This window comes from Pecten maximus, chromosome 4, assembly GCF_902652985.1.
Source record: "Pecten maximus chromosome 4, xPecMax1.1, whole genome shotgun sequence".
Classification (NCBI taxonomy): domain Eukaryota; kingdom Metazoa; phylum Mollusca; class Bivalvia; order Pectinida; family Pectinidae; genus Pecten; species Pecten maximus.
The window spans coordinates 52,115,376-52,187,464 of NC_047018.1; the positions used below are offsets into that span (position 1 = coordinate 52,115,376).

General features: G+C 37.4%; 2 protein-coding genes across 3 annotated transcripts in view; both read right to left on the bottom strand.

The window, feature by feature from the left end:
• Positions 1-5,520: 5,520 nt before the first annotated feature.
• Positions 5,521-35,101, bottom strand: LOC117326385. 2 transcript variants are annotated; one of them, XM_033883130.1, is made up of 2 exons: positions 34,120-35,101; positions 5,521-9,539 (listed from the first exon to the last, which is right to left on the bottom strand). In XM_033883130.1, exons 1-2 carry the CDS (start codon positions 34,481-34,483, stop codon positions 7,240-7,242), a joined length of 2,664 nt encoding a protein of 887 aa, XP_033739021.1. In that variant the 5' UTR covers positions 34,484-35,101; the 3' UTR covers positions 5,521-7,239. The 2 variants fall into 2 exon arrangements, with proteins under 2 accessions (XP_033739021.1, XP_033739023.1); XM_033883132.1 differs by lacking the exon at positions 34,120-35,101 and adding an exon at positions 22,031-22,131.
• A 36,037-nt stretch (positions 35,102-71,138) lies between these two features.
• Positions 71,139-72,089, bottom strand: part of LOC117326386 (alpha-protein kinase 1-like) — a 43,991-nt gene continuing 43,040 nt past the window's right edge. The window contains exon 9 of the mRNA XM_033883133.1: positions 71,139-72,089. This exon is cut by the window's right edge and continues 1,555 nt beyond it. The gene's annotated coding sequence lies outside the window, so the exon portion shown is untranslated.

Consider the following 72,089-nt stretch of genomic DNA (forward strand, 5'->3'; position numbering starts at 1 on the left):
CGGTGTCCATGTTAAGAATGTGTCGGTGTCCATGTTAAGAATGTGTCGGTGTCCATGTTAAGAATTTGTCGGTGTCCATGTTAAGAATTTGTCGGTGTCCATGTTAAGAATGTGTTGCTGTCCAGGTTAAGAATGTGTCGGTATCCAGGTTAATAATGTGTTGCTGTCCAGGTTAAGAATGTGTCGGTGTCCAGGTTAAGAATGTGTCGGTGTCCAGGTTAAGAATGTGTCGGTGTCCATGTTAAGAATGTGTCGGTGTCCATGTTAAGAATTTGTCGGTGTCCATGTTAAGAATGTGTTGCTGTCCAGGTTAAGAATATGTCGGTGTCCAGGTTAAGAATGTGTCGGTGTACATGTTAAGAATGTGTTGCTGTCCAGGTTAAGAATATGTCGGTGTCCAGGTTAAGAATGTGTCGGTGTACATGTTAAGAATGTGTTGCTGTCTATGTTAAGAATGTGTCGGTGTACATGTTAAGAATGTGTTGCTGTCCATGTTAAGAATGTTTCGGTATCCATGTTAAGAATGTGTTGCTGTCCATGTTAAGAATGTGTTGCTGTCCATGTTAAGAATGTGTTGCTGTCCATGTTAAGAATGTGTCGGTGTCCACGTTAAGAATGTGTTGCTGTCCATGTTAAGAATGTGTTGCTGTCCATGTTAAGAATATGTTGCTGTCCATGTTAAGAATGTGTTGCTGTCCATGTTAAGAATGTGTCGGTATCCAGGTTAAGAATGTGTCGATGTCCATGTTAAGAATGTGTCGATGTCCATGTTAAGAATGTGTTGATGTCCATGTTAAGAATGTGTTGCTGTCCATGTTAAGAATGTGTTGCTGTCCAGGTTAAGAATGTGTTGCTGTCCATGTTAAGAATGTGTCGGTGTCCATGTTAAGAATTTGTCGGTATCCATGTCAAGAATGTGTTGCTGTCCAGGTTAAGAATGTGTTGCTGTCCATGTTAAGAATGTGTTGCTGTCCATGTCAAGAATGTGTTGCTGTCCATGTTAAGAATGTGTTGCTGTCCATGTTAAGAATGTGTTGCTGTCCAGGTTAAGAATGTTTCGGTGTCCAGGTTAAGAATGTGTTGCTGTCCAGGTTAAGAATGTGTCGGTGTCCAGGTTAAGAATGTGTTGCTGTCCAGGTTAAGAATGTGTCGATGTCCATGTTAAGAATGTGTCGGTGTCCAGGTTAAGAATGTGTTGCTGTCCAGGTTAAGAATGTGTTGCTGTCCATGTTAAGAATGTGTTGCTGTCCATGTTAAGAATGTGTTGCTGTCCAGGTTAAGAATGTTTCGGTGTCCAGGTTAAGAATGTGTTGCTGTCCAGGTTAAGAATGTGTCGGTGTCCAGGTTAAGAATGTGTTGCTGTCGAGGTTAAGAATGTGTCGATGTCCATGTTAAGAATGTGTCGGTGTTCAGGTTAAGAATGTGTTGCTGTCCAGGTTAAGAATGTGTTGCTGTCCAGGTTAAGAATGTGTTGCTGTCCATGTTAAGAATGTGTTGCTGTCCATGTTAAGAATGTGTTGCTGTCCAGGTTAAGAATGTTTCGGTGTCCACGTTAAGAATGTGTTGCTGTCCAGGTTAAGAATGTGTCGGTGTCCAGGTTAAGAATGTGTTGCTGTCCAGGTTAAGAATGTGTCGATGTCCATGTTAAGAATGTGTCGGTGTCCAGGTTAAGAATGTGTTGCTGTCCAGGTTAAGAATGTGTTGCTGTCCAGTTAATTGTTCCGTAATGTTCTGTCCGGTTAAATGTGTCGTATGTCCAGTTAAGAATGTCGTTCCTAGTGTTTGCTGTCCGTTAGAATGTCGTGTGTTAAAATGTGTGTGTTTGTAATGTGGTTGTGTCCATGTTAAGAATTTGCCGGTGTCCACGTTAAGAATGTGTCGATGTCCATGTTAAGAATGTGTTGCTGTCCATGTTAAGAATGTGTTGCTGTCCAGGTTAAGAATGTGTCGGTATCCACGTTAAGAATGTTCGTGTCACTGAAATGTGTCTGTCCATGTCAGGTTAATGTGTCCAGTATAGTGTACGTTCAAGGTTTAGATTGCGGTTAAGCCGTAGATTTTCGATGTAATGTCCGTTAAATGGTGTGTCCAGTTGATTGTGTGTGTCGTTCAGTAAGATGTTCGGTATCCATTAAATGTGTTGCTGTCCAGTAAGAATGGTTGTGCCTGTTAGAATATGGTTGCTGTCCATGTTAAGAATGTGTTGCTGTCCATGTTAAGAATGTGTCGGTGTCCACGTTAAGAATGTGTTGCTGTCCATGTTAAGAATGTGTTGCTGTCCAGGTTAAGAATGTGTTGCTGTCCATGTTAAGAATGTGTTGCTGTCCATGTTAAGAATGTGTCGGTGTCCACGTTAAGAATGTGTCGGTGTCCACGTTAAGAATGTGTTGCTGTCCATGTTAATAATGTGTTGCTGTCCATGTTAAGAATGTGCCGGTGTCCACGTTAAGAATTTGTCGGTGTCCATGTTAATAATGTGTTGCTGTCCATGTTAAGAATGTGCCGGTGTCCAGGTTAAGAATGTGTTGCTGTCCATGTTAAGAATTTGCCGGTGTCCACGTTAAGAATGTGTCGATGTCCATGTTAAGAATGTGTTGCTGTCCATGTTAAGAATGTGTTGCTGTCCAGGTTAAGAATGTGTCGGTATCCACGTTAAGAATGTGTCGGTGTCCACGTTAAGAATGTGTTGCTGTCCATGTTAAGAATGTGTTGCTGTCCAGGTTAAGAATGTGTCGGTGTCCACGTGAAGAATGTGTTGCTGTCCATGTTAAGAATGTGTTGCTGTCCATGTTAAGAATGTGTCGGTGTCCAGGTTAAGAATGTGTTGCTGTCCACGTTAAGAATGTGTTGCTGTCCACGTTAAAAATGTGTTGCTGTCCAGGTTAAGAATGTGTTGCTGTCCAGGTTAAGAATGTGTCGGTGTCCACGTTCAGAATGTGTTGCTGTCCATGTTAAGAATGTGTCGGTATCCAGGTTAAGAATGTGTTGCTGTCCATGTTAAGAATGTGTTGCTGTCCAGGTTAAGAATGTGTCGGTGTCCAGGTTAAGAATGTGTTGCTGTCCATGTTAAGAATGTGTTGCTGTCCATGTTAAGAATTTGCCGGTGTCCACGTTAAGAATGTGTCGATGTCCATGTTAAGAATGTGTTGCTGTCCATGTTAAGAATGTGTTGCTGTCCAGGTTAAGAATGTGTCGGTATCCACGTTAAGAATGTGTCGGTGTCCACGTGAAGAATGTGTTGCTGTCCATGTTAAGAATGTATTGCTGTCCATGTTAAGAATGTGTCGGTGTCCAGGTTAAGAATGTGTCGGTATCCAGGTTAAGAATGTGTTGCTGTCCAGGTTAAGAATGTGTCGGTGTCCACGTTAAGAATGTGTTTCTGTCCATGTTAAGAATGTGTCGGTATCCATGTTAAGAATGTGTTGCTGTCCATGTTAAGAATGTGTTGCTGTCCAGGTTAAGAATGTGTCGGTGTCCAGGTTAAGAATGTGTTGCTGTCCATGTTAAGAATGTGTTGCTGTCCATGTTAAGAATTTGCCGGTGTCCACGTTAAGAATGTGTCGATGTCCATGTTAAGAATGTGTTGCTGTCCATGTTAAGAATGTGTTGCTGTCCAGGTTAAGAATGTGTCGGTATCCACGTTAAGAATGTGTTGCTGTCCATGTTAAGAATGTGTTGCTGTCCAGGTAAAGAATGTGTCGGTGTCCACGTGAAGAATGTGTTGCTGTCCATGTTAAGAATGTGTTGCTGTCCATGTTAAGAATGTGTCGGTGTCCAGGTTAAGAATGTGTCGGTATCCAGGTTAAGAATGTGTTGCTGTCCAGGTTAAGAATGTGTCGGTGTCCACGTTAAGAATGTGTTGCTGTCCATGTTAAGAATGTGTCGGTATCCAGGTTAAGAATGTGTTGCTGTCCATGTTAAGAATGTGTTGCTGTCCAGGTTAAGAATGTGTCGGTGTCCAGGTTAAGAATGTGTTGCTGTCCAGGTTAAGAATGTGTTGCTGTCCAGGTTAAGAATGTGTCGGTGTCCAGGTTAAGAATGTGTTGCTGTCCATGTTAAGAATATGTCGGTGTCCACGTTAAGAATGTGTCGGTATCCAGGTTAAGAATGTGTTGCTGTCCATGTTAAGAATGTGTCGGTGTCCATGTTAAGAATGTGTTGCTGTCCAGGTTAAGAAAGTGTCGGTGTCCATGTTAAGAATGTGTTGGTGTCCATGTTAAGAATGTGTCGGTATCCAGGTTAAGAATGTGTTGCTGTCCAGGTTAAGAAAGTGTCGGTGTCCATGTTAAGAATGTGTCGGTGTCCATGTTAAGAATGTGTTGCTGTCCAGGTTAAGAAAGTGTCGGTATCCATGTTAAGAATGTGTCGGTGTCCATGTTAAGAATGTGTTGCTGTCCATGTTAAGAATGTGTCGGTATCCAGGTTAAGAATGTGTTGCTGTCCAGGTTAAGAATGTGTCGGTATCCAGGTTAAGAATGTGTTGCTGTCCAGGTTAAGAAAGTGTCGGTATCCAGGTTAAGAAAGTGTCGGTGTCCATGTTAAGAATGTGTCGGTGTCCATGTTAAGAATGTGTCGGTATCCAGGTTAAGAATGTGTTGCTGTCCAGGTTAAGAAAATGTCGGTGTCCATGTTAAGAAAGTGTCGGTGTCCATGTTAAGAATGTGTCGGTATCCAGGTTAAGAATGTGTTGCTGTCCAGGTTAATAAAGTGTCGGTGTCCATGTTAAGAATGTGTCGGTGTCCATGTTAAGAATGTGTTGCTGTCCATGTTAAGAATGTGTCGGTGTCCACGTTAAGAATGTGTTGCTGTCCACGTTAAGAATGTGTCGGTGTCCACGTTAAGAATGTGTTGCTGTCCACGTTAAGAATGTGTCGGTATCCACGTTAAGAATGTGTTGCTGTCCACGTTAAGAATGTGTCGGTATCCATGTTAAGAATGTGTTGCTTTCCACGTTAAGAATGTGTCGGTATCCACGTTAAGAATGTGTTGCTGTCCACGTTAAGAATGTGTCGGTATCCATGTTAAGAATGTGTTGCTGTCCATGTTAAGAATGTGTTGCTGTCTATGTTAAGAATGTGTTGCTGTCCATGTTAAGAATGTGTTGCTGTCCACGTTAAGAATGTGTCGGTATCCATGTTAAGAATGTGTTGCTGTCCATGTTAAGAATGTGTTGCTGTCCATGTTAAGAATGTGTTGCTGTCCACGTTAAGAATGTGTCGGTATCCATGTTAAGAATGTGTTGCTGTCCATGTTAAGAATGTGTCGGTATCCATGTTAAGAATGTGTTGCTGTCCATGTTAAGAATGTGTTGCTGTCCATGTTAAGAATGTGTTGCTGTCCACGTTAAGAATGTGTTGCTGTCCATGTTAAGAATGTGTTGCTGTCCATGTTAAGAATGTTGTCAGTGTCCATGTTACAATTCTAATTATTACCTATTATAACACATACTTTCTTTATCACAACTTTATTATCTACCGTGCTTTAACGGAATATAATTCAAAATAGATAAATAAATATATATTAAATCAATATAAGCGATTTTATTTCATTTTTCAGTCTTTATTTTTCTAATACAAATGATAATTTTCAATTCTTCATATATCAGCTGATGAAATTAAATACTTTGTCATCATCGGTACATTGCTTTCTGTGGGGATTGTAGTGTTCGATATGGAGCCTTATAAACCTTCAGTTAATACACGTCTCGCTCAAATGTTAGACGATGTGCTTAGGATCAATAATAACAGTAATATTAGGTGTTCATAAATAAAGTATAAAAGTCCGACTTTATATTGGATCACGTGGTATTACATGCCGTCTTCTCATTGGATCTCCATACATATCCATACAATTTGAGTTCATTGTTATTTATCGAAAAAGGAAGTAACTCTTGTGAGTCTAACCAGACAATCGCAACATCTCGGGAAAATTTCCGGCAACACTCGGAAGGATTTCCGAGTGTTGCCGGAAATTTCCCCGAGATGTAAAGAATAGACGCAAGTTACCTCCCCTGCGATCTGTAATTGATCGAAACGAATAGATGTTCGAAAATGTCCAGCTTTTATCAAACAGCTGTTGCTTGTTTTTAAAGATGTACACAAGTTTGGTCCTACATCATCGACCACTGGTGAAAATCTCACGACCGCTCAGTTACAGATAATGTAGGCTGTTACCTAGTGGAGCTACAAGGGGCATGTCCGGTATTACATTAACCAAGAGGTGTGAAACTCGGGTGACCGTTAACAACCATTTTGTTAACGGTCACCCGAGTTTCACAATATTTCTTTGACCCCTTTTTGACTCCGCGTTTCAGCCCCAGGGGGTCAATCGGGCCAACATTTACATTCCATCAACCTGCCATTCAAAACTGCAAATTCTAACCCCAGGGTCATGAAATTCACAATTTTGGTAAAGCACCTCAATGTCCTTCTATATATGAAGAGTATTTGATTCCACTTTATTTTGATTTTGAGAAGATTTTTGAAATTCCTTTTACTTTGAACCTTTTGGCCCCAACCATCAGCCCCTGGGGGTCAACCATGGTCAGCAAGTGCACACCATCAAACTGTCATCCCATGTTGATGATGTTTACCAAATTAGAATTAATTCGAATAGAAATTAAACAAATGATATTCCAAAGTGTAATTTTCCTATACTAACTATAGCAAAGTTTACCCTCCCCCGGGCAAACGTGACACCCAAGGGTAACGAAGCTCACAAATTTGGTAAAGCACCTGAAGACCCTTCCAACGATGAAGGGTATTTGTTTCTACCTTATTTGGGTCTTAAGAAGAAGACTTTCAAAGTTTTGGTCAATTTGATCCTTTTTGGACCCGCCCCTCAAGCCTCTCTGGTGGTCAGGCAGTGCCAAAATGCACAAACCGTTCAAATTCTAATCAAGTTTGTATTATTTTTAATGGCAATTGGAACAAATAATGTTCAAAAATCCACCCCCCCCGTTTGACATCTGATATTTTTTATTCCGCTCCTGTATGACGTTCTGAAATACACCGTGTAATCATATATGTTTGTATCGATGTGTTTAAGAGGAGTGGTCTAATTTTAGTAAAACCCCGAACATTGATGTCCCCTGTAACATATTAAATATGAAAGTATTCAATGATTTCAACATAACTTATGTGGTATTGCAAATAAATAACATTAGTAATCTTTATGTCACATTTGTGTCGCTAAGATTTCAAGAGAAACGCTATAATTGACCGATCATCATGATGTCATTCATTTCTTTTTCGGTCTCCATCCATCTATAAAATCTACAATTTTCTTGACATCAAGGGCATTGAGCTCCGGAAAACCCTCCCTTAGCAACTGTTTGTCCAGCGAGCACAAAAGACTACCGTCTATTTGTTCATTAGCAAGTCTGATGACCACTCGGTCCTTCATGCCAATGTAGTGGAGAGATTTGGACACTTCCAGCACGGTCAAGGTCGAAAGGTCATCTGGGGGTATCCAGTGGTCATCGTGATATTCGGAATATTCCTGATAGCTGTACTCACTATCACCATGGTAACCGTAGTCTCCAGATATGGCCGAGTCGTCTGCTTGCCGAGTCATTGGCTCGCTCAGACCGGATATAGAAGCCGAGCGCATGAAACGCTTGAAACCCGGCTCGCTCTCCGCGTAGACGCTTGAGCGTGCGTATTGCGAACTGTACGGGTTGCGTTCAATACCGGAGCTGTACAGCGAACTAGCAGTTGTTCCAGGTGGCATACCAGAAGAAATATCGTTACATGTTAAGCCATTATTATTGCGACTTAAGTCCTGAAAAGAATCACTAAAATTGAATACATCGATAGCGTTCCTCATTTTACGGACATTATGACTACGAACGGTCGCATTGGCGTCAAAATTCAAACTTCTGTGCGACCGTGATCTAAACTTTGGCATACCAGAATTTGAACGAGTATCGAGACATTGATCATCCACAAATCTCATAGCACTTTCGTAGGAAAACGTGTTAGGTTCCGGAACAGCTTCCGATGTTGGCCGACATTCTCCTGATACATAAGGTCCGTCTTTTGTAAACTTTTTATCATTTTCTAATGTATATCTGAACAGTTCATCTATTTCTTTTTCGTTAGTTTCTTTAAGATCTCTGACGTCGTAACTATAATTACTTGGAATTTCACTGCGAGCTTTTCGTGCACGCATTAGTTTTGCTTCCCGAGTTGGCGCCAACGGAGGTTTGTTGCGAACCACAGCGTATGTTTGGTCCGCTCTCAGTCGTAGCTGTGCCGGGCTCATATAACCGTCTTCGTCATCCTCCTCCTCCTCCTTGCTGACGGAATTACCGTGTATTGCCTCGGGTCGATCCGACAGACCGCGACAACCTCCGAAATCTCCCGAATCAACAGGCGGGGGTTTTGGAGCTACTGGCAGTTCTTCATAGACAGCTTCTTTCTCTGAACCTGGACTCTTTGGTATCGGAGGAAGATCGCGATTCTGTGGGCCAACTGTTGAGCCCGTAAACGTGCCATACGGCGGACTTTCAAATGACAAACTTGTGTACGTAACCCTATCGTCCATGTCAGTTGTAGAAGACGGCATGACATCACCTTTATCTCGCTCGCCGGTATCATGGTCGCTTGTCTTCCCATCATCCTCTGTGTTCGCTGTAGATTCAGTGTTAGTAAGGTCATCAAAGTTCGCTTCACTTTTACTCAACCGTGACGTAAACACTCCCGCCACTTGTAATGCTTTAAGGCTCGCACGTTCCTTTCTGGATCTGGACCGAACACTCAGTTTATCGAAAAGTCCAACTTTGTTTTTCTTTTGTTCTTTCACTCTTACAGGAAGTGCTATCTCAGTCTTTTCAGCATTCACGTGCTCTTCCTCGTCGACAAGCGGGTCCTCTTTCGGAGGTATATGCTTTTTAGATTTTCGTTTCCTAGATATATCTTTTTGTAAAAGTATATTTGCATCCAATGGGAGTTCAAAAGCCTGCTCCTCGGCATTGGTGATCGGGTACCTACCGAAGACGACCCACTCGGTGTCCCGCAACTCCTCAACCTTGACGAACCCGTGAGGTACAATATTTGGGCATTCTTGGTCTTCCTCGTGGATGAGCTGGGCTTTCACGGGTAAATGGAAGGCAAGTATTAGGTCTTGTAGCTCGTACACACTGTCGAAATTCTCCTCTGTAGTCTCACCGATAGGACTGAACACTCCGGACATTATAATAGGAATCATAACTTCTGTACCGGAAGTGTCAAAGCACTGTAAATACTTCAATTCCTGTTCCTTCTTACCACTTTTATGTGTCCGTAACAATTTTCTGAAGAAGCTTTTGACATTGGCCCTGGTCTTCTTCTGATCCATGAAGATAATCCCAGTGGTGAGCACGGCGCCTGCGCGAATCTCATACGGAACCCAAGAGTTCATTCCGGACTCTGCACTAAGCTGGTATCCCACCGTGGCAGTCCTGACTAGAAACCGTCGTGGCTTTACGTTAGTGATCGCCTGGATGGAATCAAAGTATTCCACGGGTCGTCCATCCTCGGGCAGAACCTCAAACCAACCTGGAACAGAAAATATAACACAATCAGGGGATGGTCGTCAAAAAAAAAAAAAAAACAGCAATGATAAGGTAATGTGGCTGACATTGTGCAACCGTCATAACGTGACGTAGAAAATGTCATTAGGGGAGAAAATCATCTAAAACTGGGACACAGTACATAATTATTACACTTTAGGGGAGAAAACACCTGTAAACCTGGGACACAGTACACATTACACCAACAGGGGAGACAACAACTCTTAACCTGGGACACAGTACACATAACACCAACAGGGGGGGGGACAACCCTCTGAACCTGGGACACAGTACAGACTACACCAAGAGGAGATACAACCCCTCTAAACCTGGGACACAGTACAGACTACACCAAGCGGAGAGACAACAACTCTAAACCTGGGACACAGTACAGACTACACCAACAGGGGAGACAACACCTCTAAACCTGGGACACAGTATAGACTACACCAAGAGGAGAGACAATCCCTCTAAACCTGGGACACAGTACAGACTACACCAACAGGGGAGACAACCCCTCTAAACCTGGAACACAGTACAGACTACACCAACAGGGGAGACAAACCCTCTAAACCTGGGACACAGTACAGACTACACCAACAGGGGAGACAACAACTCTAAACCTGGGACACAGTACAGACTACAACAACAGTGGAGACAACACCTCTAAACCTGGGACACAGTACAGACTACACCAACAGGGGAGACAACACCTCTAAACCTGGGACACAGTACAGACTACACCAACAGGGGAGACAACAGCTCTAAACCTGGGACACAGTACAGACTACACTAACAGGGGAGACAACACCTCTAAACCTGGGACACAGTACAGACTACACCAACAGGGGAGACAACAACTCTAAACCTGGGACACAGTACAGACTACACCAACAGGGGAGACAACCCTCTAAACCTGGGACACAGTACAGACTACACCAACAGGGGAGACAATAACTCTAAACCTGGGACACAGTACAGACTACACCAACAGGGGAGACAACAGCTCTAAACCTGGGACACAGTACAGACTACACCAACAGGGGAGACAACACCTCTAAACCTGGGACACAGTACCGACTACACCAACAGGGGAGAAAACAACAACTCTAAACCTGGGACACAGTACAGACTACACCAACAGGGGAGACAACCCTCTAAACCTGGGACACAGTACAGACTACACCAACAGGGGAGACAACAACTCTAAACCTGGGACACAGTACAGACTACACCAACAGGGGAGACAACAACTCTAAACCTGGGACACAGTACAGACTACACCAACAGGGGAGACAACCCTCTAAACCTGGGACACAGTACAGACTACACCAACAGGGGAGACAACAGCTCTAAACCTGGGACACAGTACAGACTACACCAACAGGGGAGACAACCCTCTAAACCTGGGACACAGTACAGACTACACCAACAGGGGAGACAACACCTTTAAACCTGGGACACAGTACAGACTACACCATCAGGGGAGACAACACCTCTAAACCTGGGACACAGTACAGACTACACCAACAGGGGAGACAACACCTCTAAACCTGGGACACAGTACAGACTACACCAACAGGGGAGACAACACCTCTAAACCTGGGACACAGTACAGACTACACCAACAGGGGAGACAACAACTCTAAACCTGGGACACAGTACAGACTACACCAACAGGGGAGACAACACCTCTAAACCTGGGACACAGTACAGACTACACCAACAGGGGAGACAATACCTCTAAACCTGGGACAAAGTACAGACTACACCAACAGGGGAGACAACACCTCTAAACCTGGGACACAGTACAGACTACACCAACAGGGGAGACAATCCCTCTAAACCTGGGACACAGTACAGAATACACCAACAGGGGAGACAACATCTCTAAACCTGGGACACAGTACAGACTACACAAACAGGGGAGATAACACCTCTAAACCTGGGACACAGTACAGACTACACCAACAGGGGAGACAACAACTCTAAACCTGGGACACAGTACAGACTACAACAACAGGGGAGACAACACCTCTAAACCTGGGACACAGTACAGACTACACCAACAGGGGAGACAACAACTCTAAACCTGGGACACAGTACAGACTACACCAACAGCGGAGAAAACATCTCTAAACCTGGGACACAGTACAGACTACACCAACAGGGGAGACAACCCTCTAAACCTGGGACACAGTACAGACTACACCAACAGGGGAGACGACATCTCTAAACCTGGGACACAGTACAGACTACACCAACAGGGGAGACAACACCTCTAAACCTGGGACACAGTACAGACTTCACCAACAGGGGAGACAACAACTCTAAACCTGGGACACAGTACAGACTACAACAACAGGGGAGACAACACCTCTAAACCTGGGACACAGTACAGACTACACCAACAGGGGAGACAACAACTCTAAACCTGGGACACAGTACAGACTACACCAACAGGGGAGACAACATCTCTAAACCTGGGACACAGTACAGACTACACCAACAGGGGAGACAACCCTCTAAACCTGGGACACAGTACAGACTACACCAACAGGGGAGACAACATCTCTAAACCTGGGACACAGTACAGACTACACCAACAGGGGAGACAACACCTCTTAACCTGGGACACAGTACAGACTACACCAACAGGGGAGACAACCCTCTAAACCTGGGACACAGTACAGACTACACCAACAGGGGAGACAACCCTCTAAACGTGGGAAACAGTACAGACTACACCAACAGGGGAGACAATACCTCTAAACCTGCGACACAGTACAGACTACACCAACAGGGGAGACAATACCTCCAAACCTGGGACAAAGTACAGACTACACCAACAGAGGAGATAACCCCTCTAAACCTGACACAGGACAGACTACACCATCAGGGGAGACAACCCTCTAAACCTGGGACACAGTACAGACTACACCAACAGGGGAGACAACACCTCTAAACCTGGGACACAGTACAGACTACACCAACAGGGGAGACAACCCCTCTAAACCTTGGACACAGTACAGACTACACCAACAGGGGAGACAACACCTCTAAACCTGGGACACAGTACAGACTACACCAACAGGGGAGACAACACCTCTAAACCTGGGACAGAGTATAGACTACACCAACAGGGGAGACAACAACTCTAAACCTGGGACACAGTACAGACTACACCAACAGGGGAGACAACAACTCTAAACCTGGGACACAGTACAGACTACACCAACAGGGGAGACAACAACTCTAAACCTGGGACACAGTACAGACTACACAAACAGGGGAGACAACAACTCTAAACCTGGGACACAGTACAAACTACACCAACAGGGGAGACAACAACTCTAAACCTGGGACACAGTACAAACTACACCAACAGGGGAGACAACACATCTAAACCTGGGACACAGTACAGACTACACCAACAGGAGAGACAACAATTCTTAACATGGGACACAGTACAGACTACACCAACAGGGGAGACAACACCTCTAAACCCGGGACACAGTACAGATTACACCAACAGGGGAGACAACCCCTCTAAACCTGGGACACAGTACAGACTACACCAACAGGGGAGACAACAACTCTAAACCTGGGACACAGTACAGACTACACCAACAGGGGAGACAACAACTCTAAACCTGGGACACAGTACAGACTACACCAACAGGGGAGACAACCCCTCTAAACCTTGGACACAGTACAGACTACACCAACAGGGGAGACAACACCTCTAAACCTGGGACACAGTACAGACTACACCAACAGGGGAGACAACACCTCTAAACCTGGGACAGAGTATAGACTACACCAACAGGGGAGACAGCAACTCTAAACCTGGGACACAGTACAGACTACACCAACAGGGGAGACAACAACTCTAAACCTGGGACACAGTACAGACTACACCAACAGGGGAGACAACAACTCTAAACCTGGGACACAGTACAGACTACACAAACAGGGGAGACAACAACTCTAAACCTGGGACACAGTACAGACTACACCAACAGGGGAGACAACAACTCTAAACCTGGGACACAGTACAAACTACACCAACAGGGGAGACAACACATCTAAACCTGGGACACAGTACAGACTACACCAACAGGAGAGACAACAACTCTAAACATGGGACACAGTACAGACTACACCAACAGGGGAGACAACACCTCTAAACCCGGGACACAGTACAGATTACACCAACAGGGGAGACAACCCCTCTAAACCTGGGACACAGTACAGACTACACCAACAGGGGAGACAACAACTCTAAACCTGGGACACAGTACAGACTACACCAACAGGGGAGACAACAACTCTAAACCTGGGACACAGTACAGACTACACCAACAGGGGAGACAACATCTCTAAACCTGGGACACAGTACAGACTACACCAACAGGGGAGACAACCCTCTAAACCTGGGACACAGTACAGACTACACCAACAGGGGAGACAACATCTCTAAACCTGGGACACAGTACAGACTACACCAACAGGGGAGACAACACCTCTAAACCTGGGACACAGTACAGACTACACCAACAGGGGAGACAACACCTCTAAACCTGGGACACAGTACAGACTACAACAACAGGGGAGACAACACCTCTAAACCTGGGACACAGTACAGACTACACCAACAGGGGCGACAACAACTCTAAACCTGGGACACAGTACAGACTACACCAACAGGGGAGACAACAACTCTAAACCTGGGACACAGTACAGACTACACCAACAGGGGCGACAACAACTCTAAACCTGGGACACAGTACAGACTACACCAACAGGGGAGACAACAACTCTAAACCTGGGACACAGTACAGACTACACCAACAGGGGAGACAACAACTCTAAACCTGGGACACAGTACAGACTACACCAACAGGGGAGACAACAACTCTAAACCTGGGACACAGTACAGACTACACAAACAGGGGAGACAACAACTCTAAACCTGGGACACAGTACAAACTACACCAACAGGGGAGACAACAACTCTAAACCTGGGACACAGTACAAACTACACCAACAGGGGAGACAACACATCTAAACCTGGGACACAGTACAGACTACACCAACAGGAGAGACAACAACTCTAAACATGGGACACAGTACAGACTACACCAACAGGGGAGACAACACCTCTAAACCCGGGACACAGTACAGATTACACCAACAGGGGAGACAACCCCTCTAAACCTGGGACACAGTACAGACTACACCAACAGGGGAGACAACAACTCTAAACCTGGGACACAGTACAGACTACACCAACAGGGGAGACAACAACTCTAAACCTGGGACACAGTACAGACTACACCAACAGGGGAGACAACATCTCTAAACCTGGGACACAGTACAGACTACACCAACAGGGGAGACAACCCTCTAAACCTGGGACACAGTACAGACTACACCAACAGGGGAGACAACATCTCTTAACCTGGGACACAGTACAGACTACACCAACAGGGGAGACAACACCTCTAAACCTGGGACACAGTACAGACTACACCAACAGGGGAGACAACACCTCTAAACCTGGGACACAGTACAGACTACAACAACAGGGGAGACAACACCTCTAAACCTGGGACACAGTACAGACTACACCAACAGGGGCGACAACAACTCTAAACCTGGGACACAGTACAGACTACACCAACAGGGGAGACAACAACTCTAAACCTGGGACACAGTACAGACTACACCAACAGGGGCGACAACAACTCTAAACCTGGGACACAGTACAGACTACACCAACAGGGGAGAGAACATCTCTTAACCTGGGACACAGTACAGACTACACCAACAGGGGAGACAACACCCCTAAACCTGGGACACAGTACAGACTACACCAACAGGGGAGACAACAACTCTAAACCTGGGACACAGTACAGACTACAACAACAGTGGAGACAACACCTCTAAACCTGGGACACAGTACAGACTACACCAACAGGGGAGACAACACCTCTAAACCTGGGACAGAGTATAGACTACACCAACAGGGGAGACAACAACTCTAAACCTGGGACACAGTACAGACTACACCAAGAGGGGCGACAACAACTCTAAACCTGGGACACAGTACAGACTACACCAACAGGGGAGACAACACCTCTAAACCTGGGACACAGTACAGACTACACCAACAGGGGAGACAACAACTCTAAACCTGGGACACAGTACAGACTACAGCAACAGGGGAGACAACAACTCTAAACCTGGGACACAGTACAGACTACACCAACAGGGGAGACAACAACTGTAAACCTGGGACACAGTACAGACTACACCAACAGGGGAGACAACAACATTAAACCTGGGACACAATACAGACTGCACCAACAGGGGAGACAACAACTCTAAACCTGGGACACAGTACAGACTACACCAACAGGGGAGACAACCCTCTAAACCTGGGACACAGTACAGACTACACCAACAGGGGAGACAACACCTCTAAACCTGAGACACAGTACAGACTACACCAACAGGGGAGACAACACCTCTAAACCTGGGACACAGTACAGACTACACCAACAGGGGAGACAACACCTCTAAACCTGGGACACAGTACAGACTACACCAACAGGGGAGACAACACCTCTAAACCTGGGACACAGTACAGACTACACCAACAGGGGAGACAACAACTCTAGGACTGGGACACAGTACAGACTACACCAACAGGGGAGACAACTCTCTAAACCTGGGACACAGTACAGACTACACCAACAGGGGAGACAACAACTCTAAACCTGGGACACAGTACAGACTACACCAACAGGGGAGACAACACCTCTAAACCTGGGACACAGTACAGACTACACCAACAGGGGAGACAACACCTCTAAACCTGGGACACAGTACAGACTACACCAACAGGGGAGACAACACCTCTAAACCTGGGACACAGTACAGACTACACCAACAGGGGAGACAACACCTCTAAACCTGGGACACAGTACAGACTACACCAACAGGAGAGACAACACCTCTAAACCTGGGACACAGTACAGACTACACCAACAGGGGAGACAACCCTCTAAACCTGGGACACAGTACAGACTACACCAACAGGGGAGACAACAACTCTAAACCTGGGACACAGTACACATTACACCAACAGGGGAGACAACCCTCTAAACCTGACACAGTACAGACTACACCAACAGGGGAGACAACACCTCTAAACCTGGGACACAGTACAGACTACACCAACAGGGGAGACAACAACTCTAAACCTGGGACACAGTACAAACTACACCAACTACACAGTAGGGTTATCATCGTCAAGGGAGAAGATTTTATACATGCATGTTGAACATCAAACATATCTGAACTTCCATAATGTTACCATATTTCAGTTTGTACAAACCTATCCCCGTTTGTTCCCACCAAGTTTTTTTCACAGACGTTTGTAATATGTTTGAAATCAAGTATAATTAATACCTTTAAGACGACCTATACTCGTTCCTGTTTTGGTAATCGCGACATGTCGGTTTTTTGTTTGTTTGTTTGTTTGTTTGTTTTGTGTAACGCTCTATCAACAGCCAGGGTCATTTAAGGACGTGCGAAGTGTTAAAGGTAGGGGAAACCACCGGCCTACGGTCAGTACCAGGCAACTGAGCCACGCGGGATTCGAGCTCGCAACCCAGAGGTGGAGGGCAAGTGATAAGTGTCGGTACAGCTTAACCACTCGGCCACCACGGACCTACCCGGTAAATTCCGTCAAGGCGTAAGATCCGGGTCTTCACAGATTTGGCCGAGATAACAATGCGGACCTAAAGTTGTGTACCTAGAAATGACTGTCTCTATATCCCTAACGGCCTTCTGTATCGTGCTCTGAAATAGTCGGGAGGTGAAGTATTAAAGAGAAAATGTCAAGTTACCTCATTTTGCATTTCGCACGATACATTTCTGAATGGTTTAAAAATTATCTCTAGCATAGAAACCAGAGATTTTCCATTGCTGATTCGCTTTCTTCCATTTGTAATTTTAAGACAGGAGTGCTTCAGGGTTCTATTCTTAGTCTTACAGTTTTTTTTAATATCCCTAATGATTCGTCTATTCGTCGATCTATTATAAAACCCTCTTCTTTATGGGTTGAAATTGAAACTGAATTCAATCAATACTTACAATCACTTGATTCCTGGGCAAATCAGTGGCTAGTAAGTTTTAACCCTTGTATAGTAGAAATACAAATGACCAACTTGATCTTATCTTTGGTGGGGAATCTTGAAATTTAATCGAGACACATATGCCGCACCTTGGAAGGAAATGATGTAATCAGAAAAAAATGATGTAATCATATCGATTATATGTATAATTCAGTAATGAAGAAAATAAATGCAGGAAGTTCAGATATATTCTTAATAGGAAAACTTTTGTTAACAATTTTAACACTTTTATTTTTCCAGTAGTTGAAAATGCCTGCGAATTATGGATGAATGTGCTCTGCATGAGTTAGAATTACGTGAAAAGGTTCAAAGAGAACTACGTCTGATAACTGGTCTTATTTTTTATGTGAATATCACTGCTCTATATTTTGAAAGTTATCAGAAAAAAAGAAAAAAAGAGAGAAAACTACATTTGTTTTTTAAAATAAAAGAGAAAACTACAGTTGTTGTTTTTTTTTAAATAAAAGAAATATCATCACTCCTCAACTTGTGAATGACCTTTTGCCACCTAGTGTTGTAAACTCTGGCTATCAAAAACATACATGATTTTACGGTTCCAACTTATAGATTAAACAGTACTCGATCTTCCTTTTTATCCACTTTATTTTCTTGGAATGGTTTAAACTTGGAAACAAGGTCTCCACTTTTTTTTATCGAATTTTAATCCCGCTATTTCACATCCAGTAAATCACAAAAAAACACGTCCTTTCTACAGGTTTTTTTTTTTTTTTTGGGGGGGGGGGGATTTTTGTATACAAAGTTGAAGTACAAATGTATTTCAATAAACGTTGATATTTTTAGAGTAAAGCTACCTAAAACCTGTCGTAATGGCTATTATTTCTTTTTCATCTGTTCTCATTGTATTAAACAAAAATGTCCCTTTTCTCACATTTACAACAAGAGATCCCAGAGGGATCTTGGCGCCCACCATTGAATGATCTTTATAGGTTCCATGTCAGATTGATCTTTTCTCTACTTTTCCCTTCCTCTAAGTCTTACTAATCTGTGTAAATTCAGAAACAGCCCTCTAGTACTTTTCAAACAAGGGGAACCTATATATAAAATTCAAGATTTTGCGATAATGGCTGTCTGTTGTTTTCGGATTGGTCCCAAAATGCAACACCAGGGACCAAGGGGAACCTACATATGAAATTTGAGAAAGATCCCTTCAGTACCTTCTGTAAAATAGCGATAACAAACTTCAATTGGACCTAAATACGAAAATTTGAGAAAGATCCCTTCAGTACTTTCTGAGAAATAGCGATAACAAACTTCAATTGTCAAAATCTAAGATGGCTGCCTGTCGGCCATGTTGTTTTCTGATAGGTCTCAAAATGTAATATGCATAACTAGGCACCAAGGGGAACCTATATATGAAATTTGAGAAAGATCCCTTCAGTACTTTCTCAGAAATAGCGATAACAAACTTCAATTGTCAAAATCCAAGATGGCTGCCTGTCGGCCATGTTGTTTTCCGATAGGTCTCAAAATGCAATATGCATAACTAGGCACCAAGGGAAACCTACATATGAAATTTGAGAAAGATCCCTTCAGCACTTTCTCAGAAATAGCGAAAACAAACTTCAATTGTCAAAATCCAAGATGGCTGCCTGTCGGCCATGTTTGTTTTCCGATCGGTCTCAATATGCAATATGCATAACTATGCAATATGCATAACTAGGCACCAAGGGAAATTTACATATGAAATTTGAGAAAGATCCCTTCAGTACTTTCTCAGAAATAGCGATATTAAACTTCAATTGTCAAAATCCAAGATGGCTGCCTGTCGGCCATGTTGTTTTCCGATTGGTCTCAAATGCAATTTGCATAACTAGGCACCATGGGGAACCTATATATGAAATTTGAGAAAGATCCCTTCAGTACTTTCTCAGAAATAGCGATAACAAATTTCAATTATCAAAATCCAAGATGGCTGCCTGTCGGCCATGTTGTTTTCCGATTGGTCTCAAAATGTAATATGCATAGCTAGGCACCAAGGGAGCCTACATATGAAATTTGAGAAAGATCCCTTCAGTACTTTCTCAGAAATAGCGATAACAAACTTCAATTATTCAAAATCCAAGATGGCTGCCTATCGGCCATGTGTTTTCCGATTGGTCTCAAAATGCAATATGCATAACTAGGCACCAAGGGGAGCCTACATATGAAATGTGAGAAAGATCCCTTCAGTACTTTCTCAGAAATAGCGATAACGAAACTTCAATTGTCAAATCCAAGATGGCTGCCTGTCGGCCATGTTGTTTGCCGATTGGTCTCAAAATGCAATATGCATAACTAGGCACCAAGGGGAGCCTACATATGAAATTTGAGAAAGATCTCTTCAGCACTTTCTCAGAAATAGCGATAACAAACTTCAATTGTCAAAATCCAAGATGGCTGCCTGTCGGCCATGTTGTTTTCCGATTGGTCTCAAAATGTAATATGCATAGCTAGGCACCAAGGGGAGCCTACATATGAAATTTGAGAAAGATCCCTTCAGTACTTTCTCAGAAATAGCGATAACAAACTTCAATTGTCAAAATCCAAGATGGCTGCCTGTCGGCCATGTTGTTTTCCGATTGGTCTCAAAATGCAATATGCATAACTAGGCACCAAGGGGAACCCACATATGAAATTTGAGAAAGATCTCTTCAGTACTTTCTGAGGATTAGCGATAACAAGAATTGTTTACGGACGGACGGAGGGACGGACGGACGGACGGACGGACGGACCACGGACCACGGACGCAGGGCGATTTGAATAGCCCACCATCTGATGATGGTGGGCTAAAAATAAAATCTGAATGTTGTCGTTGATTTAAAATCCAACCAAAGGTTTTGGTAACATGATAAACATCATTTTTTGTTTGTTTGTTTCCCTTTCTTTGTTGATTATTTGTATAACCATAATTTTTTGCTTGTTGCTATTTTGTTGTTGTTGTTGTTGTTGTTGTTGATTATTTGTATAAAAATAATATCCATTGTAATGACATTATGCTATTTTTCATGTAATATAGTAAATATTGTAGAGAGTGATCAATTCACATTTAGCACTTACACTTAAATAACTGGTGATAAATCTAATATCTGATTTTTGTTCAAAGATATGAAGAAATTTCGGAAAGACGGATGAGATATTATTTTCAATGTCTTTATTTTTAAACTGTTGTCTTGTGATTTAAGTGAAAGGTTGAACATAGATTTCCTGTTTGGAGCAGGTTGAAGTACTGATATAGAGAGAATGCGTTATACAATATATTTGTTGATGACAATTTCTGAACGATAAGTCCCATGTGACATAACTGGGACATTTCTCAATACGACCATCGTTAACAGGAGCCTTTCGGCAAATCTCCCACCACTCTATTATACAGGACATTAGGGTTATCGGATATTTTGTGTTTACATTCCAAGTTTTCAATCATAATAATATATTTACATGTGTCTGGCATTGTCACTATATAGTCTGTTTGAGATCGGCATTGATGTACGTTTAAATGCCATCCATCACGCGCTACACTTATTAGCGTATCAATACAACACAAACCGGAACTACAATATCCAGAATGGAAAGTTTAACGACTAATTATTATGTCTACATTATTTGTTATAAAAAATATGCCATTTGCGCATTACGTTGATAATAAAATGATTAACAAAATTGAGTTGTTTTAAAAATTTTCCACGTACTATTTTGTTTGCCAAAAAGCACGCGACCATATGCATGTTCCGGCTGTTCCAACGACTGACAAAAAATCTGCTGACTGCCGGTAAGGCGGGCATTATGAATTTTAAATATGAATTATAGCATTTAAAAAAATAAAAAAAAAAAGGAAAAGGAATGTAAATATAAGCGTTGGACTGTTTTGTATGGTATTTATGATCTATTTTAAGCACATTGTGCTGTTTGCTTGCAAATCTCTGGCATTCAAATAAATCATAAATACCATACAAAAACAGTTCAATGCTTAAATAAATTAATGTTTCTACAAGACTTACATACAGGTCAAATGGCAAAGATGGAAATCAAGGCGTTAACTCTTACGTTTCTTATGTTTAGTCCGACAATGTCCTGGTAACTAAGTCGGGTATTCTTTGTCAACTGGTTAAGATGTCAAGAAAAAAAATCAGATAACAATAAATAAATAAACAAAAAAAGAAAAAAGTGAGCACTTTTAACTTTGTTTAACCCAGGCCCTGCCATCGTAAACATACACCGATACCTGTATTGTGTTCAGTTTGACCCGTTGTAAACTTACATAATTACTTACATTGTAGTTTGCTCGTCGTTACTTCTATTGTTAGTCCGAATTCATTAAAACGTGTTCTTGTTCAGTTGATACATGTTAACCAATCCCGTCAATAAACATACAGCTAGCCGAGTAAGTATCCTAGTTTTTAGATCAAAAACACTTCCTAGGAGTTTAGTTTCAAATCAAGTTATCTAACAAAGTGCAAAGGTTTGTAATTCCTCTTTTAAAGGTCGCCCATGGCATAAGACGGACTGGGTTGGACAGGTGATTAATGTGTTTGTAACGGATTCGTTAGTATTAATGTATGACCCGGGGACACTGGGCGAGACTGATAATCTGTGTTATGTAGACGTTTGAAGGGGGTCTGTATGACGTCACTAGTCATCGACTTGACCTATGCATTTACTATACTGGACACAGTCTTTCTTTGTACCAGAAAATCGCTCACGACTATTTTGCCAAATAAAAGATGAAAACATCCACGATACTAGATGGACATGGTAAGCCCTAGGTGAAGTGGGCTGTATTTAACACAGGGACATGCGAATTTATTAGGGTAAAGATTGAAAACCACAAGAGCTATAACTGTTATTTTCACACTCATTAAACGGTGATTTCTTCATTAAAATAGTGAAACGGGATTAGTATATGGTGATACACGAGCCTATACCGTAAAATTGTATACATATAACATTTATTATAGATACAGTCTCTGTCATTATAAGTGCTAAAACTATACCAGGTTTGTGGATAAGCGATGTACTACAGAGCAGCTTTGATGTGTAGGGAGTCAATCTACAGTCAACTTGACACTTCCGGAATTAGAACAGAGGGTCACAAAATGAATAGCAAATACTATGCCTGGTGACCGGAAATCCATTTTGACCGCTCCAACACTACTCCTATTAAACCACAGGGACTTGTCACAATTCTCCACCGCAACGATTGTATTGTGTACTATATTATATACAGACTGTTGGGATATCAATGGACGTCATATCCCTGTGTGTACAAAACTTTGCGATAAGAAGCTTAGTGATAATCATACCGAAGAGTTAACCGTCATAATGCATATTACAATACATGTGGGATATTTATAAAAAAAATCTGACATTTTTTTGTATTGTTGTAAAGAGTAGCGAGCGTGTGTGACAATGGATCGGCCTGATCGGGACACAGGGACTTTTACTAAAGTTCTTCATACCTGTATATATATAAGTATACTTATGATACACACATATATATACGGACTGTGGGGTTAAGGATTTACATTGTAGTCGACTTGGCACGCCCTATAAGCAGAGAATGGCAGGTCATACCCAATATGTCAAGGATTGCGTACAATCACCGCTCGACCGACTTCGTCAAGGCTCGGAATCAGTCGGGGAGACGATACCCAACTTTACTGGTAAGAGTATCTGCATGTTTTAATAACGGCAGATGAACATGATCCCCTTTCTTACCTGACAACAACAAACAACCTCCATCCCCTACCCCCATCCCCATCATCCCCTACCCCCATCCCCATCATCCCCCCCCCCATTTCCCTCATCCCCCTCCCCCTTCCCTACCCCCCATTACCTTCCACTACCCCCTCCCCTTCCACTACCCCCTCCCCTTCCACTACCCCCATCCCTCTATCCCCTACCCGTACCTCATCCATCTCCCCCTCCCCCTCTCCCCCCAATTCCCCTAACCCACCCCATCCCCCAACCCCAATCCCCAACCCAAACTGGCGCGTAATTTCCGGATTTTTTCCGCAGTATATTTACCATGTAATAATTGTGTACTGTGTTAAACGTCATCACTTTCGTTGTAGATTCATACGCAGTTGATCACTGACCAATGAATGGCTAGACATATCAGTATCCATCTTCAATGTAGTAAATATTCACTCAAACATGAAACCATAAAATCCTGTTTTAAGCAGGAACATGACTTTTTATCAACCGGTTCTCGTAACAGAACAGGTTTGCAAGCACATCTTAATATATCATGTGGGTTGGATGAGCATTAATTGTGCTGCATTTTAACATAAACCTATTGTGTATATTCTTATATAGTTTTAATGGCCACCTTTTCGGTGTTACCGAGCGACCTTCAAGGGTTCTCAAGGTCACCAGACGTCTACCTGCATAGTAAACATACATTGTTTACTTTAGGGCTCACACATTTACATATTTCACTATAAGTTATTGCTAGTGACTCCATCCCTTCATTCGCTCCTTTGAAGTTCAAATGGTGTGAAATTTATATCAAACTAAAGTTGTTTTTTCTATCTGATATATGTTATTATTGTATAGGATTAATTGCAAATAAGAGCTCACGGGTACTCGAAAGACAGTAACCCTGACATTAACAGTGCACCATGGAACGTCGACCTTGAATATCCCGCCTTTTTACACCTCGAATCCTACACCTTGAAACACCAGCTGATTGGCTGATTTAGTTGTGCAAGTCCTTTATATATAATGACCTGTGGGGTTCGGATTTATGCCAGGTCCCTGTGCAAGTACCGATACGTGTGGATTCGTGTCGGGTCCCTGTGAAAGTACCGATACGTGTGGATTTGTGTCGGGTCCCTGTGAAAGTACCGATATGTGTGGATTTGTATCGGGTCCCTGTGAAAGTACCGATACGTGTGGATTTGTGTCGGGTCCCTGTGGCAGTACCGATATGTCTGGATTTGTGTCGGGTCCCTGTGAAAGAACCGATACGTGTGGATTTGTGTCGGGTCCCTGTGGCAGTACCGATATGTCTGGATTTGTGTCGGGTCCCTGTGAAAGAACCGATAATCATTTTTTATCCAAAGTCGTAGTTATAATTGTTTATCACATAAAGGGTGCATTGTGATGCACTATATGTGAATTCAAGTTTGGTTCAATTTGGACTTACACTTTCTGAGAAACGGATCTAAACACGAAACGTTAACTGCAATGTTGACCCAGATTGCGTGTCTCCGCTGTCCAATCCGTGTCGCCAGCAGGCGACGGCGACAAAGCTTTGCTGGCAAAAGTTTTGAGATTAAATGCAATGTGATAATTGTAAAGTGCTTTTTCGGCATAGCCGTATAATATTCTTTTGGCCCCGGATATGACGCGACAGGTGGCGTTACTGGTCAAGATGAAGTATGTGATTGGTCAATGTAGCGGTGAATGCAAAATGCTGACATGCAGTTAAAAACGAAACAAAGTTAGATTGAATGCAAGCTGAATAAGTGAATGTATCTTTTCAAATAACACATTAACAAAATTACATCCCTGATTCAATTGCAGTCTTGTTATCACCAAAAATGATTCAAACTGATATAATTTTGTTATCCGTGCTGATACGCATTAGTTCGTTGATTTATTTCACCAGCAGTATTACATTATAACCACCAGCATTAAAACTATGCCGTTTATCTTTTTTAAAGATATTTCTTGTTTTATGATAGTTCAGTATCATTGACATCAGAACAAAACTGTCGGCTATGTTCGCTTACCTCTAACCAGCTTGTGGCATTGCTGCGCTGATCGTCTCATTAAATACAGATCTCAACACTTTGGGTAAGATTATTTAGTTGCCAAACTTAACTTGTGCAAACCTCGAGTTTGTCAAATCGAAATATCACATATCTCGTCGATTCTTAAAGTTGGTGAAAGATCTAGCCTCAAGCCTTCATAATTCCAATAATCCACAAAGCTCGCAACCCCGGTCGACCCATCGTCAATTCGATTGGCCACCCTACAGAAAAAACATCTCGAAGTTCATTGACTTTCACATGATACCTCATGTCGAGAATTTACCATCTAACTTGAGAGACACCACGGGCTTTCATAAAATGACGCCATGTAGTAATCTACCTGATGATACACTCCTGGTAACCATGGATGTAGTTTCTCTCTACACCAACATCCCACATGAGGACGGAATTATACCCTGCCGTTCTGCGTGGGACACTCGGGGGAATAAGCATCCTTCAACAGATAGCTTATTGGAACTTCTTAAGCTAGTACTCACGCTGAACAACTTCACATCCAACGGAGAGCACTATCTTCAAAGTTAGTGGTACGGCAATGGGCACCAAAATGGCACCATCTTACGCAATGTGTTTATGGGCCATCTCGCGTCAAGGCTACTTATAGCAGCCCCATCGAAACCACTCAGCTGGTTTAGATTCATTGACGACATCGAGATCAAGTGGACATCCGGTAGAGACATCTCCGACGAGAAAAATCCTTTTTGGACACCTGTTCAACACTCGTCAATGGAGAAATACACACGGATTTATACAGTAAACCAACGGAAACTCATCAGTACCTTCACCCAAACCACACTACAAGGAGCATCCGTATTACAAGGTTTTGAGAATCAGGGGTATCGTCTCCGATGACTTCAAACGTCGTTGTGTAGAACTAAGATACTATCTTCTCAATAGAGGATACAGAGTATCCCTGCTATATCGTGAGCTTGATAGGGTGAAAGAATTGGACAGGGCGAGTACACTGGAATACGTAGCCAGACCGAAAACTGGAACAGCAGCTGATTGGTTTATAAGTAACCTTTATAATTGACGGGATGTTTTAACCAACCTTTATAAGTGACGGGATGTTTTAACCAACCTTTATAAGTGACGGAATTTTTTAACCAACCTTTATAAGTGACGGGATGTTTTAACCAACCTTTATAAGTGACGGGATGTTTTAACCAACCTTTATAAGTGACGGGATGTTTTAACCAACCTTTATAAGTGACGGGGTGTTTTAACCAAACTTTATAAGTGACGAGATGTTTTAACCAACCTTTATAAGTGACGGGATGTTTTAACCAACCATTATAAGTGACGGGATGTTTTAAACAAATTTTATAAGTGACGGGATGTTTTAACCAACATTTATAAGTGACTAGATGTTTTAACCAACATTTATAAGTGACGAGATGTTTTAACCAACCTTTATAAGTGACGGGATGTTTAAACCAACTTTTATAAGTGACGAGATGTTTTAACCAACCTTTATAAGTGACGGGATGTTTTAACCAAACTTTATAAGTGACGGGATGTTTTAACCAACCTTTATAAGTGACGGGATGTTTTAACCAACCTTTATAAGTGACGGTATGTTTTAACCAATATTTATAATTGTCGGGATGTTTTAACCAACCTTTATAAGTGACGAGATGTTTTAACAAACCTTTATCGGTGACGGGATGTTTTAACCAACCTTTATAAGTGACGGGATGTTTTTAACAAATTTTATAAGTGACGGGATGTTTTAACCAACATTTATAAGTGACGGGATGTTTTAACCAACATTTATAATTGACGGGATGTTTTAACCAACCTTTTTAAGTGACGGGATGTTTTAACCAACCTTTATAAATGACGGGATGTTTTAACCAACCTTTATAAGTGACGGGATGTTTTAACCAACCTTTATAATTGACGGGATGTTTTAACCAACCTTTATGATTGACTAGATGTTTTAACCAACCTTGATAAGTGACGGGATGTTTTAACCAACATTTATAAGTGACGGTATGTTTTAACCAACCTTTATAGGTGACGGGATGTTTTAACCAACATTTATAAGTGACGAGATGTTTTAACCAACATTTATAAGTGACGAGATGTTTTAACCAACATTTATAAGTGACGAGATGTTTTAACCAATATTTATAATTGTCGGGATGTTTTAACCAACTTTATAGGTGACGGGATGTTTTAACCAACATTTATAAGTGACGAGATGTTTTAACCAACCTTTATAATTGTCGGGATGTTTTAACCAACCTTTATAAGTGACGAGATGTTTTAACCAACATTTATAAGTGACGGGATGTTTTAACCAACCTTTATAAGTGACGGGATGTTTTAACCAACCTTTAAAAGTGACGGGATGTTTTAACCAACCTTTATAAGTGACGGGATGTTTTAACCAACCTTTATAAGTGACGGGATGTTTTAACCAACCTTTATAAGTGACGGGATGTTTTAACCAACGTTTATAAGTGACGGGATGTTTTAACCAACCTTTATAAGTGACGGGATGTTTTAACCAACATTTATAAGTGACGGGATGTTTTAACCAACCTTTATAAGTGACGGGATGTTTTAACCAACCTTTATAAGTGACGGTATGTTTTAACCAACATTTATAAGTGTCGGGATGTTTTAACCAACCTTTATAAGTGACGGGATGTTTTAACCAACCTTTATAAGTGACGAGATGTTTTAACCAACCTTTATAAGTGACGGGATGTTTTAACCAACCTTTATAAGTGACGGGATGTTTTAACCAACCTTTATAAGTGACGGTATGTTTTAACCAACCTTTATAGGTGACGGGATGTTTTAACCAACCTTTGTAAGTGACGAGATGTTTTAACCAACATTTATAAGTGACGAGATGTTTTAACAAACCTTTATAAGTGACGAGATGTTTTAACCAACATTTATAAGTGACCAGATGTTTTAACCAACCTTTATAAGTGACGAGATGTTTTAACCAACCTTTATAAGTGACGGGATGTTTTAACCAACCTTTATAAGTGACGGGATGTTTTAACCAACCTTTATAAGTGACGGGATGTTTTAACCAACGTTTATAAGTGACGGTATGTTTTAACCAACATTTATAAGTGACGGGATGTTTTAACCAACCTTTATAAGTGACGGGATGTTTTAACCAACCTTTATAATTGACGGGATGTTTTAACCAACGTTTATAAGTGACGGTATGTTTTAACCAACCTTTATAAGTGACGAGATGTTTTAACAAACCTTTATAAGAGACGGGATGTTTTAACCAACCTTTATAAGTGACGGGATGTTTTAACCAACCTTTATAAGTGACGAGATGTTTTAACCAACCTTTATAAGTGACGGGATGTTTTAACCAACCTTTATAAGTGACGGGATGTTTTAACCAACCTTTATAAGTGACGAGATGTTTTAACCAACCTTTATAAGTGACGGGATGTTTTAACCAACCTTTATAAGTGACGGGATGTTTTAACCAACCTTTATAAGTGACGAGATGTTTTAACCAACCTTTATAAGTGACGGGATGTTTTAACCAACCTTTATAAGTGACGGGATGTTTTAACCAACCTTTATAAGTGACGGGATGTTTTAACCAACCTTTAAAAGTGACGGGATGTTTTAACCAACCTTTATAAGTGACGGGATGTTTTAACCAACCTTTATAAGTGACGGGATGTTTTAACCAACCTTTATAAGTGACGGGATGTTTTAACCAACGTTTATAAGTGACGGGATGTTTTAACCAACGTTTATAAGTGACGGGATGTTTTAACCAACCTTTATAAGTGACGGGATGTTTTAACCAACCTTTATAAGTGACGGGATGTTTTAACCAACCTTTATAAGTGACGGTATGTTTTAACCAACCTTTATAGGTGACGGGATGTTTTAACCAACCTTTGTAAGTGACGAGATGTTTTAACCAACATTTATAAGTGACGAGATGTTTTAACCAACCTTTATAAGTGACGAGATGTTTTAACCAACATTTATAAGTGACGAGATGTTTTAACAAACCTTTATAAGTGACGAGATGTTTTAACCAACCTTGATAAGTGACGAGATGTTTTAACCAACATTTATAAGTGACGGGATGTTTTAACCAACCTTTATAAAGTGACGGGATGTTTTAACCAACATTTATAAGTGACGGGATGTTTTAACCAACCTTTATAAATGACGGGATGTTTTAACAAACCTTTATAAGTGACTAGATGTTTTAACCAACATTTATAAGTGACGAGATGTTTTAACCAACATTTATAAGTGACGGTATGTTTTAACCAACATTTATAAGTGACGGGATGTTTTAACCAACCTTTATAAGTGATGGGATGTTTTAACAAACCTTTATAAGTGACTGGATGTTTTAACCAACATTTATAAGTGACGGGATGTTTTAACCAACCTTTATAAGTGACGGGATGTTTTAACAAACCTTTATAAGTGACTAGATGTTTTAACCAACATTTATAATTGACGGGATGTTTTAACCAACCTTTATAAGTGACGGGATGTTTTAACCAACCTTTATAAGTGACGGGATGTTTTAACCAACCTTTATAAGTGACGGGATGTTTTAACCAACCTTTATAAGTGACGGGATGTTTTAACCAACCTTTATAAGTGACGGGATGTTTAAACCAACATTTATATGTGACGGTATGTTTTAACCAATATTTATAATTGACGGGATGTTTTAACCAACCTTTATAAGTGACGAGATGTTTTAACCAACATTTATAATTGACGGGATGTTTTAACCAACATTTATAAGTGATGGGATGTTTTAACCAACCTTTATAAATGACGGGATGTTTTAACCAACATTTATAAGTGACGGGATGTTTTAACCAACCTTTATAAGTGATGGGATGTTTTAACCAACCTTTATAAGTGACTAGATGTTTTAACCAACATTTATAAGTGACGAGATGTTTTAACCAACCTTTATAAGTGACGGGATGTTTTAACCAACCTTTATAAGTGACGGGATCTTTTAACCAACCTTTATAAACGACGGGATGTTTTAACCAACATTTATAAGTGACGAGATGTTTTAACCAACATTTATAAGTGACGAGATGTTTTAACCAACCTTTATAATTGACGGGATGTTTTAACCAACTTTTTTAAGTGACGAGATGTTTTAACCAACCTTGATAAGTGACGGGATGTTTTAACCAACCTTGATAAGTGACGAGATGTTTTAACCAACCATTATAAGTGACGGGATGTTTTAACCAACCTTTATAAGTTACGGGATGTTTTAACCAACATTTATAATTGACGGGATGTTTTAACCAACGTTTATAATTGACGGGATGTTTTAACCAACCTTGATAAGTGACGAGATGTTTTAACCAACCATTATAAGTGACGGGATGTTTTAACCAACCTTTATAAGTTACGGGATGTTTTAACCAACCTTGATAAGTGACGGGATGTTTTAACCAACATTTATAAGTGACGAGATGTTTTAACCAACATTTATAAGTGACGAGATGTTTTAACCAACATTTATAAGTGACGGGATGTTTTAACCAACATTTATAAGTGACGAGATGTTTTAACCAACCTTTATAAGTGACGAGATGTTTTAACCAACATTTATAAGTGACGGGATGTTTTAACCAACCTTTATAAGTGACGAGATGTTTTAACCAACATTTATAAGTGACGAGATGTTTTAACCAACATTTATAAGTGACGGGATGTTTTAACCAACCTTTATAAGTGACGGGATGTTTTAACCAACCTTTATAAAGTGACGGGATGTTTTAACCAACCTTTATAAGTGACGGGATGTTTTAACCAACCTTTATAAGTGACGGGATGTTTTAACCAACGTTTATAAGTGACGGGATGTTTTAACCAACGTTTATAAGTGACGGGATGTTTTAACCAACCTTTATAAGTGACGGGATGTTTTAACCAACCTTTATAAGTGACGGGATGTTTTAACCAACCTTTATAAGTGACGGGATGTTTTAACCAACATTTATAATTGACGGGATGTTTTAACCAACCTTTATAAGTGACGGGATGTTTTAACCAACCTTTATAAGTGACGGGATGTTTTAACCAACCTTTATAAGTGACGGGATGTTTTAACCAACCTTTATAAGTGACGGTATGTTTTAACCAACCTTTATAAGTGACGGTATGTTTTAACCAACATTTATAAGTGACGAGATGTTTTAACCAACCTTTATAAGTGACGGGATGTTTTAACCAACCTTTATAAGTGACGAGATGTTTTAACCAACATTTATAAGTGACGGTATGTTTTAACCAACATTTATAAGTGACGGGATGTTTTAACCAACCTTTATAAGTGACGGGATGTTTTAACCAACCTTTATAAGTGACGAGATGTTTTAACCAACCTTTATAAGTGACGGGATGTTTTAACCAACCTTTATAAGTGACGAGATGTTTTAACCAACATTTATAAGTGACGAGATGTTTTAACCAACCTTTATAAGTGACGGTATGTTTTAACCAACCGTTTATAAGTGACGGGATGTTTTAACCAACCTTTATAAGTTGACGGGATGTTTTAACCAACCTTTATAATTGACGGGATGTTTTAACCAACCTTTAAAAGTGACGGGATGTTTTAACAAACCTTTATAAGTGACGGGATGTTTTAACCAACATTTATAAGTGACGAAATGTTTTAACCAACATTTATAAGTTATGGGATGTTTTAACCAACATTTATAATTGTCGGGATGTTTTCACCAACATTTATAATTGTCGGGATGTTTTAACCAACATTTATAATTGACGGGATGTTTTAACCAACATTTATAAGTGACGGGATGTTTTAACCAACCTTTATAAGTGACGGGATGTTTTAACCAACCTTTATAAGTGACGGGATGTTTTAACCAACCTTTATAAGTGACGGTATGTTTTAACCAACCTTTATAAGTGACGGGATGTTTTAACCAACCTTTATAAGTGACGGTATGTTTTAACCAACCTTTATAGGTGACGGGATGTTTTAACCAACCTTTGTAAGTGACGAGATGTTTTAACCAACATTTATAAGTGACGAGATGTTTTAACAAACCTTTATAAGTGACGAGATGTTTTAACCAACATTTATAAGTGACGAGATGTTTTAACCAACCTTTATAAGTGACGAGATGTTTTAACCAACCTTTATAAGTGACGGGATGTTTTAACCAACCTTTATAAGTGACGGGATGTTTTAACCAACATTTATAAGTGACGGGATGTTTTAACCAACCTTTATAAGTGACGGTATGTTTTAACCAACATTTATAAGTGACGGGATGTTTTAACCAACCTTTATAAGTGACGGGATGTTTTAACCAACGTTTATAAGTGACGAGATGTTTTAACCAACCTTTATAAGTGACGGGATGTTTTAACCAACATTTATAAGTTATGGGATGTTTTAACCAACATTTATAAGTTATGGGATGTTTTAACCAACATTTATAATTGTCGGGATGTTTTAACCAACCTTTATAAGTGACGGGATGTTTTAACAAACCTTTATAATTGACGGGATGTTTTAACCAACATTTATAATTGTCGGGATGTTTTAACCAACCTTTATAATTGACGGGATGTTTTCACCAACCTTTATAAGTGACGGGATGTTTTAACCAACCTTTATAAGTGACGGGATGTTTTAACCAACCTTTATAAGTGACGGGATGTTTTAACCAACCTTTATAAGTGACGGGATGTTTTAACCAACATTTATAAGTGACGGGATGTTTTAACCAACCTTTATAAGTGACGGGATGTTTTAACCAACCTTTATAAGTGACGGGATGTTTTAACCAACCTTTATAAGTGACGGGATGTTTAAACCAACATTTATATGTGACGGTATGTTTTAACCAACATTTATAAGTGACGGGATGTTTTAACCAACCTTTATAGGTGACGGGATGTTTTAACCAACCTTTATAGGTGACGAGATGTTTTAACCAACATTTATAAGTGTCGGGATGTTTTAACCAACCTTTATAAGTGACGGGATGTTTTAACCAACCTTTATAAGTGACGAGATGTTTTAACAAACCTTTATAAGTGACGGGATGTTTTAACCAACCTTTATAAGTGACGGGATGTTTTAACCAACCTTTATAAGTGACGGGATGTTTTAACCAACCTTTATAAGTGACGGGATGTTTTAACCAACCTTTATAATTATAGGGGTATTTTTACCTACCTTTATAAGTGACGGGATGTTTTAACCAACCTTTATAAGTGACGGGATGTTTTAACCAACATTTATAAGTGACGGGATGTTTTAACCAACCTTTATAATTATAGGGGTATTTTTACCTACCTTTATAAGTTACGGGATGTTTTAACCAACCTTTATAAGTGACGGGATGTTTTAACCAACCTTTATAAGTGACGGGATGTTTTAACCAACCTTGATAAGTGACGGGATGTTTTAACCAACCTTGATAAGTGACGAGATGTTTTAACCAACCATTATAAGTGACGGGATGTTTTAACCAACCTTTATAAGTGACGGGATGTTTTAACCAACCTTTATAAGTGACGGTATGTTTTAACCAACCTTTATAAGTGGCGGGTATTTCCACCCCATTTCCATACTCGGCGTAGTCGCCTGTCTGTCTATCCCACTGCATCTTCCTCACAACTACTACTTTCTTCCTCCTTGTCTCAATCACCTGGATTGCCTCCTCCTCATCTTCTCCCGTCTTCTCGGAACTGGTCCAGGCTGGGACGTAATTCCCGATGTCCCCAGAATGTACTTTGGCAGTGAACGGCAGTCTTGAAGTGCTCATAATGTCTTTGAGTAGGCGGGGCGTGTCTTCCCAGAGGAACTGCTTGACAGGCCCCGGGGGCCCGATATCATCCTTATTCAACTGCCGTTGACCCATTGGGGACCTCGTCAGTTGAACAGGATCTGCCGCCATTGTTACCTGACCTTGGTTACGAGGACGCGATACTGTCACACAGAAGCCACATATTTACTATAGGTACATCACGAGGTTGTTGATATATATGATAAGTGTTATATACACTGGTTTGACAGACTTTCCCACACGCGTTCCTGTGATAGTACACACATTTACAGGATCACGTACCCGACTGCACACTTACGTTCCACACATTGTACAGTTCCACTTCGGCACACCTGACTTGTCGATTACATGTGTATATCTGGCCGTGTAGTACACTTGAATTGTTCAATCCTCTTTACACTAAACTGGGTCGACTCGTCATGTAAACACATATCTGGCTGACAAACCGGTTCCTGGTCAATCCAACATCGATCTGCCTGTCCACACCCTGGGAGAGGCACGCTTAAAATCCTGACAGTACCCGGTGTATATAAGTCCTTTTAGACCACAGTCCACGAGACCCTCACCCCCGGGCAGACGTGACACAGACAGTATGGGACAGTTGACTCACACACTCGCATATATTTGTACAGTAGCCAATTTTTTAAAAAGTAATCTCGCCAACCACGGTATTTCAAAAGTCCCATTCATGCATGACTTCTCAATTGTCAGCTGTTCGGTAAATACATGTTTAGACTACGGGCTGTGATCGTCAATCTCTCGGGCTTAATACTCAACTATCGGCAATACACACCGGTATTTGAGTCAACGGACTTGTTTTTTTTAATTTGTAAACAACGTTTTAAAAAGTACGTTCGCTACGTACTAGCAATGTATAAGGTAATTAGTCACTGGGTGTGTATGTGTGTGACAGCACAAACTACCTGTACAGGTGGACAAATAACCCTAGTATGGAGTCTCGATTTGTATTACGTACATAGATATATACACAGGGACATGTCACTTCCTTAGGAATGTTTGCGGAGTAGTCACTGTGCTACCACATTTTCTCTAGTTAACGCTGACAACAAGTGTACACTCTACTATAGATATCTGATGTATTCTCACAACAAGTGTACACTATACTATAGATATCTGATGTATTCTCACAACAAGTGTACACTCTACTATAAATATCTGATGTATTCTCACAACAAGTGTACACTCTACTATATATATCTGATGTATTCTCACAACAAGTGTACACTCTACTATAGATATTTATGTATTCTTACAACATGTGTACACTCTACTGTAGATATCTGATGTATTCTCACAACAAGTGTACACTCTACTATAAATATCTGATGTATTTTCACAACAAGTGTACACTCTACTGTAGATATCTGATGTATTCTTACAACAAGTATACACTCTGCTATAGATATCTGATTTATTCTCACAACAAGTGTACACTCTACTATAGATATCTGATGTATTCTCACGACAAGTGTACACTCTACTATAGATATGTGATGTATTCTCACAAGTGTACACTGTACTATAGATATCTGATGTATTCTTACAACAAGTGTACACTCTACTATAGATATCTGATGTATTCTCACAACAAGTGTACACTCTACTGTAGATATCTGATGTATTCTCACAACAAGTGTACGCTCAACTATAGATATCTGATGTATTCTCACAACAAGTGTACACTCTACTATAGATATCTGATGTATTCTCACAAGTGTACACTCTACTGTAGATAGCTGATGTATTCTTACAACAAGTATACACTCTACTATAGATATCTGATGTATTCTCATAACAAGTGTACACTATACTATATATATCTGATGTATTCTCACAACAAGTGTACACTCTACTATAGATATCTGATGTATTCTCACAAGTGTACACTCTACTATAGATATTTGATGTATTCTTACAAGTGTACACTCTACTGTAGGTATCTGATGCATTCTCAAAACAAGTGTACACTCTACTGTAGATATCTGATGCTTTCTCAAAACAAGTGTACACTCTACTATAGATATCTGATGTATTCTCACAACAAGTGTACACTATACTATAGATATCTGATGTATTCTCACAACAAGTGTACATTATACTATAGATATCTGATGTATTCTCACAAGTGTACATTATACTATAGATATCTGATGTATTCTCACAAGTGTACACTCTACTATAGATATCTGATGTATTCTCACAACAAGTGTACACTCTACTATAGAAATCTGATGTATTCTCACAACAAGTGTACACTCTACTATAGATATCTATGTATTCTTACAACAAATGTACACTCTACTATAGATATCTGATGTATTCTTACAACAAGTGTACACTCTACTATAGATATCTGATGTATTCTTACAACAAGTGTACACTCTACTATAGATATGTGATGTATTCTCACAACAAGTGTACATTCTACTATAGATATGGGATGTATTCTCACAACAAGTGTACACTCTACTATAGATATCTGATGTATTCTCACAACAAGTGTACACTCTACTATAGATATCTATGTATTCTTACAACAAGTGTACACTCTTCTATAGATATCTGATGTATTCTTACAACAAGTGTACACTCTACTATAGATATATGATGTATTCTCACAACAAATGTACACTTTACTATAGATATCTGATGTATTCTCACAACAAGTGTACACTCTACTGTAGATATCTGATGTATTCTTACAACAAGTATATACTCTACTATAGATATCTGATGTATTCTCACGACAAGTGTACACTCTACTGTAGATATCTGATATATTCTCACAACAAGTGTACACTCTACTATAGATATCTGATGTATTCTCACAACAAGTGTACACTCTACTATAGATATCTGATGTACTCTCACAACAAGTGTACACTCTACTATAGATATCTATGTATTCTTACAACAAGTGTACACTCTACTATAGATATCTGATGTATTCTTACAACAAGTGTACACTCTACTATAGATATCTGATATATTCTCACAAGTGTACACTCTACTATAGATATCTGAGGTATTCTCACAAGTGTACACTCTACTATAGATATCTGATGTATTCTCACAACAAGTGTACACTCTACTATAGATATATGATGTATTCTCACAAGTGTACACTCTACTATAGATATCTGATGTATTCTCACAACAAGTGTACACTCTACTATAGATATCTGAGGTATTCTTACAACAAGTGTACACTCTACTATAGATATCTGATGTATTCTCACAACAAGTGTACACTCTACTATAGATATCTGATGTATTCTCACAACAAGTGTACACTCTACTATAGATATCTGATGTATTCTCAAAACAAGTGTACACTCTACTATAGATATCTGATGTATTCTCACAAGTGTACACTCTACTGTAGATATCTGATGTATTCTCACAAATGTACACTCTACTGTAGATATCTGATGTATTCTCACAAGTGTACACTCTACTGTAGATATCTGATGTATTCTCACAAGTGTACACTCTACTGTAGATATCTGATGTATTCTCACAACAAGTGTACACTCTACTATAGATATCTGATGTATTCTTACAACAAGTGTACACTCTACTATAGATATGTGATGTATTATCACAACAAGTGTACACTCTACTATAGATATCTGATGTATTCTTACAACAAGTGTACACTCTACTATAGATATCTGATGTATTCTTACAACAAGTGTACACTCTACTATAGATATGTGATGTATTCTCACAACAAGTGTACATTCTACTATAGATATGGGATGTATTCTCACAACAAGTGTACACTCTACTATAGATATCTGATGTATTCTCACAACAAGTGTACACTCTACTATAGATATCTATGTATTCTTACAACAAGTGTACACTCTTCTATAGATATCTGATGTATTCTTACAACAAGTGTACACTCTACTATAGATATATGATGTATTCTCACAACAAGTGTACACTCTACTATAGATATCTGATGTATTCTCACAACAAGTGTACACTCTACTGTAGATATCTGATGTATTCTTACAACAAGTATACACTCTACTATAGATATCTGATGTATTCTCACGACAAGTGTACACTCTACTGTAGATATCTGATATATTCTCACAACAAGTGTACACTCTACTATAGATATCTGATGTATTCTCACAACAAGTGTACACTCTACTATAGATATCTGATGTACTCTCACAACAAGTGTACACTCTACTATAGATATCTATGTATTCTTACAACAAGTGTACACTCTACTATAGATATCTGATGTATTCTTACAACAAGTGTACACTCTACTATAGATATCTGATATATTCTCACAACAAGTGTACACTCTACTATAGATATCTGAGGTATTCTCACAAGTGTACACTCTACTATAGATATCTGATGTATTCTCACAACAAGTGTACACTCTACTATAGATATATGATGTATTCTCACAAGTGTACACTCTACTATAGATATCTGATGTATTCTCACAACAAGTGTACACTCTACTATAGATATCTGAGGTATTCTTACAACAAGTGTACACTCTACTATAGATATCTGATGTATTCTCACAACAAGTGTACACTCTACTATAGATATCTGAGGTATTCTTACAACAAGTGTACACTCTACTGTAGATATCTGATGTATTCTCACAACAAGTGTACACTCTACTATAGATATCTGATGTATTCTTACAACAAGTGTACACTCTACTGTAGATATCTGATATATTCTCACAACAAGTGTACACTCTACTATAGATATCTGATGTATTCTCACAACAAGTGTACACTCTACTATAGATATCTGATGTATTCTCAAAACAAGTGTACACTCTACTATAGATATCTGATGTATTCTCACAAGTGTACACTCTACTGTAGATATCTGATGTATTCTCACAAATGTACACTCTACTGTAGATATCTGATGTATTCTCACAAGTGTACACTCTACTGTAGATATCTGATGTATTCTCACAAGTGTACACTCTACTGTAGATATCTGATGTATTCTCACAACAAGTGTACACTCTACTATAGATATCTGATGTATTCTTACAACAAGTGTACACTCTACTATAGATATGTGATGTATTATCACAACAAGTGTACACTCTACTATAGATATCTGATGTATTCTTACAACAAGTGTACACTCTACTATAGATATGTGATGTATTCTCACAACAAGTGTACACTCTACTATAGATATCTGATGTATTCTTACAAGTGTACACTCTACTGTAGATATCTGATGTATTCTCACAAGTGTACACTCTACTGTAGATATCTGATGTATTCTCACAACAGGTGTACACTCTACTATAGATATGTGATGTATTCTTACAACAAGTGTACACTCTACTATAGATATCTGATGTATTCTCACAACAAGTGTACACTCTACTATAGATATCTGATGTATTCTTACAACAAGTGTACACTCTACTATAGATATCTGATGTATTCTTACAACAAGTGTACATTCTACTATAGATATGTGATGTATTCTCACAAGTGTACACTCTACTATAGATATCTGATGTATTCTTACAACAAGTGTACACTCTACTCTAGATATCTGATGTATTCTCACAACAAGTGTACATTCTACTATAGATATCTGAGGTATTCTCACAAGTGTACACTCTACTGTAGATATCTGATGTATTCTCACAACAATTGTACACTCTACTATAGATATCTGATGTATTCTCACAACAAGTGTACACTCTACTATAGATAGCTGATGTATTCTCACAACAAGTGTACACTCTACTATAGATATCTGATGTATTCTCACAACAAGTGTACACTCTACTATAGAAATCTGATGCATTCTCACAACAAGTGTACACTCTACTATAGATATCTGATGTATTCTCACAACAAGTGTACACTCTGTGGAATTCTGTGAATTGTAGTGGATGTTGAGAGAGTGCTTCAGAGCGGAACTGATGCGTATTCTGACGTCATGGAGGTGTTGATAAAATAATGTGATCTTTACAGTTGTGTGTTTGAGTTCTGACTGTACTTATACAGACAGCGTCTCATGTTTCCGAGTAAAACGCTACATACGTACCAAATACTGAACAATACAACAGCAAATTGAAAAAGAAGATTACACCTAATGTAGGCTAAACAGGATACTGGATATGAGAATCGTGTTAATTATTGGGTACAGACAATGCTGGCTATATGGACTCAATCACTAATTACACATTGTCAAACATTAAACTTTTCTTTACAGTTAAGCCATTTCAATTTTCATATTTTAAACAGTGCCAGTCGAAGAAAGGAAGGTATACAATATTAAGGAAATTGACTTTAATAGAAGAATTGTACAAAAGATTTTTGAGGAAGCAGATCATTCAAAACACAGGCTACCACAGTGCATGTATCATTCAAACACCTCGGGTTACACGGGCACTCGGTCATTACTATTGAAGTCACCACTAAGTTCTCATTATTTCCTATATCTCATGAGAATGCTGCAATATTCCATGAGGTACCTCCTGTCGCCATGGTCACAGAATTGTGCTACATCTTCTCTCTTTTTTAAATGAACATGCCCACATTTGGCGACTTTTTCACCATGCACCACCTAACTTGCGTTTTCAAACCAATATGGCTGACTTCAAAACATTCGCATCCAACCATAGACTTAGCGATATATCAACACAGAATTCCATAATTTTACCTAAACTAATGATCTATATTCAGAAGATCATTTTGCACATGCATGCGCTTATAAATTTTGTATTAATGAAAAATTGTGAATGCTTAATGACGTAAAAATGTGCGAATCAGCTAGAGGTCAACGATAAACGTTGTACTTTTCGTCCTTATGCGCAGCAGTGCCGCATGTTCAGAAATGCTCAGAAATAGATATACATATAAGTCCACGATTCTATTTGAATATGTAAAATATATCTACTAGCAAAGTATTTCAGTATTTAAGAGAAAAATATATTAAACAATAAATATCTTTAAAACAGATAAACGGCATAGTTTTAATGCTGGTGGTTATAATGTAAAACTGCTGGTGAAACAAATTAACAAACTAATTAATAAATGCGCAGTTTCAGCACGGATAACAAAACTATATCAGATTGAATCATTTTTGGTGATAATAAGCACATACTTATATACTAAAAATCAATATATGATATATATAGGAATATGATTTTACTAATGTATCATTTGAATAGATACATCCACTTATTCAGTTTGCATTCAATCTTAATTTTGTTTCGTCTTTAATTACATGTCTGCATTTTGCATTTACCGCTACACTGACCAATCACGTACTTTATCTTGACCAGTAACGCCACCTGTCGCGACATTTTCCGGGGCCAAAAGAATATTAAACGGCATTCGAGACGTTGAATGGCGAATGCTAATCGGCTTGAGGAGCTACATAGTTAGGCTACGTGTATGTGAGATATACTGTAGGCTTACGTTATAAGTGGAATGTCTTGTTAGGGTGGCTGGTCATAGCGTTAACGTTACCACAACATTCCAAAATGCCATTTTCCTTTGACGAAAACGGCCAATAAATCAAACCCATCTTGTTGTTATGGGTTACTATTTAACTGTTGTAAGGAGGTACATATGTAACTGCAAAATCGAACGTAGAATCAATTTGATTGGCCGAATTTTGCACGACTTTGGAAAAGACGAGAATATATCCTTCAAACAGGCGAGGCCTGACGACACAGATGTAAACATACGCGATTTGTTTACTGCACAACGCACTTCTAACAACAAAACAAGTGATTCGCAGATAGAAATTATTTTCAAACTTTTTTGTATTACGAAAAACTAAATCAACATAATACCCTTAGCCAACAACATGCCGATAGTTTAGGTACAATGTAAAAACACGCATGCGGTTGGGATATTTACCGAAATGGTGAAAAAAATGGACTTAAATTTGCCTTATTTCCAGTGAATGGACCTCAAAAATAGGTTCTCTGATGTCCAACTATGTTATATGTTAATTACTATTGGTTTAATCACTCACTATTCGCGGCCCTATTGCCGTTAAATTACCGAAATGGCCGATATTGGGCATGAAATCGATATTTTACGAGAATGGACCAAATATTATGGTTTTTGGTGTGTAGAGAGGTCATATGTAAAACTTTTTTGATTTATTTTACACACGGGTATTTTTATGACCTAATTTTCAATTGGGATGAACTACAGAAACGGAATTAATTTAATTTAAATTGCGTTTTTTTAAGAGAATTGACCCTGGATAGTATTCGTTAGTATATAATTGAGTAATGTCTAAAAGATTTAGGGTTTAAATGACATGGAAGCGTATGATTTTTTAGTTTTTATTTTTTTTTCGAAATCTCGCTATTCTGTTTTCAACAATCTCAACACTTAGCCCGAGTTTCCTCTGGCCCTGACACCATGTCGGTTGTTGTGTCAGGGCCAGAGGAAACTCGGGCTATTCAACATTCTGATCACATTAGGCGTGAGTAAAAAGAAAGAGCCGGAAGCTGAAATCCGGAATATCGAGCACAGTCTCCACCCTGGTAATTCAGATATGTACCAATGATCATATGAAACTGTCCGCTGATCTCATTTTATGCGGAAAGTGCTATTTTTCTGCTTTACCTAAGGAAATGACAATAATTGACAATATTGTATCAACCGTACACTCAATCCATTGAAATTACATGCTTATCATTGTATAAATAAACTGAAAATAATGGTTTTCACCAAAAATTTCAAAAAATAACACTTACTGTAATTGGTTCTATGGATACGGGGTAATAAATCGGGTAAAATAAACCAGAATTCAATCTATATGGATTGTGAGATACCCAATAAGTTATTTTGGGTTTGTTTTAAAACATAAAATATTTTTTTCAGTTAACACGGATTCATTAACTTTATGCTAAATCAACCCACCCTTAAAATGGGCAGATTAGCGAGTTGCCTCCCTTGATTCATCTAATAGGATGTTTAACAAGTTTTAAATTGGTTTTTTATGTATTTTTTAGCAAAAATGAATGAAAATGAAGCTTAATCAAGCATGATTAAGCACATTTAAATAAAACTACATTTTTCAACCCTTATAAGGTAGCAGTGTACAGTAAAAACGCCCTATTCTGAAAAAAATATAGCACATGTTTTAGACATGTAATCATTGCCAGTTAACACTGTAGTGTGCCACAATCAACTATCAAAAGGACCATTTGAACGCAGGTGAGCGATTTGGGCCCTTAAGGCCCTTGTTATGAAATATTTCACTCATTCTCTCTTGAAAATATCGATATCGAGTCCAAAATCGGCCATTTCGGTAATTCAACTCTGACCGCAATCTAATCGCGAATGATTGAAAAAATATTTTAAGACACTTTTAGGTAAAAATAATCTAGAATATCTTACATGCGACCTCTATACACCCAAAATAATACTATAATGGGTCTTTTTACTTGTAAACATATCGGGTTCATTATCGCCTATTTCAGTAATTGAACTGACGGCAATCAGGCCGCGAATCGCGAAAGAAAAATAATTAAACCTCTATTATTTTACTTACGATACATTTGGGCATGGATAACATATACACGTACATGTACATGCATTTGATTCCATTCTCTTAAATTGATGCCAATTTAAGCCCAATTTTTAATTTGATTTTATCATCATGGTAGACAGTACAGAATACAGAGAATTGAGTTTCATAAACAATATTTTCAATAAAAAAAGAGAGAGATGAATGAATAAATTAAAAAAAAATATGACATTTTACACGAATCTCAAAGGATCAGTAGGGAAATAAAATTGATAATTATACATTGCTTATCTCTTCTGTATCATTCAGATTTTGATAACCACGTATATAAAAATATAGGAAATGCTTCACAAAATTGCGCGATAACATTAATTATCACACTATTTTTTCAGTGGTGTGGTTTTCGTGAGAACAATTTTCTCATCGTGAGCTCGCGTATGAGATCGAGGGGCCACCGCTGGTGGCCACGAATCTAGTTACTGTCAGTCACACAAATTCGTCTTTTTCTTCGGCAGAAACGTCACAGCACGTGCAGTTTCCCACCAGAAGTTTTTTCAAGCTCTTCTCAAGTTTTCTTCAAGTCGTTCTCAAGTTCTTCTCATTTTTATCAGAGGAAATAATTTATTTCTCATGTATTCAGTAGCTGGTATATTGCAGTATATAGCTGATAATACTTGTAACTGCTAGATGTCTTACAGTCATGGGTCTTACAACACACATTGGAAAGTGACAATAGATACGGCCCGTGTGTCCTATCTTGTAATCTATGTGTTCCTGTTTGAAGTTGAAAACGAAGCTTTAAGTTTTCTTTTCCTGTTAGCTGAATCATTCGATGAGGATACAGTCTCTATCCAGTAGCTATTCTTTATCACATTGTTAAGTACCATACAAGCTTGAGTAGTTATTACATTTTCAATAGGGTACATACCTAATTCAGGCCTTTATTAGCTGCTCTAGTTTTGGCTTTCAATAAAAGAAAATATATGTATGTCAATGTACCAATTTTCAGCATTATCAGTAGAAATAGACCTATCTAGCGATGGAACTATGGCCTAGATTTAGTGCATATTGGAAAGGTGCCATAATAAGGGTACAGAGCCTCTCGACTGTATTATAACTGATGAGATCTTCCGGAAAAAAACTGAAATTTGATTTGTATCCATCCAAGAAAGATCAGCTTTCTTCCAATTTCATTTAGGACCTTACAGAAACATGTATACAATAGTATCAAAACGGCGCTGACATTTCACATTATTTGCAATTAATCCTTAAATCTTTTCCAGCCAATTTATCAACTTTAAACTAAAAATGTTACTGTTGCATTAAACAATAATGTTCGTTTACATTACTTCCAGTACTTTGATTTGTCACATTCACCATCACTAAAATTCACAACCTCATCGAGTATTCTTCTAATCATAATACATAATGCTTTCCCCCATGAATTTTAAATCAGTTTTCATCACTGTTGCAACCAAACTTTCGAGAGAATTGTAAGAATTCCATCTCCAACGTTAACGGATGATTCAATACTTCTACAACCTGAGGACGGACGAAGGGAGGCAACTCTCAATATATTGCGACGGACACAGAAATCATGACAAGGGAGACTACTCCAGTGGTACTTCAAATAATGCTAAATAAAGTCTTGTTTTTACTTTATCATTTAAAAAACGCTTAGGAATATATATATATTTTAAAATTCTACAATTAAGTTTTGGAATTTATCAACAAGGGTGTTTAACTTTCTCGTCAGTGTCATATTGGGATGGTATTCACACATGAACCATATATTTGTCAAAAAAAAAATAAAAAAAAATAGTGAAATATCACAGCCTAAAATGGTCTAAAATTTTCACCAGAAATAGGTTATTTAAAAATCGAAAGGACAAAAGAGAAAAGATACAAGTAGAGGCCCCTTTCAGTACGTTTATACCTTCCGTAGAAACCTGTCATCCACGTAGATATATATACACATACAACGGACCATTCGTATTCATGTCTATTTGCCGAATCTGGTGTGCACGAACAGAGACTTGTATATCAGTGAGACTGGTAACAGTCTATATATCTTACCAAATATCACCCATGCCCGGAAGTACCGGAGTGCCTCGTTCTGAAACCCAGGTGACACCGAATTCGCCGCCATATTGGCTGCATCGCCTCGTAGCGTTTCGAAACACACTGGTATTTGAAGCCTATTTTGTGGCGAAATAGACCGACATTAAACGCAAGTCACACGGTTGATTTCTGGTTTTGTATACTTTAACAAATCGGTGTAAAGTTTGCGTTATTTCATTGATGTTATGAGAGGTAAATTTGTCTTCAAATTAAGGTCGACATACAAAGATACAAAAACTTGTATCGTGCAGTGGGTCAAAATTACCCAAACGGTCCAGGATACTCATTTTTTTTCTAGTGAAGTGAAAATTCATCTGTTGAATGCTATCTCTTATTCGACATTTCATACATTGTTGTTCTTAATTTCAAATCGGTCAGACGTGTAGAAATTACTTTATTTTATATCAGAAAACGGGCACTTTCACGTGATGAGGAATTTTAATATTTTTACTATGACAAAGTTTAGAGGATTTGTTAGTGTGTCTTATCACAGACATGTACATAAATTAACCGACCGTAATATCTTTCTCGTAATATTTTTTTCTATGCATATTATTCCTGGTTTTGATTTTCCTAAAAAGTTTGACATTTGATGTTCCTTAATGATTACTTGAAAAAGGGACATATAACGTTAACATATGTATGTCCCTGCTTGATAATACCGCTGATAAAGATAGCGTTTTGTAATGAAAATAGATAACACATACCGATCAGGTATCGTTGTGTATTGTTTACATGTGTTCATCCGGGTCATTAGTTATTCTCGTGCATTCTCCCGCACGCTTGATTATGTAATTCTACCCTTACATGTAAAACACTTGAATGACTCAGATGGTCTATATCGGAGAGTATAAAAGCCGGTGTCCTATAAAATTCTGATCCCCATGAAATACCGACCCGGGTCAGTATTTTATGCATAAAATATTGATCCCCCCATAAAATCTTGACCCCCCCCCCCCCCCTAACTGTGCTGAAACAGTTTACATCAGTACAAGATTTAAAGCATTATTAAATCATCTAATCTGTAATTCATTGTTTCCACAAGTTAGCCCAGGTAATACACAGGGTGTCATATATGTGTACCTGAGTTGGGGACCCCGGGGGCTAATTATAGTTATAACAGTACAGGTGTGAGCAGGTGACAAAGACAGGTGACCAGCACACCTATATAGATGTGATATTTTACTGAAGAGAAATTAATTTGAAGCCTTATAAAGCTTGTAATTACCAAATACTGTAGAAGTGAAATGAATTAAGATTATACACTAAAATTTTACTTTTATAAACATTCATATCTTATGTTTTGAATATACTGCATTCAAACAAAACATGAGTCTTATGAGGGTAGATGAGTGCTTTATGATATGTTTAATTATATATACAATGCAAACTTCTCCTTCATATTTTCATATTTCTAAACAAATTTTGGAAGGAGGTGTGTAAGTGAAATAAGTTTTTACCGATGGTAAGATTATAGAATTCCATCAATCATTGATTATTTCATTGATTTAATTGGTGATGCTGTAAAATTCATTCGATATTGAAGAACTGAACATAAACACCATGTTGCCAAGTAGGTGACCATATATAGGTAAATTTGTTTTCTAACTGATTGGCATACATGCATCTATAATTATTGTATAGTTTCCATAGATTTAATATATAACAATAACATTAATACAATTATCATTTGCCAAAGATATAGCATCCCCCCCCCCCCCCCCCCAAAAAAAAGGTGATTTTATTCTGTCCTTTAATGAGGAACTTGACAACATTATTGTATAATTATGTGTACAATTTAATTAAGTGAAACAAGTTTTATACCAATATAACAATTTAAATGAATCCGTGTTTTTTAATATATATTATTACTGATGATATTTATATTGTTATCAAGGTATTTTCACCTGCTTGCAGAGCAATTAAAAGTTCTTTGTGCGAAATGAAAGGTTTTATTTTTTGACATCACTGTATAACATAGTAACAATGATAATGTAAATCACATCATCATTTATGGATGCATACAAATGTATAAAAAAAAGAATATATGAGTATTTTACAAAAAAAATGTATTCATGGATATATTCTTAGTAAGCCAAACATAGGGTGGTTGTATACATTGTGGGAGTTGATAGGTGTGTTATAAAGGGTATTAGTGATATGTATATCATCGGGGGTAGGTCAGTATTTTATGGGGGTAGGTCAGTATTTTATGGGAGTACATATAACTTAATTGGTGATGATATGTATTTTATGGGGGTAGGTCAGTATTTTATGGGGGTAGGTCAGTATCTTATGGGGGTAGGTCAGTATTTTATGGGGGTAGGTCAGTATTTTATCGGGGTTGGTCAGTATTTTATGGGGGTAGGTCAGTATTTTATCGGGGTAGGTCAGTATTTTATGGGGGTAGGTCAGTATTTTATCGGGGTAGGTCAGTATTTTATGGGGGTATGTCAGTATTTTATGGGAGTACATATAACTTAATTGGTGATGATATGTATTTTATGGGGGTAGGTCAGTATTTTATGGGGGTAGGTCAGTATTTTATGGGGGTAGGTCAGTATCTTATGGGGGTAGGTCAGTATTTTATGGGGGTAGGTCAGTATTTTATGGGAGTACATATTACTTAATTGGTGATGATATGTATATTATAGAGGGTAGGTCAGTATTTTATGGGGGTAGGTCAGTATTTTATGGGAGTACATATTACTTAATTGGTGATGATATGTATATTATAGGGGGTAGGTCAGTATTTTATGGGGGTAGGTCAGTATTTTATGGGGGTAGGTCAGTATTTTATGGGAGTACATATTACTTAATTGGTGATGATATGTATTTTATCAGGGGTAGGTCAGTATTTTATGGGGGTAGGTCAGTATTTTATGGGAGTACATATTACTTAATTGGTGATGATATGTATATTATAGGGGTAGGTCAGTATTTTATGGGGGTAGGTCAGTATTTTATGGGGGTAGGTCAGTATTTTATGGGGGGTAGGTCAGTATTTTATGGGGGTAGGTCAGTATTTTATGGGAGTACATATTACTTAATTGGTGATGATATGTATTTTATCAGGGGTAGGTCAGTATTTTATGGGGGTAGGTCAGTATTTTATGGGAGTACATATTACTTAATTGGTGATGATATGTATATTATAGGGGTTCGGTCAGTATTTTATGGGGTTCGGTCAGTATTTTATGGGGGTAGGTCAGTATTTTATGGGAGTAGGTCAGTATTTTATGGGAGTAGGTCAGTATTTTGTGGGGGTAGGTTAGTATTTTATGGGAGTAGATATTACTAGCAGTGATGATATGTATATCCTTTAGGGTAGGCAGGGCATCCAATAGGCCCTATGAGAATATGTTTTTGACTCCTCAAAATTATGTTTGACTCTTCGATGTGATAACTCAAGTCCATTTTTCAAATGTTTTGAGCCTAGATTTCTGAGAAACAGAAGATGTATGATAGAGGTTGTTTACTGTAGGAGGCTGTATGGTAGAGGTTGTTACTATAAGAGGATGTATGATAGAGATTGTTACTATAGGAGGATGTATGATAGCGGTTGTTACTTTAGGAGGATGTATGATAGAGGTTGTTACTGTAGGAGGCTGTATGATAGAGGTTGTTACTATAAGAGGATGTATGATAGAGGTTGTTACTATAAGAGGATGTATGATAGAGATTGTTACTATAGGAGGATGTATGATAGAGGTTGTTACTATAAGAGGATGTATGATAGAGATTGTTACTTTAGGAGGATGTATGATAGAGGTTGTTACTGTAGGAGGCTGTATGATAGAGGTTGTTACTATAAGAGGATGTATGATAGCGGTTGTTACTATAAGAGGATGTATGATAGCGGTTGTTACTATAAGAGGATGTATGATAGAGGTTGTTACTGTAGGAGGCTGTATGATAGAGGTTGTTACTGTAAGAGGAGTATGATAGAGGTTGTTACTGTAGGAGGATGTATGATAGAGGTTGTTACTGTAGGAGGATGTATGATAGAGGTTGTTACTATAAGAGGATGTATGATAGAGGTTGTTACTGTAGGAGGAAGTATGATAGATGTTGTTACTATAAGAGGATGTATGATAGAGGTTGTTACTGTAGGAGGATGTATGATAGAGGTTGTTACTGTAGGAGGATGTATGATAGAGGTTGTTACTATAAGAGGATGTATGATGGAGGTTGTTACTGTAGGAGGATGTATGATAAAAGTTGTTATAGGATGTATGTTAGAAGTTGTTAGTGTAAGAGGATGTATGATAGAGATTGTTACTATAAGAGGATGTATGATAGAGGTTGTTACTATAAGAGGATGTATGAAAGAGGTTGTTACTCAAATGAACAAATATGGATAGATTAATTGATACTAAATCATTAACACTATAAACTTTCTTTAGCCATATACATGTATGTATATACCTGGTAATATTGTATAGGCCTGAAGGCCACACCTGAGTGCTGGTCACCTATAGCAACTGGTCATGATCTCACCTTTGCAGCTGATTATAATTAGATCGATTAGTTCGATAATTGAGTGTAGGACAAAAGCCCCCCCCGGACATTAGCCCCCCCCCCCCCCCCCCCCCGGACATTAGCCCCTAGGACAAAAGCCCCTCCGGACGAAAGCCCCCCTGGACATTAGCACCCCCCCCCCCCCCCGGACAAAAGCCCCTTCTTCATAAATGTAGCTGGTATACTTTAAATAAATCTGTACTTTTGAAAAACAGAAACTATATACATATATTGCTGTTTTTATCTCTGAAATTTGGAGAATAATTGTGTGGAAAATGAAGGTCCTTGGTTCAATGTCAGTGTAGCATTATATGTCTGTGGTTAAACATAATTTATTTTTTCAAACTTAATATTATTAAGTCAGCTAAAAATTTCAGGAAAGTTCTCCATGATGAACAAATTGTTACTGATTACACATAATTTTTGACTTCCTAATATACTGCAAATATTGCTAATCAAAGAAATGCCTACAAAAGCAATAAACATTAAATTTTGATCCCTATTTACAGTGTCTCAAATTATAATATAATAAGTACCTAACCAAACATGTTGCTCTGCGTTGTAATAAGTTTAATTTTAGGAATGATTAAAATCAAAGAAACAATGAAGCCATTAATGATATATTTCTTTCCAAGAGAACACAACATCAATGAAAAACCTACCAAACACCTGTGTAACAGCTTATTGTTATATATATGTAACAGACAGTTCAAGTAGTTGTTGTTGGAACCGGTTGTTTACATTGCCGAAGCCACTGATGACATATGTATATGTAGCAATTAAAAATCATCATCAAAAAAAAAAAAAAATATCATTTTTTTTATGAAGGGGCTTTTGTCGAAGCCACTGATGACATATGTATATGTAGCAATTAAAAATCAACAGAAAAATAAATATCATTTTTTTTTCATGAAGGGGCTTTTGTCCACTTTTTGATTAGTGTGAAGGGGCTTTTGTCCTAGGGGCTAATGTCCGTGGGGGCTTTTGTCCGTTCCTCCTGTAGACTAGTCACTAACCAGGATCTATTAGAAGTAGTGACGAATCCATTTTTAAACGTCACAGTTTGATAAACTCCTGAAATTGACAACAGACAATTTATTAGGAACATGTGTGAATTTGCTTGTGTACTCATCACCGTTTGTCAACATGTCACCCGATCACAGCCAGGTAATTAGTTGTGAATTTTATCACAGGTAAGTTGCAAGGTTCCTTTGAACTGCAGCCAGAGAACTTTAGATCACAGTCCTACCTGTACCGGCATTGAAGATACATGTATAAGCTGTAGGTAAAAACGTCCATGGCCGGAGGGGGTTGGGGTTGGGGGTGTCAACATCTAGCTAGGGGTGATCAATTAACGTACATACCGGGTGGCACAGGACGCAACAAGCAGGCGCATTTTTCACATTCACAATGAATCAATTTTATAGTAAATTAATAAGTATTGTGTTAAAAGTGTCCATTTTTTAATATATAAAATGGTGTATTTGTAATAATCAGTTTGAAATTAAGAGCATCCTTGTATGAAATCTCAAGGAAAATATATCATTTAACAGATACAACTTCGAATTCACTTCCCTAGAAAAAACAGTATTTAGGACCGTTTTGGTCATTTTCATAATTAAGAGATTCAGAAGAATGTCCATCACTTAGTAGCGTGTTAATTTGTGTCTTCCTAATCACGTGAAAGTGCCCATTTTCTGATATAAAATAAAGTATTTTCTAAACGTCTGACCGATTTGAAATTAAGAACAACAATGTATGAAATGTCAAATAAAATATAGCATTCAACAGATTAAAGTTCACTTCACTAGAAAAAAAGGAGTATCCTGGACTGATTTGGTAATTTTGACCCATCACTTAGTAGCGTGTTAATTTGTGTCTTCCTAATCACGTGAAAGTGCCCGATTTCTGATATAAAATAAGTATTTTCTAAACGTTTGACCGATTTGAAATTAAGAACAACAATGTATGAAATGTCAAATAAAATAAAGCATTCAACAGATTAAAGTTCACTTCACTAGAAAAAAAGGAGTATTCTGGACCGTTTAGGTAATTTTGACCCACTGCACGATACGAGGTTTTGTATCTTTGTATATCGACCTTAATTTGAAGACAAATTTACCTCTCATAACATCAATGAAACAACACAAACTTTGCACCGACTTGTTAAATAATACCAAACGAGAAAGCAAACGTGTGACTTGCGTTTAATGTCGGTCTATTTCGCCACAAAATAGGCTTTAAATCCCAGGGTGTTTCGAAACGCTACGAGGCGATGCAGACAATATGGCGGCGAATTCGGTGTCACCTGGGTTTCATGGGTGAGATTTGGTAAGATATATAGACTGTTACCAGTCTCCCTGATAGACAAGTCTCTGCACATACATAGCATACATTATATATAGGCACGGATAACTAAACACAACACACACCCTGTAACAAAACCTGTGACCTTCATTATTACGAACTAATTGAAAAATATAGTGGGGGCCGGGTTGGGGTTTTTGGGGCCGTTTTTTTTTTTTCTTTTTCCCAAAATTCAAAAAAAAAAAAGTTTAAAGGGGTTTTTTTTTTTTTTTTTTGGGTTTTTTTTTTTTTAAAAATTAAAACCGAAAAATTACCGGGGGGGCCCAAAAAAGGGAAAAAAACCGCAAAAAAAAAAGGGAAAAAAAAAGGGGAAAAAGGAAATTTTTTTTCCAAAAAAAAAAAAAAAAAAAAAAAAAAAAAAAAAAAAAAAAAAAAAAAAAAAAAAAAAAAAAAAAAAAAAAAAAAAAAAAACCCCCCCCCCCCCCCCCCCCCCCCCCCCCCCCCCCCCCCCCCCCCCCCCCCTTTAAAAATTTTGAATCAAATTTTTAAATAAAAAATAAGGAAAATTTAAAAAATGTCCTTTTTTTAATATAAACCCAGGGTTTGATTTCTAATGTTTGGAAAAAAATTTTCATCCTGGGGGAATTTGGAAAAATATTTTTTAAAAAACCGGGGAATCAACCAACCCCATGAAAAAAAACGTTTTTAATTTTTATTTTTTTAATTAAAAGTTTTTGGAAATTACCATTTGAAGGGGGGTTTTTGTCCCAAAAACCTGGGGGCCCTTTTCAAAAAAAAAAAATTTTTTAAAAGGTCTACCATTTAAATTAAAAAAAAGTAATAAAATTTTTTTTTAAATTTATGTTTCCAGTTTCCCAGTTATTTCAAAAAAAAAAAAGGATTAACCAATATTTTAAATTTTGGCCCCCTTTTTTAAATAAAGGGGTTAAATTTGGGCCCCCCCTTTTTTTAAGTGAAATCCATTTTTTTAAAAATTTTTAAAAAATTTGGCCAAATTTGAATTGAAAAAAATATAAAAGGCCCCCCAAAAAAATAAGGCAAAAAACCGAATTAAATTTCATTTTTTTGGGAAAAAAAAAAGTTTTAAACCCTTTTTTTTTTTTCCCCCTAGTGGGGGGGTTTTGAATTTTATATAAATTTTTTAAAAAAAATTTTAAAAACCTTTCTTCACCCGAAAAAACACAAAATTTTAACCCCCGAAAATAAAAAAAGGGCCAAAAGGGGACTTCGTTGAAATGGTTTTTTAATTTGGAACAAAAAGTTAATCCCGGGGTTTTCTTAAAGATGGAAAAACGTTAAACCAAGGGTTCAAAAATAGGGGGAAAATTCGGTGAAAAAGGGTTTTTTAGTTTTGGTAAGATAATTATAGCCCGGGTTCCTTGATAAAAACCAAAGTTTAAGACAAGTTTTAATTAGGACAAAAAAACAAAAAAAAAACACCTTAGTAGAATTATACTAAAACCACGGGAAAATTACATTTATGGGGACAAGGGTTTTTATTGGGGTTTTACAAAAATTATAAAAAAGGTTTTTAAGATGGAAAAAGGAAATTTTTTTAAAAATTTTCTTGATGAAAAAAATGAAGGTTTTTAGTTTTGAAATAAAAGGGGGTTTGACATTCTTTTGGGGTAAAAAAGTTAAAAAAGGTTTTGGGAATAAATAAAAAGTAAGAAAGTTTTCTTAATGGAGCCGGAACCCCAATTTGTTTCTTTGGGGGAAAATTAAAAAACAAATTTTAATTTGGAGAAATGGTTAAAAAGGGGAATTTTTAATAGGAGAATAAAAACCAAGTTTTAATAAATTCAAAATAAAGGGCTTTGAAGGGCCCTACATGAAGGGTTTTAATCGGGAGAAAACCCTAACCCGGTTTTCTTTAGAGGAAAAAAACCGTTTTAAAAGGGTTCTTTTTTTGGCATCCGGTTTTTAGAAGGTTTTAAACAAAAAGGGTTTCCAATAACTTTCTTAGAAGAACAAGGAAGAAAAAAGGGTTTTTGTAAAACAGATAGACCCGGTTTTAAAAGGGAGACCTACAGTATGCCCAAGGTTTTTAGATGGGAGAATACATTTTAGAAAAGGGTTTTGATGGGGAGATAACAGTAAAAACAATTTTCTTGGAATGGAATAACAGTTTAGACAAGGTTTTTAGATGGGAAGATTTAACAGTATAGAAAAGGTTTCCTTAAATAGGGATAAACATTAAAGACAGGGTTTTTAATAGGAAAAATAAAATTAAAAAGCCCAAGGGTTCTTAGAAAAGGGGAAAACGTATAGAAAAGGTTCTTAGATAGGAATAACAGTAAAGAAAATTTGAAGTTTGGAGTCCCACTTTATAGAAAAGGTTTTTTGGGTGGGAAATATACGGGAAAATAGAAAAGGGTTTTTGGGTGGAGATAAAAGATAGCCCAAGGTTCTAAAAAGGGAAGATACACGAAATAGAAAAGGGTTTTTAGTTTGGAGAAAACCCCTAAAAAAGGGTTTTTTGGGATAGGAGACAACAGTTACCCCCAAGGTTCTTAAATCGGAGGAATCATTTATAGAAAATTTTTTCTTGGGGGGAGTTTCCCCGTAAACAAGGTTTTAATAGGGGGAAACCCGGGTGGAAAGAAAGGGTTTCAGATAGGAGATTCCAATATAGAAAAGGTTCTTAGATAAGATATAATATAGAAAAGGTTCTTGATGGAAAACAACTTATAGAAAAGGGTTTTTTAGAAGGAGATTTTAAAATATAGCAAGGTTTTTTTAAGATAAATATCCCGTATAGAAAAGGGGTTCTTTAAATAGGAAAACATAGGTTAGCCCAAGGTTTTTAAATTGGGAGTATACCAAGTTTTTAAAAAAGGGTTTCTTAGATGGAGCCTTTCCGGAAAGGGAAAGGTTCTTGATGGAATATAAAATGGGAAAAGGTTTTAGATGGGGATAACAGTATGACAAGGTTTTTAGATAGTAACTTTTACGGTATGAAAAGGGGTTTCTTAAAAAAAAATAAAATGGGAGCCCCCTAGGTGTTTAGATAAAAAATTTACAGTATAGACAAGTTTTTAAATAGGAACTGGGTAAAGACAAGGTTCTTAATAGGAATTAACCTTAAGAAAAGGGTTTTTCTTGATGGGGGAAAACCGGTATGGGGAAAAAGGTTTTTAAAGGGGGGAAAGATTTTACATAAAAAAGGTTTTAAAGTTTGGGGGATAACGTATAGAAAAGGGTTTCTTGGGGTGGGAGAATACGGGTAAACCAAGGTTTTTAAATTGGGGGATAAAGTTTAGCAAGGTTTTTAGGGGGGAAGTTTTACAGTATAGACAATTAAAAATAGGAGTTTAACAGTAAAGCCAAGGTTTTTAGATAGGAGACAAATAGAAAAGGGTTTTCTTAAAAAGGGGGAATACATTATGGAAAAGGTTCTTAGATAGGGATAACAGTAAAGAAAAGGGTTTTAGTTTGGAGAACACAGTAATAGCAAGGTTCTTAGTTAGGGAATACAGTATAGAAAAGGGTTCTTAAAAGGGGGGAATAGAGTTAGAAAAGGGTTCTTAGTGGGATTCCCACTTATAGCCCGGGGTTCTTAGATGGGAGAAAACCCCGTATAGAAAGGGTTTCCCTTAGTGGAGAAACATTTATGGGAAAAGGGTTTTTAAATAGGAAAATTACTAAAGAAATTTTTCTTAGTTTGGGAGATACCCCAGTAAAACAAGGTTTTTAGATAGGAGACATACGGTATAGAAATTTTTAAAGATAGGAGATATAAAATAAGAAAAAAGGTTTTTAGATAGGGGGAAACAGTTTTTAAGAAAAGGGTTTTCTTAGTGGGGCATACTTTTATAGAAAGGTTTTTATTTTGGAGAATAAAAATATAGAAAAGGGTTTTCTTAGATAGGAGATAACAGTATAGAAAAGGTTCTAGATAGGGAATACGGAAAGGGGGTTTCTTAGATGGAAAAATATAGTTTTTTTTATAGAAAAAGGTTTTAAAGATGGGGAATCCCTTTTTATAGAAAAGGGGTTTTTTTAGATGGGAGATTACAAAAAAGGACAAGGTTTTAGTGGAGATATCCCGTTAGAAATTTTCTGGGGGGGAAAATACAGTAAAAAAAAAGGGTTTTTAAATTTGGAGATAACATTATAAAAGGGTTTTTTAAAAGGGGGAAATTTTACAGATAAAAAGGTTTTTTGGAGATATAATTAACCCCAAGGGTTCTTAAAAGGGGAGAAACAAAATGCCCGGGTTCTAGAAAAGGGGGAAACAGAAAATAGAAAAGGTTCTTTTTTAGAAAATAACATTTTTAAAGCCCAAGGTTCTTAAAAGGGAGATACCCAATAGAAAAGGGTTTTTTGGGAAGGAAATACGGGTATAGACAAGGTTCTTAGATGGGAGATACACAGTATAGTCAAGGTTCTAGATGGGAGATATATAGTATAGACAGGTTCTTAGATGGGAATAACAGTAAAAGAAAAGGGTTTTCTTAGATGGGGAAAAATCCCCAGTATAAAAAGGGGTTCTAAATGGGAGAATCCCTAAAGACAAGGTTTTAGGGGGAGATACACATATATAAAAGGGTTTTTCTTAGATGGGGAGAACTTTAAAAATTTTCCCCGGGGGTATAAAAAAGAAAGGTTTCTTGAAGGGATAACATTTTACCAAAAAGGGTTTTTAATGGGGAATTTTCAGTATGGAGGGGGTTCTTGGATAGGAGACCCGGTATGGAAAGGTTTTTAGTGGGGAGATTCCCATAAAACCAGGTTCTTGATAGGAGAATACAGTAAAACCCAAGGGTTTTCTAGGGGGGAAATAAGGTATGAAAAGGTTTTCTTAGTAGGATTAAATTTTATAGAAAAGGGTTTTGGGATGGAAGATCCCGGTTAGAAAAGGTTTCTTAGATGGGAGATATCCCGATAGCCCAAGTTTTAATGGAAAATTACGTAAGAAAAGGTTTTAGATGGGAGTTTAACGGGTTAAAAAAGGTTTAAAGGGAGAATAAAAGTTTGAAAAGGTTCCTAATGGGGAGTTTTTAAGTATAGAAAAGGTTTTTAAGGGGGAAAAAAGAAAAAGGGATAAAAAGTAAAGCAAGGGTTTTAATGGAGATCCCGTTTAGAAAAGGGTTTTCTTAGAAAAGGGTCAACAAATGGGAAAAAGGTTTTAGATGGGAGAAAATACAGAAAAGGGAAAAGGGTTCTTAGATGGAAATTTACACGTAAGAAGGTTCTTAGGGGGAGAAAACAGTATAAAAAGGTTCTTAGGGGGGAGTTTAACAGATAGAAAAAGGTTTTTTAGATAGGGGGCCCCGGAAGAAAAGGTTAAAAAGGGGGTTAGGGAAAAAAAGGTTTTAAATGGGGGGATACACAGTTATAACAAGGTTCTTAGATGGGGAATAAAAAGTATAGAAAGGTTCTTAGTAGGAAAAAAAATTAAGCCCGGTTTTAGATAGGAGATAACAGAAAAAGAAAAGGGTTCTTAGTTTGGGAAAACTTATAAAAGTTTTTAATATAGGAGAAATAAAAGATAGAAAAGGGTTTTTTAGATGGAGATATCCCGAAAAGGGACAAGGTTTTTAGATGGGCGAAACGGTATGAAAAGGGTTTCTTAGATAGGAAGAAAAATTTTTATAGACGGTTTTTAGATGGGAGAATAAATAGAAAAAGGGTTTCTTAGATGGGAGATATACAGATAGAAAAGGTTTTAATAGGGATATACGGGAAAGCAAGGTTTTAGATTGGGGGAGATATAAGTTTAAAAACGGTTTTTTAAATTGGGAGATCCCACAGTTTGCAAGGTTCTTAGTTTAGAAGTTTTAACAGAATAAAAAAGGTTTTTTAAATAGGAGGATATCATTTAAAGACAATTTCCCTTAGATAGGAAAACAGAAAACCAAGGTTTTGATGGGGGATACAAAAATAGACAAGGTTTTTAAAAGGGGGAGATATACAGTAAAGACGGGGCCCTAGATGGGAGAAAATTTATAGAAAAGGGGGTTCTTGGTGGAAAACGGGTTAGCCCGGGGTTTCTTAGATTAGGAGAAAACAGCTTTAAAAAGGGTTTCTTAGATAGGGGGAAAAGTAAAAGACAAGGTTCTTGGGTGGGAATAAAATTTTAGAAAAGGTTTTTTAGATGGGTTTAACATTATAAAAAGGTTTTTAGATAGGGGGAATACACATTTTAAAAGACAAGGTTCTTAGATAGGAGAATACAGTATGAAAAGGGGTTCTTAATTTTAAAAGTAAAAAAGGTTTTAGTTTTTGGGAAAAAACTTTGGGGAAAGGGGAACCCCTACAAAAAAAGGAAAATTTTTGGGTTTAAAAAAGGTTTTTTTAGAAGAAGGTCAATTTAAGTAGGTTTCTAATTTGGGAATTTATTTTTAGACTTCTTAAAGGGGAACAAAATCTAAGGGACAATTTTTCCAATAGGGTTAATTAAAGAAAAGGTTTAAAAAGGGGAAATACAGTAAAAAAGGTTCCAAGGGGACAGAGTATAACCCAAGGTTTAAAATTTTGGGAAAACCCAGGGTTTTAGGGGGCCCAGAAAAATTTTAGATAATTTATCTTTTAAATTTAAGAAATTACCATTAAAAAATTTTTTGGGGGAATTTAACTTGGGTTTTGGGTAATTAATAAAACATTTTTTTGGGGATATAAGAAAAAAGGTTTTGGGGGAAAAAACAGATGGGAAAAGGGGATTGGAAATTTTAACAGAAAGAAGGTTTGTAAATGGAAAACCCAATTTGGTTTTAAATAAAATTTCCCCAATTTGGAAATTTTTAATGGGAAATAAAAATAAAATTCTTTGGAAACCAGAAAGACTTCTTGGGGGTTTTATCGGGAAGACTTCAATACCACAAGAAAAATAGGTTTTGGGGAATTAAAAAGAAAAACCCCAAAAAAGGGGGGAATTTTGGTTTTGGCCCGGGATTTTTTAAAACAAAAAAGGGGTATTTTTCAAAAACCCAATTCCAAAACCTGCCCGGGCGGGGATTAAAAATTCCAAAAGGGTTTAATTAAGAAAAGGTTTTTTAAAAGGGGAATGGTAGAAATCCCTTAAGGGGACCCCGGAAATTTTTGAACCGGGGGGCCCCCCCCTTTTAAATTGAAATTTTTTTAAAAATTTTTAACTACCAATGGAATTTTCTTGTTTTTTTGCCAAAAAAAAAATTTTGTTTAAAAAGGGGGGAATTGAAAGGACAAGGTGGAAAAAAAATTAATTTTTGGCAAATTCTTAATTTAAACTTTTGGTGAAAATTTAATTTTTCCCGGAATTTTACATTTTAATTCCAAAAATTTTTTGTTTTTTTTCCCCCAAAAAAAATAAAATGGTTGGGTTTAAAAAAACTTTGCTTTTTTTTTTTAAATAAAAAATTTAAGGTTTTCAAACCCAAGAAAAAGGGCCAAAGGAAATTTCTCTTTTTGAAAAAAGGTTTGGTGAAAAATTAAGAATTTGGTGAAATTAAAACCCCCGGATACAGTTCCCAAATTTAAAAGGGAATTTTTAAAAAATTTAGTTAAGGAAGGAAATGTTTTCCCCCCACCCCTTTTGGACCCCTTGCAAAAAAGTTTTCCGTGGGCCGCCTCATTTCTTTGAAAACTTTTAAAACAGGAAAATTAAGATATTCCAAAAATTTTAATTTAAATTTGTTTTTTTTCAAATTTCCCCCCCGTCTTTTTTTGTAAAAAAAATTAATTTTTTTTCCAAAAAAAATTTTTTAAAAGGGTCTTTTTGGGGAAAAAACCCTTCAATTTTTAAAAGAGGTCCAAAAATTTACATTTTGGCAATTTTTTCCCCAAAACAAAATGCAAAATTAGGGTTTAAAAATTTTTAAACTCTACAAGGGTTTTGCTTAAATTTCCCCTTACGAAGATTTTAAAAAAATTTTGGGTATCCCAAAATTTTAAAAGGGTTTTTTAAATTCCCCCCTATAGGTTTTGAGATATTCCAAAAAAAAATTCCCTAAATTTTGCAAATTTAATTTTTTTAAGAAACCAAACAAACTTTTTCCTATTTTACCAAACAAAAAGGGAGAATTATTTAAAAAAATTTTTTAAAAACCCTTTTTGGGGTTTTACCCCTTACCAACAAAAACATTTTTTCCAAACAAAAAGGGGCCCAACCCACCCCCAACATTTTAAAATTTTCCCAAACCCCTGGGCCGAATTAAAAAAAAACAAAAAAAAACAAAAAAAAAAAAAAAAAAAAAAAAAAAAAAAAAAAAAAAAAAAAAAATAAAAAAAAAAAAAAAACCAAAAACATCCATACATTGTAATAAAGCTAAAAACCCACAAGAAAAATCATTTTTAAAAGTCGCCAGCTATTGGGGAAAAAAGAATTATGAAAATACCCCAAAGATTTCGGAATTTTTTTTAAAAAACAGTAAACTTGACGAAAAAAAAAAAATTCTCATTTTGATAGGGACAAAAAAAAACTTTTGCAAAAATTTGTCCGGATTGGTAGGAAAAATTTTTAAACCACAACATCCCCCCCCAACTAGCAATTCCAAAACCTGTATCATCCCCAAAATTTATAGACGCACCCCGAACAAATGAGAAAATAAAAAGAAATCAAAAAAAGACAGGTTAGCACAGGGTATTGTAGGGAAATTTGGGACAGCTGTTGGCTTTCTCCTGTAGTGCTTTTAAGAAAAAGTCGGGTTTTAATTAAACCCAAACCCAAACAGAATATGATTGGGGTTTAATTAGGAAAACGGGAATATTTTTTACGGGAATTTTACACTCCCCTTTTCCCTCGTCTTTTAAATTTTTTTGTTTAAAAATTGCGGACTCCAAAGCTAAAATTTTTTTAAATTTTAAAGTTTTAGAGGGTTTTTTGGCAAAAATACCATTAATTTCCCAAAACCCAACCCCCAAAATGGTTTTTATAAAGGCCCCCCAAGGGGGTCTTTTTTGTTCAAACAAATTCCCTTTTTGGTTAAAAAAAATGCCCCTATGTTTTTCCCAAGCATTGATGGGAAAGGGCTTAAAAAATAGAATTTCCCCCTTCCCTTTGGTGTCCCTTTGGGACATTCTCATATTAGTGGACTTTTAAAAGAGCATTTTCCCCAACTTTTAAAACAGTTTTTTCTCAAACCTTGCTATGGAAAACCCGGACTTAAAACCACCCCAAAATGTAACTTTGTTTGAAAAAGAGAAGTAAATTTTTTGGCCAAAAACCCCTTTCAAAAGAGGGAATCGTGAGATTACGCAAAAAAAAAGGAAATTTCAGAATTTCCCACACCAAAAACAGCAAAACAAGTTCGTTTCATTTCTGGGGCATGTGAACTATTACAGAAAATTTGTGAAAAAAAATTTTTCCCTAAATGCAGTACCACTTAAGCATGAACAAAAAAAGGCAAATTTTTAATGGACCGATCTTTTGTCAAACTTTTTTTGACATCCTAAAAAAAAACTTGGTATCTGCACCCCCTTGTTTTTCCCCCGATTTTCATCGTCCTTCATTTTTTTCCAAAGGGATGCCTCAGCTCTGCCATAGGATCCTCAGGAAAAATTAGATAAAAAGGGCAAGAAGAACATGCTATAGAAATTAGGGGGAATTTCCCAAAAAACCGGGGAGAGAAAAATTTGGGGCCATATCAACGAAAAAAAAGCCTTGGGTTGGTAGAAAATTTAAAATGTTTAGGCCATATTTAGAGTCTGCTGCATTCATTTATATGACAACATCAGTGTCAAGGGTTTCAGGAGTCCAAAAACTTGAATAGTAGGGTAGGAAAATGGGGGTATTTCCAAATCCAAGGGTACAACTTCCAAATCAAACATAAGTGGGAAAAAAAACCAAATGCAAGGGCTTTCCAGAAGAGAATATGAAGTCAAACCCCCTCCAGGTACTGAAGATGAAATTCCAGAGGTTTTTGGCAACCCCCTTTTACAGCTAAGATTTTTCCCAAGGGTGAAGCTGGGCCAAAATCCAGAATTTCCAAGGGGTTTACCTGCAGCTTACAGTGGACCCCTTTTAGTACCAAACAGAAGAGCAGCACAAATTTTTCATTTTCCCCAGTTTTCTCTGGGATTGATGAAATGATGGAAAAATAAAGACCAAAAAAGAATTGTTTGGGGAAAATAAAGACAAGAACCCAAAATTGGGGAAAAAACTTTTGGAACAAAGCCCAACTTCTGTGGGCCCCTTATTAGTTTCAAATTTCCCTGGAAAAGGTCCCATGCAAAAAAGATTTGGGGAGAAAAATTTGTAGCAGAAAGTACAATTACGAAATCTTGGGTGGGGTTCATTCATTTTACAGAGAAAAACCGTAAGGGTTTCCCAAAACTGACCGACTTATCCCAAAAATACCATAACCCCGCCCGTACGGGGATTAAGTCTTTTAAAGGTTTTTCATGATTTATTTAAAGGGAGGACATCAAGGTCAAGAGAAAACCTAGAGCCATAAAAACCAAATTCTTTTGGCCCAAAAATGTTTCCAAAAATCAAGCTTTTGTGCAATCAGGGCCCTTTCCAAAAAACAAGGGGTGTTCATGGAAAAACCCTTCCCTACAAAAACCCCTGTTTATGAAGTTTTTGGGGCGATGGCATTGGATATTTTTGGAGGTTTTCCTACCACCAAAAGAGGGGTACAAATAAATCCTACTTGTGGGGGGAGTGCTCAAAAGGATGAAGCCTTGCCAATTTAAGAAACAAAGCGCAACAGAAAAAGCCAAAAATTTGTTAGAGGAAAATTTTCACCGGAGGGGGCACCTCGACCCCTTTTTGTCGGCCCGAGGGCAGAACTTTATTCAACCCTTAGTCAACCTTTAAATTAATGGGGCCGATAAAAAGGGGGTCACACAAATTCATACCCCCCAAATAATGTGGGTGAAAAAAAAGGGTTAAAGGCCCTGATTTGCAAGGACTTCGCAAAGTACTGCACCGGGCAACAGACTGGGGCGATTAATTCCCAGCGGGAATGATTGGGGAAAACCGGATGACCCCCCCCTTTCACAAACAAAAAACCAAAATTCACCAAATTTTACCTTTATTTGGAAAAGAATGAGAATGCCGTAGAAGCAACATTAAAACCAAAAAAATCTTTTTTCCAGTAGACTTTTTGTCATCACTCACCAAAACCTTTTAAAAATTTTGAGAAAACAAGAAATTAGCAAAAAAAACCTGAAATTTCTCAGCATCAATAAAAAAAGACAAAATCAAGAGGGAAAAACAAATTTTTGAGTAGGGGGAAGAGTTTTTGGGTTTTTCTTACCCAAGTACCCCAGGACATGCTTTCCAAACTAAACAAAAAAGGGGGTTTGGGGCCGTTTCACATTGAGAGCCGCTACCCAAACCCACATTCAAAAATAGGGGTTGTTCAAATAACAAACAAGTCAGATCTCGGGGGAAATGAAACAGGGTAAACCCTTTTTGATCCGGGGCGCACCAACGAACCCCCCCACAAGATTTTGTGGATGAAAACAGATGAAAAAAGGGGAAGAAATTTGGGTGAACCGGAAAAACCCCATGGAAAAATAGGAAACCCAAACCCTGATTTTAAACCCATCACAGGGGTGGGGTGTCGACGACAATGTACAAACACAGCAGCATTCACCCCCATTATACCAAATTCCTTTTAGTAACTACGGAAAAACCCCCAAAATTTAAAACCCTTTGCCAAATTGCTAAGAAAAGAAAACCTCTATACCCCACGATCTGTTAAAAAAATGTTTGCACCAAACCACTTCCAGCGGCCAAATTTAAAAATACTTTTTTCAAAAAAATAGGTTTACAAGCTTGGTATTTGAATCTTTTATAAAAACGTTTATACCCAAATGCTTTGGTAATATCAGGTTTTGGGGCCTGAGAAAAGAAATCCCTCCATTTTAAAAAAAGAAAATGATGGAAAGCTCGAAAGCGCCTTTAAACAAAACCAAATTTTTTCAGCAAGAGTAAAAAAGGAAACAATTTTTGTAAAAAACAAATTCAACCCCAAAAGAGGTTTTTTAAAGGGCCCAAATCATGGAACCCTTCAATAAGCCTGACGCTTTAAAGGGGAGCAGAGGTTTCGGCGAAAAGTTTTCTCCGGGGGCCCAAAAAAAAAGCCAAAATTTTGCCACGACCCAAAAAAAAAGAACTCCTTTTGTTCCCCTCGTAGAAAACCAAAAATGTTTTTTGTCATATTTTATAAAAAAAATTGGGGAAAAAAACTTGACCCGACCCCAAATTGCAGGGCCCACAAAACCCCGGAAAATCCAACCCAAGAGTTATCGAACAATCGCAAAGAACTTCTTTGGGGGGGGTACGGTCTCCCCTTTCTTTGACAAAACGTTATACAAGTTTCATCATCGAAATTTAAACTTTCAATCACAATTTAAAACCTTTTAGCATAGGTGTTTGACCAATTTGGGGTTTCTGATTTAAAATGTAAAGGGGAAAAAACAAGGGTTGCATGGAATTTCAAAACAATTTTTGAAAAGGGGTTTGAAGGTCTAAGGCAATTTTAGGATAAAGCACAGGGCATTTATGGGTTAAAAAAAAAAAAAAAACCAAAATAAATTTAAAAGTTTTGGAAGGGGGCTAGCCGGAAAACTCCCAGTGACCTTAAAAAGGGTAGTAGACAACATAAAATGAAGACTCATAAAACATTCTTTTACTTTTAGTTTAAAAAGTCGGAAAAATTTTAAATTAATTGGGTTTTATAAACAGGTAAAAAATTATTAAGGGTGTAGGTAAGGGGAAACCAAATTAATTTTTTATAGGGTAGGTAGAAAAAAAAAAAAAAAAATTTTTTCACATTGCACCTTTTTTTTTAAGAAAATTTAAACATTTAAAAAACCAATTTTAACCCCAAAAAAAAACCCAAAAACCAAAAAAAGAAGTTAAAATCCCAATTTTAACTACATGTAGATAGGCCCTCCCCCCAAACCCCCCCTTTTTTCAAGAAAAGAAATATTTAGGGGAAAAGTTATACATTTTTTTTATATTCAATTTTTTGATATAGTTTCCTAAATGTCACTTGCTTGTTTTAAATTTTTTACAAAAATAAGTAATGGGCAAATTAACTGGGAAATGTAAAATTTTGTAAATTGAAAAAGTAAAATGTTATTGCCAAAGCAGGGCCCCATAAAAGAAGGGCCCTTCCGGAACTATGAAAAATTTTTACATGTACATTTTTTACCCCCGAAAGTAAAAAAAATGTTATTTCCAAACATTTTTTTAACCAATTTTGCATTGTATGGATTTTTTCCCCCCAACGAAGTACATTAGTCACCGATGACCAAGCAAAAAAAAGCCAATTTTTGCCTTTTGTGTGATTTATTTGGGGGGGATGTTTTAAACATCCGAAAGATTTTAGTGGCAAAGCACCGAAATATGGGGGAAAAAAGCTTTCCCAAAAATTAGGATAAAGGGATCCCAAAAATATTTTTTGGACAAGGATCCAAAAATATTTTGGACAAAAACCCTCCAAAGTTTTTTGGACAAAACATCCAAAGATATGGGGACCAAAACACCAAAGGGAAATGGACAAAAACATGAAAATATTTTGGACAAAACATCCAAAAATAGTGGACAAAACACCAAAGGATATTATGGACAAAGCATCCGAAATAGGGTGGACAAAAAACCCAAAAATATGGTGGACAAAACATCCGAAATAAAAAAAAGAAAAAACAAAATTATTCATCCCCACTAAAAAAACAATTATTTTCCCCTAAAAAAACCCCCCCTTTAATTTAAAATTTAAAAATTTAAAAAATATAAAAATTTTTCTTTCCTTTTACATTTAAATTTCTTACAATTTTTTTTCTTCAAATTGATTTATTTAATGATAAATTTTAAAATGGTAAGTTTTTAGAAATTAAACCCAAAAAAAAAATTTTTGAAATATATGTTAAAGTGAATTTTTTGGCTTGGGCGGATTTTGATTTAAAAAATGAAAAGAAAAATTTAAAATGCTTTTTCTTTTATAGAAAATTTAAATTTCTTTTTAATTTGTGGTAAAAAAATGAATGTAAATGTTGGGGGCTTTTAAAACAGGTATTTTAAGAGTTTATAACGGAAAAAATGGAAATTTCATAAATTTATATAAAATTTTTTTATTAGTAAAATTTTTTTTTTAAAAAATGTTTTTAAATTTTATAAAAAGGGGGGTTGGTTTGGGGGTTTTTTTTTTGAAAGAAAATAATGGAGAGTTTTTAAATTTTTTCCTTTTAAGGTTTTTGTAAATTTTTTAAATTTCCCTTTTTTTTTTTTTGGGTTTTTTTTTATTTAAAAATTTTTAATAAAGAAGGTAAAGTTTTTGGAAATTTTTTTTTCTGTAAAAGGAAAAAATTTAAAGGGTGTTTTTTGGCAATTTTGGGGGTTTTTTTTTACGGGTTTTTTGTGAAAATAATTTAAAATAACTTTGGGCCCTTTGGTTTTTTTAAATTGGGTTTTTTTAGGAAGAAGGGGGGTCTGTAATTTTAATTTTAAGGTCCAAAATTATTTTTAATTAGGGAAATAGCCAAGGTTTTCCAATTATTTAAAATTTGTCAAATAGGGGAAATTAAGAAAAGGGTAGGAAAAGGTAATAGGCAAGGGGGGCCAAGTGGTTAAGGGTTAAAAAATTGGGGACTTTTAATTTCTATTTAACTTTGGAATAAAAAAACCAAAAATTGGGGAAAAACTCCGGCCCCTTTTTTTTAAGGGTTTTAAAACCCATTTTAAAAAATTGGAACTCCAAAAGGATTTTTTGGGTTCAAATTTTAAAAAAAACAAAAAGGGGGTTTAGGTTTTAAAAAAAGATTAAAACCCCGGGGAAAAGCTGCCCCAAAATTGGAAAATGTTTTTTTTGGGAAAAGGGGGTTTTTGGGGAAAAATTGTTAGAACAATTTTTGATTATTATATTTTCTTTTTTGGAATTTTGGACAAGGCAAAAAAATAAATTCTGGGAAAAACCGGAAAAACGGAGGGCTTGTTTTAACAAGGCTTCAAAACCCCACCCAAAGGGCAAAGGGCAATGGGGGGAAAAATTCTAAACAAACCCTTTAAAAGGAAGGGGAATTTCCTTGCAAGGGTTTTAAAAATAAATATTAACCCCAACCCAAAGGAACAAAAGGCCCCGGATTTTGGGGTAACCCGGGGTTTCTTTTTGAAGGGGACAAAAGGGTTGTGGGTTTTAGATAGGGAACCACAGTAAGCCAAGGGGTTTTAATGGGGGGAAATATACATTTTAGAAAGGTTTTTTAGATAGGAGAATAAGTTAGACAAGGGTTTTTAAGGATTTTTTTTCTTTTAGACAAGGTTTTTGATAGGAAAAATACATAAAAGAAAAAGGTTCTTAAAATAGGAGAATTTCCTTTTTGACAAGGGTTTTTAATGGGGGGAAAACAGTATAAACGGTTCTAGATGGGAACCAGTAATCAAGGGGTTTTTTAGATGGAGTAACAGTTTAACAAGGTTTTTAAGGGAATACAGTATAGACAAGGTTTTTTAAAAAGGGGATATACAGTATTGACAAGGGTTTTTAAAATGGGGTAAAAAGTAAGACCCGGTTTTTTAGTAGGAGAATACATATAACAAAGGTTTTTTAGAGGGGGAAATAATTTTGACCCAATTTTGAGGGGGGAACCAAGGATAGAACGGTTTTTTTAGATGGAGATAACCCGTAAGCCAAGGTTTTTTAGAAAAAGGGTAATTTTCAGTATAGAAAGGTTTTTTAGTAGGGGGGATAACATTATTGCAAGGTTTTTTTTTTTTAAAGGAATAATACAGATAGACAAGGTTTTTAATTGGGGATAAAGTAAAGCAAGGGTTTTTAGATAAAAGGGGAAAAACCCTTAGGAAGGTTCTTAGATAGGAGATATACAGTATAGACAAGGTTCTTAGATAGGAGACATACAGTATAGACAAGGTTCTTAGATAGGAGATATACAGTATAGACAAGGTTCTTAGATGGGAGATATACAGTATAGACAAGGTTCTTAGATGGGAGATACACAGTATAGACAAGGTGCTTAGATGGGAGATACACAGTATAGACAAGGTACTAAGATAGGAGATATACAGTATAGACAAGGTTCTTAGATAGGTGATACACAGTACAGACAAGGTTCTTAGATGGGAGTATACAGTATAGATAAGGTTCTTAGATGAGAGATACACAGTTTAGACAAGGTTCTTAGATGGGAGATATACAGTATAGAGAATGTTTGTTCCCAACAATTATCAAGGTTATAAGATTATGTGTCCGCAGAGTGGTCAAGCTTCCTAGATGCTGTGTCCCTAGTGTTGTCAAGGTTCTTAGATGTTATGTCTACACAGTGGTCAAGGTTCTTAGATGTTATGTCTACACAGTGGTCAAGGTTCTTAGATGTTATGTCTACACAGTGGTCAAGGTTCTTAGATGTTATGTCTACACTGTGGTCAAGGTTCTTAAATAAAGTGCCCACACAGTGGTCAAGGTTCTTAAATGCTGTGTCCACACAGTGGTCAAGGTTCTTAGATGCTGTGTCCACGCAGTGGTCAATATTCTTAAATGCTGTGTCCACACAGCGGTCAAGGTTCTTAGATGCTGTGTCCACACAGTGGTCAAGGTTTTTAGATGCTCTGTCCACACAGTGGTCAAGGTTCTTAGATGTTGTGTCCACACAGTGGTCAAGGTTCTTAGATGCTGTGTCCACACAGTGGTCAAGGTTCTTAGATGCTGTGTCCACATAGTGGTCAAGGTTCTTAGATGCTGTGTCCACACTGTGGTCAAGGTTCTTAGATGCTGTGTCCACACAGTGGTCAAGGTTCTTAGATGCTGTGTCCACACTGTGGTCAAGGTTCTTAGATGCTGTGTCCACGCAGTGGTCAAGGTTCTTAGATGCTGTGTCCACACAGTGGTCAAGGTTCTTAGATGCTGTGTCCACACAATGGTTAAAATTCCTAGATGCTGTGTATACATAATAGTCAATGGTTCTAATTGTATTTGAATATTCATGTATATATACAGTATTATCTACTCTTACAGGTGAAAAACATTTGAGGTTGTTGAATGTTTTTAAAGGTCAATGTTTTGTTTCTGAACAACGTATTTTACTGTGTAAATGTATATATGTTGTACCTGTTCAAGAGGAAATTGATATAGATACTTCCTGTTGTCTAATCAAGGACATCCAGTAGACTCTTGAGAGTATGTTTTTGACTCTCCAAAATCAGATTTGACTCTTCAGTTTGAAGGATCATGTCTATTTGACATAATATAGTGACTTGACTTCTGAAATTGGTAAAAGTCAATGGTCAACTGGATGCCTTGTAATCATTTTCTTATCACAATGAAACTTGATGAAACCAACACATAAGTTAGGAGGAATATCCACATAAATATTAACATTTCAACAATAAAAGATCGCAGTCTTCAAAAAATCCCACGTGACGATATCACAACGAAAGTATTTTGTTTGAGAAACATAAAACTTGATTTTTGTTCTTTAGATGGAAGGTTAAGAATTTCCGAAATCAACGTTAAATATAAAATCTATCAGTGAAGTTGTGGATGAAGTGGAAGTTAAATATACCTGTTTCTGTATCAAGAGCTACTTTCGTTTTCTATTTTTATCAACCAATAAGCAAGCGCGATAGATTGGCAGTGTGTTTTTCAGCCAATCAGAGCAAGGTGCTTAACGAGGGTCTAAGATCGAAGCACTACTATAATATCTCAAACATGGCATAAGGGGAGTTAACAATTCTTTGAAAATAAATCTAACTCTGAGTATTAATGAATTTGAAAAAAATGTCAACAACACATAGCAGGGACGTACATAAATGAGCATAGTATTGTGTTTACTTTATTAAAGAGAACTCTCCTTTGCATGCATAGACTTTTGATTTGTTCTCATTTCCTTGTTAATTATAATTAGGATTAGCGTTTGATGATAAGTATACATTTTTAATCTGAAATATCATAAAGAAAGACAACATAAAATATTTCTTTTAATGTTTACCATGCCACAGAGTAGGAATTGAACGTTGCCTTTTGATTTTTTAAAAACAATTTTCATTTTAGTTTATCTGATCAAGAACTTTTGCAATATCCTCTGACGTATGTACACTATGCCGGATTATTTACCTGGATATTATTTACGAGCGACTTTGATCAGTCGCATCTCATGTCCCCTAAAAATGCCTTACATAAATAACCATATCTGTTTATTGTTAGGACGCTAGAAATAGAAATCAACAAGTCCGCGATTGAATAAATAAATATACAGATAATTAAGTCTGTAGATATGGTAATTTTGGATACATGTCCGTTTCAAAGGTTTTTGAAGGTAAATTGAATATAAAAAAGGAATATGTCAGAAGTATACTTTGTCGCATAGTTTATTTCAAACCCATTCGTTAAATAAACAATGATTCATCTGTGTGAAATGTATCCGTTATCACCGAGACTCCAGGAAAACGTTTTACTTTAGCTCTCTGCTGCCCTGGATGTGTCAAGGTAACATCGAAGGCACTAGAATTGTGATTGGTGTATGGAAGAACTCCTGACCAAATGTCTTTTTAAGATTACAGAGGTAGGACAACCAAAATAAGAGCCAGACAGTTTAGCTTGACCTCAAGATCAGATGTCAAGTTAAATTGAAAAACTAAATGTTCTTTTAATGGGATGTCCTTAAAAATGTGTACCACAACATGATCTAAATGGCCTGACATATCTATTACACACAAACAATTGGGCACCTGTAATACCAGGATCTAAATACGATCTAAATATCCTTTGGTCAAGGACACCAATTATTTACAAAGTGACAGTGACTGAACTATCGATATTTTCCAGAGGTGGTTAAAGTGAAAGTTTTGCTGTATATCCCGTCCAGCGTCTCAGACACCTTGCACGAACTAGTGACATATATCACCATGTGTCTCAGTCACGTGGTATCTACTAGTTTCGGACACACACGAAATACAATACAATTACATTGCATAGACTAATTCACCAGTATTGAATCCAAAATTTAATAGGAGTTGTTTGAATTGCTAAGATTGCCCTATAAACAATGCTGTGATAAATCACATGTAGGGTTTCTATTGTTTGTGTGTACAATCTGCAATTAAAACATCTATTTTTTTGGCGAATGAATTTAAACACTGCTCACAAACACAGTCACTCAACACTCGAATCATCTAGCTACATATATGCTCTGAAGAATATTTTTGCAGATCGACCAGATATGAAATTCTTTCTTAAACGTCATGATCGTTTTTTACAAAACGTAATCAGATATTCAGAAGCATACCGACCTACCCCCACCT

Bases quoted from the DNA above. Each gene is read 5' to 3' on its own strand.
- LOC117326385 (XM_033883130.1), bottom strand. From the start codon at position 34,483: ATGGCGGCAGATCCTGTTCAACTGACGAGGTCCCCAATGGGTCAACGG. The intron at 9,540-34,119 runs GTTGGTTAAAAC...TTTCTGTTCCAG, and splicing joins AATACCCGCCACTTATAAAG to GTTGGTTTGAGGTTCTGCCC.